Here is a 72,089-nt window from a genome sequence, read left to right on the forward strand (position 1 = left end):
CTAGATGTTTCCACATTGAAATCATCTATTTCTATAGATCTCCAAAAAGTCTTGGACAATCATTCCAAGGTATTTGATACTCCCAAGGTCTCCCACCTATTCATGATCATGATCATGCTATTCATCTGATTCCAGGAAGTGTTCCTCCAAACATCAGGTCATATAGATATCCCTATGCCCAAAAGAGTGAAATTGAATATATGGTGGTAGAAATGCTAGAGGCTGGTATAATTCAACCTAGTCAAAGTTCTTTCTCTGCTCCAATAGTATTGGTGCATAAGTAGGATGGATCATGGCGCATGTGTCCGTATTATAGGGAGCTCAACAAGCTCACTATTAAAGATAAGTTTCTCATTCCTATCATTGATGAATTACTGGATGAATTGCATGGATCAATTTACTTACGAAGTTGGATCTTCGTTTAGGATATCATCAAATCAGAATGAAGACTGAAGACATTCCGAAAACAACATTTAGAACTCATGAGGGTCATTATGAATTTTTGGTCATGCCTTTTGGCCTTACCAATGCACCTTCTACATTTCAAGGTTTGATGAATTCCATTTTCAAACCCTTAGAAAATTTGTGTTAGTATTTTTTGATGATATACTAATCTACAACAAGTCTTGGAAGGATCATGTTGAACATGTTGATAGGGTGCTACAACTATTGGAGGAGAAGCAATTATATGCAAAAAGATACAAATGTTTCTTTGGAGTACAAGAGGTGGAATATTTGGGTCATATCGTATCTCATGAAGGAGTTAAGGTAGACCCTAGAAAAATTAAAGCCATTAAGGAATGGGAAGTCCCCACATCAATAAAGCATCTGCGAGGACTTCTCAGGTTGACATGGTATTATCGCAAGTTTGTCAAGAATTATGGGAGAATAGCAGCACCTCTAACAACATTATTGAAGAAATATGCTTTCTCATGGACTCCAGAAGCAACAAAGGCCTTCGAACATCTTAAAGAGGCAATGTGCCAAGCACGGGTCTTAGCTACACTAAACTTTAAAAAAACCTTTATTGTGGAGTGGGATACTTCAGGAAATGGAATTGGTGCTGCTTTAATGAAAGATGAAAGTCCTATTGCTTTTGAAAGTCATCCAATCAAGGGAATGTTTTTACACAAAGCTATTTATGAGAAGGAAATGTTGGCAATACTACATGCACTTAAGAAATGGTGACCGTACCTAATGGGAAGACAATTCAAGGTAAAAATGGATCATGATAGCCTTAAATACTTTTTAGAACAAATATCATCCTCTGAAGAGCAACATAAGTGGGTCACAAAGATGTTGGGTCATGACATTGAAATCATCTACAGAAAAGGGAAGCAAAATGTGGTGGCAGATGCACTCTCAAGAAAGGATGAGGATGTGGAAGAATTTTTGTGCGCCATTTCTATTATCCAACCAGATTGGATAAACAAAGTAGGGGAGGAATGGAAGAATAATGAAGAAGTGTGGGCACTTATTCGAAAGTTACAACAAGATTCCAATACATCTGATACATTTAGCTGGCAAAATGATTCGTTATGGTACAAAAATCACTTATACCTCTGTAAGAATTCCCAAATCAAACAAAAGATTCTTATGGAATTGCACACTTCTCCCTTAGGAGGGCACTCAAGATTTTTAAAAACTTACCACAGGGTTAAGAAGGAATTTTTTTGGGATGGCCTTAAATCGGATATTCAAAAGTTTGTGGTAGAATTTTTGGTTTGCCAACAAAATAAAACTGAAACAATTAAGACCCCTGGTCTATTACAACCTTTATCCATTCGAAGCCAATGTTGGGAGGAGGTTTCAATGTATTTTATCACATGTTTACCCAAGTCTGAGGGAAAGAGTTTCATCATGGTGGTAGTTGATAGACTTACCAAGTATGCATATTTTTGTGCATTATCACATCCATTTAAAGCCAGCACAGTTTCTACTACATTTATGGAAACAATTGAAAAGCTACATGGAAATCCAAAGATTATTGTAAGTGACAGAGACCCCATTTTCACTGGAAATTTTTGGACAAAATTATTTTCTTGTCTCGGTACTCAGTTAGCTCATAGCTCATTTTATCATCCTCAATCTGATGGGCAAACTGAGATAGTAAACAAATGTTTGAAATGATATCTTTGTTGCTTTGTATCTAATAAATAAACACAATGGGTCAGATGGTTGCCTCTCGTTGAATGGTGGTACAACACTTCCTTCGATACAGCAACAAAAATGACCGCATTTATGACACTTTATGGATATCAGCCACCATCCATCACATCATATTTAAGGGGAAATTCTAAGGTTCAACCAGTGGAACATCACATCAAGGATCAACAACAAGTCCTCCAACTCTTAAAGGATAACCTCATGTTGGCGCAGAATAGAATGAAACAACAGGCGGATCAACATCACAGCGAAAGAAGTTTTGATGTAGGTGATTGGGTATTCCTATGACTAAGAAGTATAATAAATTATCGCCAAAGTATTATGTTTTGTACAAGGTGTTGCAAAAGATTGGTACTATGGCATACAAATTGGAGCTTCCTACGGCTTCTCGAGTGTACCCAGTTTTCCATGTTTCATGTTTAAAGAAGGTTATAGGTGACAAGCTCCCAGTTCAAACAATATTGCCAGAACTTGACGAGGAAGGAAAAATATATTGGAACTGGAAGTAGTCATAGAAACAAGAACTCGAAAGCTACGAAATCAATCAATTTCAAAGTATCTCATCAAGTGGAAGAACTTATCCACTGAAGATTCCACATGGGAGGATGAGAATTTTGTACATAAGCATCCAGAACTACTCAAGTGTTGAGGACAACACTTTTTTGGAGAGGGGCATGTTAGGTCCCTACAATACTAGTGATTACCCCATTACTATTGTATTTGTATGCCTTATTAATATTGTTGTGCCCCTATTGTCCCCATATTGTTATTACTGTGCCCCATATAATCCCTCTATTGTTATTGTTGTGCCTTTATATTATTATTGTTAGGTCAGTTGGGTTATATTGTGACTCCTTAGACTCCTATATATAGAAAGGAGGTTTTTTCATTTGAATCATGAAGGAATCATTCATTTTTGTAATGTAAAGAAGGTTGCCCCCTTGAAGAGGCTGAATTCTAAGGCGTTGATATATGTTTTCTATCTTTTTGTGAGATGGTTTCATAATAAGGGACCTCAAAGTGATCATTCCCACAGCCATATCTAAGACCTTTAACATGAAATTGTATGAAAGCACATCCTATATTACAAGCTTCAAATTACACTCATGAGGATGGTGGAACTGATATAGGGGACAAGGTAGAGCTTAAGGGACTTGGTTTGAATTACTCTTCTTCTAGTTGTGATGACATATTTGGCAGTTCTAGGAGACAAGACAAGCAAGAAGTCACAATGGAAAAACTTGCTTCTACTCTTGATGACAAGGGAATGGATGAAGGTTGCAAGTGCTTCTCCTCTCCTCTAGGATGCTAATTTATTTTGTTTCTTTATACATACACCATCTGGTTTGATAATGTAAATGTGTAATATCAAGAAAAATCTACATCAAATGGAGGTAACACTCAAGAGCATCCTTATTCTCTTGAAGAACGTGGCACTAAGAATGTCAAAGAAATTGAAAGAAACATCTCTTACCACATAAAGAAATTAAAATTTGAATATGGGTTAATAGATTTTGTGACTAATAAACACACTAGATCAGATTCTACCTACCACAACCTTGTTTTCGCCGTTTTTACTACAATTGTTATTGACATTGTGACATGGGTGTACCTGTGACCTCTAAGTCCTCTATGTTTACTGCTAGTGATATCAGTGTTTCCAGGGTTATGGTGTGGTATCATCCCTTGAGGAGAGATTCAAGGCAAGGAAGAACAAAACAGTTCTTTACAAAACTTAGGTTTTGAGATTCTCATTTTTGAGAAGTACCATGTTAGGACTTTCAAGATTTTATATTTTGATAATTTATGGTTTCCTTGGTACCATTGTAGTGTTTTCAATTCTTCGACATTTTTGAGTTGCTTGAGAGTTTTCATACTCAACTTAATGCTAGTTTATCTTATATTTACCACTTATTTGATAGTTTTATATTTGATTTATCTTTTGAAATGGGAAAAGAATATGGAAGATTACATTATTGGTCATCAATTAGCAAGGTGACTGGTAATTTTTACTCATAAAAAAAAATATCATAATAAGTGTAATGATTGTGTGGATCACTCTCTGAATTTTTTCACATTTATATTTTGGCATTCTTGAAGGAGAGGGTGATGAAATCTCTCCAGGTTTGGTCAAACTAGTTTCTCTTGTCATATTCTTATGTGAATGGACTAAGAGCTACCTTTATTTGGTCTGTAAATTCATTTGTCCCTCCTTTTCATTCAGTATGTGGAGATGCCCCACCATTGAAGGACCTTGATAGTTCTGAAGGTAATCTTATGGACATAACAAACATATCTAGCCCAAATCAAGATGGTTCTCTGGTGATTGGAGAGGGAGAAACAACTTGATAATTATTTAGTATTCCTCCTATGGAGATTGAAAGATGGTGTAGGCAATGGTTTATCTATTCGTGGTGGTAGGGAGGTAATGGATTCCCAATTGCTTAGCTTAGAAGAATAAGAGGAGCATAAGAACCAATATCAAGCGGAGGATGTCAGGTATGGCTATAACTTTACAATTGGATGGATGCATGTAATAGAAATTGATTCTCATTTAAAATTAGGAGGGGGGAGGTGGAGGACAGTTGAAGAAAGAAAATCCATACTTGATGATGATATGGACTATATCTCTGCATCTAGGCAAAATTTTTAGGGAGAATCATCATTATAGTCACGACATGAGGAATGTGAGTCAATATATTCCTATTGTTGTGGAACTTTACCAAAAAATGGTGGTGTGTCATGGTAGTGTCACGTGAGGTGCCCCAAAAATGTTATATTCTAGGCAATGTCAAGGAAAATTACTTTCTCTACTCCTTACCTCATATTTCACCCCATCAACATTTTGATAGACCAATTATCAGGATCATAGAATGATATTTTATTTAATGAGGGAGTCTGAGGGCTAATATTTTAAGGATTTGATTACCTTTCTTTTTAAATAGACAGTCTTTTCTGACTTGCAAGGAATTGGGTGTCAAACTCATTGTCTAGCCAATCTTATTCACATGTCAAAATTTCCAGTATGACTTGGGGCTGAGCTTGACTAAGAGGAGTTCGCTTAACATTGTTTAGTCAAGGAAAATAATCAAATTCAGAGTCTATTTGCATTATGATTCACGAAGCGTAGTAACAGAGTTGGTGATCTTAATATGGCTCATCCTTGTCGTGATTTGTTACACTCAAATGGCATGGATTTCAAAAGGCTAAGATATGATATAAATATTGGGAAATTTTCACCAAATAAATAACTCAAACGTAACACTTGAGATATGATATAAATATTGTGAAATTTTAACCAAATAAATAACCCAAACCCTAAACCTTGCAGTGCGAAATCAATTTTTTGAAGTCCGGCTATTGAAGACAAATTTATTAAATACTTTTAAAAATTAACATACAACTAATTTTAAAATGCAGGGCATTTCGTTGTCAATCAAATGTCAAACATGATAATAATTCGAACCATAACCCATAATGACAATCCAAATTCAACAAGGCGTACTGGACAAATGTTAAAAACTCACTTGAAACATCCTAATCCTACAGGCTACTCATATAAAGCAACTGAAAATGTTATCTGGCCTGGGAAATGTGGCATGTTAATAATATAAAGTTTCCAAAAGATAAATAATTAAATATGGGTATTAGAACCAGCAAAAACAATGAAATATAAACAAAATGAAAATGGAGAAAAATGTAGCTTACCCACTCCATGAAATTGTCATCTACTTCCATACTCGATGCTGCCCAAAACTAAGCAAGTCATTCAACTAGTGTCCACATCCTTGTATCCACAGTAGAATTCATCAGATACATTGTGAAAAAATAAAACACCAAAATAAGACAACGAAATCCTTGCATATAGATATGAACTAAGATTAGTTGTCCATATTTGCAGCTCCTAATGCAACTTGTACACATAGACGACCCATTCTTTTGGTAGAAATAAGCCCAATTTTCTTCCCTTGTCGTGCATCACAACGAATAGTAATAGCATGCCCAATATGTTGATGGTTACCACCACCATGAGGATGCTCAACAAGATTCATAGCCACACCATGAGCCTTGGGCCAACAATTTCTTTTGACCCTGTATTTGTGGTATGCATTTCCAACCTTGAGCATTGGTTTTTCTATTCTTCCACCTCAAGCAGCTTAACCAATCATAGCTCTACAACCACTTGGCACAATTTTCTTAGATAAAAATGGAAGCTTCACCCTGGAAAATGAGACAATTAGAGTTAGCCCTCTTGTCATATAACAAAATTGAAATTCAACATAGAACTGAGATTCAACATACAATCTGAAAATAAGGCTCCAAGTAACTTGTAAATTGTGATTAACATGTTTCTTATCAATTTTAAGAAGCATTAAAATAATTATTTTCTCTTTCTAATATTCCCATTCAGACAACATATATCTATGGATCCATGATAAAAGTTAAGCAGTCCCACTCCTCGTTCTCATGTTTCCACTACCAAATAATCTAGCTTCAAGTCATTTAAATAAATCTGTTGATGTTGACTATGTTTTCTTTGCTATGCATGGTGTTATAAGCTAGAAAAAGCACTGCATGAGATCATGTTCTCCTATTTTGAACTCTATTTTTCTTACATGCCACCTTGCATATTTGTTATCCATCCAGATTATGGGCATGGCACTTCCAATAAGGTTATGTAAGCTAATTCGTCTATTACTCGTGTAAATATGATTCTAACTCGTTAAATGTATATGTGTAAAGCTAATATAGGGATTTATTTGACCTTTCCCTATTTTTCATTTTTTCGTACAGTGTTTACTCCACGATCTATTAGAAAAACTAATATCTACTAGCATATATGTGCAGTCAATTCTTGGCGATGCGACTCACTGGTTGTCCATCAAAGTCACCCAAGGATTTTTCTTGGCCCCATCCACATGAAATGGTTCCTTGGAGAGTCAAATATTCCATAAGGAGCACATGTCAAAACACGATTCAAAACTAGGTGGAGAGGACAACTTCTCCTAAACATCCAAGCTAAAGCCTATTAACTTCTTTGAATCTTGTGATTATTCTTTCACATTAAAAAAATAAAAAATGCTTTCACACACAGAAAATATGTTATGCTATCCATAAAAAATTAGCAAAACTGAAGACAAACTGATACACAATGTGAAACTTAACTCCAAAATGGAACCAAAATTTTCTTTTGAAACCTAACATGTTTCATGTAAACTTGGTAAAATAAAATCAACAATCTGTTCAATTTTAACATCATGCTATAAACCCCCCCAAAAACTCTTACTAGTATATGTGCTTCTATTGTGGAACTCCATATAATTTATATCTATTTTATATTTGATATTTATTTTGCACTGTCACGCTAAACAAAACTCTGTGCTTATTGGGATCCAAACATCTCACGTTGTCTTTGTAGGCCTACACCATCGACTTATGGATATTAAATCACCACAATCTCTCTGCTTATGGTTTCACACTCAGTCGTAGTGATGAACCAAGACCCGCTCCCAATATCCCTCTCTATATATCATAAATGAAAAGGGAATATAGGCATTTAACTTTGCAATCAAAAGTGGCTTGGCTCCTCGAAAAGCTCCACTTGACAAAGAAACAACCCCTTTTTTTGATGGATCCACCTAATAGAGGGCATGACCCAAATTTTTTTCTCTTTAAATGATTTGCTTTTAACTTAAATAATCCCTCACGTTCATTCTTAGACACCTACAAGCCAACCTTCGTATTGGTTTTGATTCTCTAAGCCTCCTAGGTTAAGGTGGAGGAGTCTTACTACCATGACCATAGGTTGATTCTAGATTAAGTAGTGTATGTCCGATGTTGAAAGATATCAATGTGTATCCAAGTCCTAAGGATTCTTCTTGCAAAATACTATCGTGATACACCCCTGGGGCAAGAGTTTTTTCATCATTTCATTTATCTTTGTGCTTGACAAAGAAATCTTATGTACACTATGCCATGGTTTATGGAGGGTTGGATTTTTTTTCCAAGGCCTTAGCAGACATGTTTTAATATATTCATTGAATTCTTATCCTTAAGTATTATTTTGATGCAAATGTCCAGCGTGCCACTTGGATTTTTGAATGCCAACTCCCTCAAGGCAATTAGAAACATTTTCGTAGATTTGTTGCTGTGGCCATAGGGATAGTTGATCTGTCAAATTATACCTCTACCCAAATACTTTAACTTGATTTGAGAAAGGGTCATGCAAAAATTTCATGATATATTATAATCGTTGCAGTTGGACAGAAATGTTGGATTATGAACACATTTCTTTTTTACCATAACCTTGTCTAACAACTAAATCTAAAACTGTTTCTTAGGAAAGTACGCATAGAAATAGATGACCACTTGATGAGAGGACAATGTGGTCAATTTCCAGAGGGTAGAACAAATCTCACATAAATCTGATCTCAGGCCTTCCTAAATCTAAAATTCTCACCTTCCTCTAGTACTAGCACTAGTGTTGGGTTGTATGGGCCTGACCCGGGTTCAGAGATGATTTAGCAAAATGAATCCCAGTACCACTGACCCTTTCAGAAATAGTCTGCGTAATGCCGACTGAGGTCTCACTTGAAGTAGTATGGGAGGGTGCTAAAACTAGGTTTCTGTACCCTAGAGATGTCTGATGATTTTCAATGGTCCGTAGATTTTCCCTACACACATCGCTATGCGCACCTATTAGTACATCACAGCCTGCAATGCTACCTTCATGCAACCCTGATCGAGGCATGATCCACGTTATTATCCATGTTCCTTACTATTAACCTGATATTATCTAATTACTTAACCTATATGTATGAGCCCCCAATTATACTGCTTCTGTATACTTAACTTATATACCTAACTTATATGTATGAGCGTGCCTCGGTCTCCAGCCACTAAATGTTGGGGTCCTCTTGCAATGTAGTGAGGACCTCTAGTGCCTGCTCCAACATGGCGGTACAGTTACGGACTGCACCTCCAATCTCTTCCATCCCTGCTAGAATATCAGTAGTGCACTATTCTCTGACCTCTGGGGTAGTGGAAGGTTGCACCTTCAACTGCAACTCGGCAATCTAGAGATTCAAATCCAACTATACTTTTGTTATTTCTTCACACGCATCATGGAATCTACTTGCCAAATAGTCGATCTGCACTTCTTCTGGTAGGTTCGATGTAATAGACAACTCTGGGACGCATCGACAAGTGTCATCGACTATCTATACCAACTATTTGTTCTGCGAGACCAACTCGTTGCACTGCAAGATGAGCTATTCTATATTAATATTCTACTCGCTCAAAACCTAGATTGTGTGGCTCTCTTTGGCATAGAGTTCTACTGTTATCCCATCCTGCAGCTGATAAAGTGTGTTGCGGGGAAGGGAAATCAATTTAAGGCCAATTCCTTTCATTGTATTAAGCGTCGCCCCCTCCATTGTGTTTTTCAAGACTAGTGATCCATCTGTTAATGTTATCATATAGGCCATTTTCAAGTGTCACATCTATCCTGCTGCTGACGTGCCTGTTGGGACATGGGTAGAAAAAGTACCCTCCTATGAGGGTTGCACCTATAGTTCCTATAGTTGTGCCCTTAAGGCCCCCAACATAGTCCATTGCTACATCATAACTTCTTGGAGTGCTTCCTTGGTGACATCACGAACCATTTCGCTGATGTCGTAGAGGTCTCCTTCAGTTAATGTGAGCGGGTCGATGGATAGCTTTGAGGCCTTGACCTTTTACCGTGGACCTAATCTCTCTGTGACATGCGACTGTTTGAGTTGGGTCGAAGTGGTTCCTAGGTCCGTGCCATCTTCTGTAAGTTCTATGTCATCTTCCTCCTATCCTGCAAACACTTCCTGGCCCTCCTCTACCTGCGCTGTTGTGGCCTCTACTGTCTGCGCTACTGCTGCTGCTTCGACACCCTTCTTTTGCTTCGCAGCTGCCTGTGTCACGTCATGAACTGCCCTTACCTTAGTTGCTGCTTTTTCATTGTGCCTTTTCTCAGCTAGTTGTGTGACACACAGCTTGGCCTCATCATTCCTTTTTTGTGCAGCTACCTTTTCCAACTTTGCCAAACCTAGGGTGCGCCACTCGAGACGTCATGTCTCTAACAATGTAAAGGTCACATCGTCAATGGCTATGAATGGGAGCTTTGTCCACTGCTGCACTGGATCCTTTCACGCCCTGATATAAATATTGTGCATGTCCACCTTGAAGTCTACAAAACTCTACAAACTATTGTGCACTATGGGGGACATGCGTGGCCTCCTATTAATCCACATTTGGATGCTGGCCTACATGAGCACCCAGAAAATCTTATTATTGCGAATTCGTTTGACATCCTTGGTGGCCCAGAGTGAAGCATACTTCGTAGCCTCTAATAAGTCTCGGACGATGCTCCAGAACTGGTTATCCTTCGGCAGTTTGCCAGCAACTAGCAAGATGGATAAGAGAAACCATGCATAGTGGAAGGTCTTACCCTATTCCTAGGCCTCTTGGCAGTTGAGCAAAATTTCTTCACAGAGGAACTTGGCCCAATTGAACTAGACCCCTTCCACACATTGTTCAGCCAATGCAACTATTGGTGTTGGTTCTTCATCGCTACAACATTTTCTCATTACTTTACTGGCCTAGAGTTGGGTGGCTATGCACACCCCTTTATCCTTGATGTTGGTGATAGCCTAACCCCTCTTTTTCTTCTAGAGCTTATATTTTTTCTTCATGGCTTTTGCAAGAGCCAAATCGCCACCTTTTCCTACTATCATCGTGCGGTCCTTTCCCTTATAGGGAAGCCGAGAAATTCTGTGGATGAGATCCGTCGTGATGGGAATAAGCTCCTCCAGCCATAAGTACCCATCATGCACTAGACAAAGTAGCTGCCTTATGATGAAAATGGTTATGGGTACGTGGTGAAAGTGTGGTATCCATAGCAGATGAAGCAACCTGACCTTCTCCACATCGCGCAACCAATTTCGTGGTTCTAATGTGATCATTGGCCCCTCTGTATTTTGTTTCATCAAGCTCGCCATCTCTAAGTGCGGGAACTTCTCGCTGTCCATGAGGTCCCAATCTTCAAATTTCAGGGTAGGAACACATCTTAGGAGTTGACCCTCAAAAATAATTCCATCAGGGAGGAGCGGGGTATGGAGTGCACTCTTCGTTGCATCCAGATCCTTTGGTACCTTAGCTGTCCCTCTTCATGGAGGGGAATAATCAGGCAATTTTACTGCAAAGTGCATCGGTTGGATGTCTACCTCCACTTCTTCCTCTTCTCCTACCTCGGTAATCTGAGCCTGTAAGTCCTCCTCCTCTTCATCTGTCTCAATGGTGACAACCTTTCCCTTTTCCTCCATTGATAGCTTACCAAACCATGGATTCCTCTAGGACATGCAGCCTGGTCCCATTGCTTGCTTATATTTTTTTAGTCTCAGCATTCGAGGTGATTTTGGGATTTCTGGTGCAACCTCAGTACCTTCGGGAACATCGTGTACTGTATGGGTCGGTGTAGCCTCATTGGCGGTTCCTTCTTCAAAGCCAAAACTTCTCCTAGGAGCCGTCATCTTTTATATACTGTATGTAGTCTTTTGTGAACATAGCAGCTTGAATATCACTCAATGCTCAACACTCGGTGCTCTACTCAATCGCTCAGGTCTCAAGTGAACAAGTGTTGTCTCGTGGCTAGCCTCTATAGTTTTATACTGCTTGTTGAATTCAAATTCAACCGTTCCTCCCAATTCCGGGCCATCAGTGCTTTCTTGGCAGCAGATTTTCCAAAATCTTTCCCATAACTGTTGTCTTAAATGTCCTTCACCCGCTCCATTTGGCCTCAAACCAGACATCTCATCATGAAAAATGACACCAAAAGTCACTTCCCAACCTACCCATGCGGTAGCACACACTCCCTGTGTGGGCGCGAACAATGTGATCGACTGTTCCTGCACGTAGCTGCCAGGCAGAAGCATTTATAGTCCCACACTCTCTTCCAACTGCCTAGAGTGCTAAGACTGTGCTTTCTATGGCTAGTTAGGTGGTCACACTGCCTGTGTCAGGCTCCATCTAGACTTCTAATATAGTTTACGGAAATCCTCAATTTCCCTCACGACAGTCGGCACCGTGCACTCTACTATGTGTAGTGCATTCCTCTGGTTACTGCATTTGGTGATATGTGGTCCTAGCCATGGCAACGAACTAATCAATTCTTGTCGACAGTCTTCTAATTCATTGGTATGATCATTCACACCTTGCCTTGCCATCCTTGGTTTATCGATGAGACATGCTTTCTCAATCTCGTTTTCTAGCCTCTTGACCTTTGCATCCATCAAAATTATTTTCTTCCTTAGTAGTACCCGTCTTTTTCAAGTTCGCGAAGCCTAAGGTTCCCTTGTTGAATGGCTTCCTAAAGCTTTATGTGTTCTACCTCGTGTAGTTGTGTGATTTATTCATCCTTGGCTTCGCGTACTATTTTGCACTTGTAGGTGCTATTATGTGTGGATTCAATGTTGGACGCCCCTCAGAAATTATGGTCCCTAGCCTCTTCCTCAACCTTAGAATTGTTTTTGCAGTCAGGGTTTTGTACATGGTCCTATAGGCCCATCAAACTACTGCTACGCATAGATCCCAGTTAGTGTGTTTCACCTGGTGTACCCTGTTCAGCACTTCTCACTCCCTGTCGAATGCTTCTCCATGGATAGTCCTTGGGGTGCTTCGTCGTTCCTGCTGTTGTGTTTTGTTTCGATTCTCTATTTTGGGAGTGGTGTGTGCTTATGCAGGCTACATGTCATATGTCCGTACCCATCGGGAAAGGTCGATGCACAAGTTGTTCTGCCCCTGGTAACTGGGTCTCATCCTTACCTGGGGTTTTCCAAATCATAGGAACATCATCCTCTCACATCCGCGACAGTCATCAAAACTTCTCTGATGTGTATCCCACCATCTTGTGGGTGTCACGCATAGTGCCGATTTTAGAGCATTGAACCGCTACTGTTCTGGTACCGCCCTTTCAAATTTGTTTAGGAATTCATCCACCGCTGACAACCTGTCATAAATCGGAATATCCCTTGCCTCTGTTGTCATGCAACGCAGTGATCTAACCATCATGTTGCAATTAAGTGTTGTTATTTCATGCAGCTGATTCTGCCATCGCTCTATCTCTCCGTCTGAATCCGAAGTGCATGAGCTTTCACGCTCCCATGAAATCCTACCATCTACAATCGGGTTCACCTAATCTTGTTCCCACACGATTATCTTGTAGATGCAATCGAGATCGTCATCACTATCATCGTCGCGCACCAGTTCAACGTATTGCACTCCTTTGGCTAGATCTAGCAGTACTACTACGCGTAGTGACTTTTTCTCCAAAATCATTTTTTGCTTCTTCAGATTGATGACTCCATTCATATTGGTGGCCAAGTCTATTCATAGTAGTGTGGGATAGGGATTGATGTCATCAACAATCTCTATCACTTCAAAATCCTTCGTTGCGCTCACACCTTCAATATCCACCATTACCCCTTGCAATCTTCCCATAGGCAAGATCTTCTGTTGGTTCACCATTCATAGCTGAATAGGAGACCATTGTAGCATGGGTCTGCCCATGCATTCCCATGTTTGTTTCGCAGTACATTCACATCCGATCCGAGATCCAAGATTACTTGATCCATTTCCTACTCCCTGATTTGCACAGTCAACCTCATTTGCCTTCCTGTGCGCAATGCATGTTTTCCCAGCTTCTGAACCACATGCAGTTCTCCTGACCCCACGCACCTAGTGATAAGTGCCTATAGTCCTTTTACTACCTTTATGTCCCGTAGTAGTTTCATGCATATCTCTAGAAAGGTAGTGAGCATTGAAGGATCCATCCCTGGTTCTAGTTGATCATTACTACCTAAAGTGGAGGCCTCTGTGAAGCTCTTCTTAGCTTCCATGAATGTCTCCTTTGCGTGTTCTAAATCAAATTCAAGTTTCTTTTAGAGCCTTATGAACCCATGCACTTTCTTCTGACTGCTTACCTTTATAATCGCCAGTGGTCATACTACTCCTGAGCACTATATTTACATTTGGGCCTTCTTCGCGTGGCTCAGACCTCATCATCTACAAATTCTGAGTCGGTTGGAGTACCCATTTTTCACATAGCCTTGGTATCAATGTAGGGCAATCTTCAGCCTCATAGTCAAACTTAGTACATTACAAACATGATGTCCTTGTCAGATTTGTACAATCACGGGCATAGTGTCCTGGCCCTCCGCAATTGTAACAAATTAGTTGTCCATGACCCTTTGCTGGTCCCATTCCACCTCGACCTCGTCCACGCCTCTGGAATCCAGTGTGCGCCATTCCTATATTTAAGTCGAGGGCTCACGTTTCAGTCTGCACCCTGTAGGCAGGAGTTTGATCCATCATTAGTTCATAGATTTTGTAGGTGCGTTCATCATGGCCTACCGACCTACAGGAATTGTAAAACAATTATTGGGACATCTCTGTATACTTCTTCTTCCTCAAGTCTTAATGGCATCGGCCATTGTCCCGCCAAGTAATTCTTGAACACTGGATAATGGACCTTGTCATGCCCCTATCCTTTGCATTTTATGCATGATAACTCCTCATGCGCATCTAGTCAAGTTGTCTTGTCCTGTTTCAAACTTTGCATCTCCAACCATATTTTGCAGTTGCGTGTGGATTTGTTGGACTCCCAGATTAGGGTCTTGTATAGGGGTCTCATGCAATCTCATTGCCATCTCAAAAGCTTCGGCTTAGGTGGAAAGATTTTGTTGTGAAAACACCATCCTTAAATGCGGTGTTAGTGACACTAAAAACCATGCGCGATGTTGTCCATCCGTCAAATTCATGTTGGCCTCACAAATCATACTCTTCAGTCTTTGGTCCAGATCCCAAGGGGTCTCACTTGGGAGCATTGCAATCTCCTTAAACCTGATAATTGATTGTGTTTCCGACTATAGCCTTCTAAATTCCTTGTTCAACGCACTTTGGATTTTTGCAGTTCCTATGTTTGGATGGTCATTAGAATGCTTAATTTACGATGTTAATGCGCGATCCTACAACGCGCTTACCGGCATAGTATTTTTTATATTGTCATCCACGACTCCCTGTGCTTCCCATACCGCCCTTTCCATGAACCGGAATTGGTTCGTATCTTCATTACCTACTCCTCCGAATACTGGTAGTTTGATTGCATTCGCCATACTGAACTGTGGTGATGGCGGAGGTGGGGTGGGTGGAGATCGAAGTAAGGAGGGTGAGATGGGTGGTGGTATAGGTGGGGGTGGTAAGCGCGAAATTCGTTGCATTATCAGACTGACTGTGTTTCTCATAGAAACTTTCACGAGCTCTTCCTCACTTTCCCGTGAGGGTGAGATTAAGGGACTAGTTTCTAATTCTTCACTACCTCCACTTCTATATATCTTCCCACTTTGCGTAGTCCCAAACATTAATTTATTCACATAACCCGCTCTCTGCACAATAGCATCTTAATCCAAGTGTTCAAATATTTAATATACTTACCTCGCAGTCCTTTGAGGAAGCGTCATTCCACCTCACTATAGCTAACAGTCGTATCTACCGCGAAGTCAGTGATGAATCCTATTATAATTCGATCGAGCCATTGGTCCACATCTCGCGTGATCTTATCTCCCGACACTTCTAGTCTACACACTAATTCCAGAGTCCACACGATTGGTTTTTCAAGCCTACACCTTCCCTGAATATTTGCTAGCCTTGCAATCCACTCATACAACTCAGATGGAAAGGATGCAAAGAAAATTTTGTGGATTTCAGTATATAAGTAGCGCTCCAACCACTGTTCCTTAGATACTCATGGATTCCTATTTTCCTGCACCGCGAACTCGTGAATCTTCTTGTCCAACCACCCTTCAATTTCTTTATTTTTTGGATTCATTTGATATGACATCAGACATCCGTTATGCGGATCCTGGTCCCAACAACGGAACCATTTGTTGGCTTGTATGGGCTTGACCTACGTTCAGAGATGATTTAGCCAAACAAATCCCAATACTACTGGCCCTTTCGGAAAGAGTCCGCGGAGCATGGACTGAGGTCTCACCCAAAGTGGTATGGGAGGCTGCTAGAACCAGGTTTCCGCACCCTAGAGATGTCTGATGATTTTCAGTGGTCCGTAGATTTTCCCTGTGCACGTTCCTATGTGCACCTATCAGTACCTCGCAGCCTACAATGCTGCCTTCATGCAGCCCTACTTGAGGCGCGATCCGTGTTATTACCCTAGTTCTTTACTATTAACCCGATATTATCTGATTATTTGAATTATATGTATGAGCCCAATTATAGTTAAAAGTGTTCAGTATTCGTATAAGTGTGTGCGATAAACAAAACAATATAAATGCATAGAAAGTAATACAAAAGCATATACACAATATTTGGAATCAAACTTCTCTTTATTATTCTTCTTCCATGATTAGAGACTCAACTTTTCCCTATGCACTCAGCTTCATGGGTTTGCACACTCAGCTGCGGACTCTGCTAGGCCTCTGCACACTTAGCTACAGAACCTCTTCCTACTACTACGACCCAAGACACTTAGACCTTCTCTCTATGCTCCTATCTTCTATACTCCATTCCTTTTCTTCTATCTCCTGTTGTCTTTACAACATAGAGCATCATTCTATTTGTACAATCCCATGGTCCATGGACCATGGGTAGGCCAACATTACATTACAAAACTTAGGGCACACAACCCTATGACTCAACATACATTTCACACTCCGCACCCGCAATTTGTTGAGTCTTACAACATTACTTGACCAAAACCTTGGCTTTGAGCCCCTAAACATGTTGTGGGGGGATTCCATGCCCAACAACTAGTCCTGCCAAGGTTAGGGGAACTGTAGCAAATAATATTAAGGATAATACATCATCTTAGCTAGGGGAGATGTTGCAGCTGAAAGAAAAGAAAACCATATCTTTTTGATAAGATTGAGGGTCAATGCCAATCTTACATCCTCATCAGGCCAACTCTCATCCTAAGATGTTTAGTGAAATTGTAGAAAATATTGTGGCTAATGTGTGTTCTGAGCAAGGGAATATGTTGGAAATCAATCCTTTGAATAAGTGGACGGGTGAAAGGCAATCATGATCACTAAGGAACCCACAAACTTCAGAGAAGTCTTCTTTGAAATATGATGACAAGGGTTAAATTGAAATTGAATTTATGTTAAATAATAAATAAAAGGGGCAACCTTTCAAATTATATGACCCTTCAATCAAAGAGAAGTTGGATAAATTGGTGCTTTTTGGTCAACTTTCTGTTAGGGTTTTCAATTAGCTAGTATAATATGTAATGTTGTCAGTCTTAAAGTATAACATGTCTATCGATCATTTACTAAAAGACCAAGAAATCTATCACATAAGCTAAATACTTGACATAGAAATCTTTTACATTAATTTCTCTCTAATAATTTTTTATTTACTTCCAAACAAAATGAAATTGAGGGAAACCACAAATTGTTTATTCACTAGAGACTTGACTGGTTTTCAAATAGGGTGGTGATACCGCTCGCTAGAGTTAAACTCTCCAACACTCGAACATGTTTAGCTAAATTCATGAAGAGAGGATAGCATGGCTAGCACATGAATGTTAGTGGGGTAGTGAAGTCTATCCCATAGTACCATTGGCTTTTCACAGATCCAAGTATTGTTTTGGAAGCAATAAAGAGAAACACAAAGAATTTATGTTTTGAAAGAATATATTTAATATTTTTCTTTTTTAACAAAGATCCTAACATAAATTTTTCACTATTACCAGTAAATTTATAGGGGTAGGAATTATAAACAAACCCACTTATACAATTCAAACTAATGATATTGATCAATTAGATCTCCAAATCCAACTGTCACGAGGGCAAACATAGCGAAACCCTATGAATGTGTCTACTCAAAAACCATTATTCTAAAAATATAAAAACCAATCAAACTTGGTAGTGCTACGGTCAGGATTGTGGATGACACAAGTGGTTCCAGAAATAAACCCACCCTAAATAAAATTGAAAAGCAAACTTGGGAGTGCCCTTAACGATATTATTGCCGATGAAGATGGCATAGTCTCTAGAAGCCCTAGCAAAAGAACCCCAATCGCTGACAGTATGTTCCACGTTGCACACAATGTCTCCCTCCGAAATAGACCTCAAGGGAAACATGTTACTCACAGTCAAATTGGCCTTCTTTCTGCAATAAACGAACTGTCCCATGTACATGCCTTTGGCCGCTACCAAGATCTGTTTCTAATGCTTGTAAAGGAATGGGTGCCTGAAGGTCACCTTACAGAGGGCAACACCATGACCAAGGTTGTGTATGATGTTAGTGACGATTCCCCTGATGTAGCGATTGTGCTCGCCAAGGCTTCTGAAACGTGCATGTCCCTTCTTATGATGGGCATGGGATTTGAACACGGAGCTTGCTCCTTTTCTCTGTGAACAAATAACGCGATCCATGTCTGCAAACCAAACCAGATCATGTTTATATATGTTGTCAAAAAATACAAAAAATGGGCAATTTCGAATAGTTTGGCAAAAATTCAATTCGTTTTACAGAATTAGTTTATCGTCTACCTATAAGGAAATCGGGTTGAGATTCTATGCTATATCCACATGCGTATATGGGTGGCCGCTAAATCCAAAAGAAAAGGTGGTAGGATGGAAGAATTTGAGTTTTGAAGTCAAAGAATTTGATGTGTAATGCAAATTATTTGGGATTATATATCTATATCTATATCTATATATATATATATATATATATATATATATATATATATATATATATATATATATATATATATATATATATATATAGATATAGATATAGATATAGATATAGATATAGATATAGATATAGATATAGATATATATAATAATTATTTTTTAATTATATATTAATTATTAAATTTAATTAATTGAAATTTTTAATAGGTTTATATAAGAAGAAATTTGATATATTTTTAAATATTTTATATTTAGATTTTAGATTAAGGTTTTAAATCTTGAAAATAAAGTAAATTTTTTGAGGGAGGAGTGAAATGTGGTTTTTTTTTTGGTGAATGGTAATTTTAAAATTTTTTATATTTGTCAAAATTAATAAAATGATTTAAATTTCAAAATTAATTGAAAAAATGAGCAAAAGAAGTGGTTGTTATAGAAATAAAAAAAAATATTTGTTAGCCTTTAAGATGTATGTTGTCGAATTTTTTTCGAATTGAAAAATTCTTATTCGAATTTTTACTGTATGTTATCGAATTTGAATTTGAATCTAAATTTGAGCTTGGTAATTATGGTCTAAAGCAATGCGATTCAAGAGGTTTTTTATATATCCAGTGATTGTTTGACACAAATTTCGTGATTCCTCTACTCAGGACCCCAAATGCAGGGATTGCATAGAAGATGAACTATTACATGATTTAATAGCATGGACTACAGATTTTGTAAGGGTGGAAGAATAAATCATGCCATGGACACTACAATGTGAATTCAAACTGTGCAAACAATCCATTGGCAAAGGTTGGCTACACTAATACAGTGGTGAAATTCCACAATATAACAGATATGGAAGATATGGAATTGGTAGTTCAAGGCTTGTTGTCCATAGCTCAATTGCCATTTTAAGCACCAATAGAATCTGAAATCTCTCAGGTGGTTGAGATGCTGGGCTTTGAGGGCACCAAACACAAATACCTATTGAAAATCAAACCCCACCGCTGAGATCTAGATAGGCTAGGTGCTACTGTCGCAGAAACTGTGCCAAGTTGTAAAACAATGCCAACTATCAAGGAAGGATCTACGATTTATAACCCCTAGGGTTTACCACCAAAGAACACAAAACCTCAAATTTATGTCCACTACAGTTTAATCATTTTTTCCCTCTTAATCAATGAATTCTAGTCCACACATTTATGACATGATGACAAAACCTTCTCAATGAGAGATGAAATTACATTGAGAAAATAAAAGTAGAGGAAAAACTAAAAAAACAAAGCAATAAAAGTGAATTGTGAAAAACAGAAAAACAAGGAGAGTGAAAAACACCATAGAATCCCAACAATTTGAAGTGCAGAAACAAAGGATTCAGGTAGGTGTGGGAAGATGGTCAAAATATGGCTAGAATAATTATGTAAATGGGAGAGGATTATTGATCTCACATGCATGTGTTGCAATAAAGCCAATTTGAAGCCTTCATTTGTTTTATATGAGTCCCTTGTTCATTGCTTTCGTAATGATGACTTTTACCCATAACATCCAACCTAACAATTTAGTGAAATATTTATTTATACTCCTCTCACTTGCAAAAGAGTTTTATTTGTGCCCACTTCATCAAATTAGATATTAGGCTATATTTTTTAATATTTAAAGTTATTTTTAATTTGCCCCATGGTGTAGATCATGATAGAATGGGTTGTTAAGGAATTTCTTATGATGTTAGTGGTTTAAACTTTGATTAGCTCAGTGTGCCACCTGTGAGGGAATGTTTGTAGACTTCAAGGTGATTGCTGTAGTGGATAGAATCGATCTCCTATCACGTAAGTACAAGCTCGCTATAGTTGTAGATTCTTCCATATACAAAAAATAACAATAATCATATTAATCTTATTTTACAATTTTATTAAATTATTTATTTATAAAATTAGATGTTATTAAAAGCACATGATTTCATTTGAAGTAGTTTAGGTGATGGAAACAAGGGATAATAATTTTCTTGTGAGCATTTTCTAAACTGTGTCTCCACTCAAGCACTCTCATAGAAAAAAAAAGTCTTGACCCCACCCAGAATGCCTAAAAGGAAACTCTCAAGCAAGCCACCCAATGTCACCTTGGTAGCCTTCTCTCACTCTTTAGATTACAAGAATGATATCCTTTTCTGGGGGAATCCTTAAAGATCGAGCTAAGCTAGGTCATTGAGTGATAAGAATATTGCTTCATGGTCTTGTTGTAATTTCTCTTTATGCCATTTGGTTCCAAAATCCATTCCTAGCTCCTCATGATTAATAGACCCAATAAATACCATAAATAGGTCAATAATTTGGATGTCTGCCATGCTCTACGGCCCCTGGATCGAGTATAAATATATATAGACATGTGTCTAAGATGCACTCCCTAGTTTGTTAAGCTAGAAGTTGCATATCTCCTATTTCTATATTTTAGAACTTAGTGACTTGTGTGAATTTGATGGATTGTTAATCTTAGGAACCCCGAGGTCAATATCAAACCTGAATCTAGATGGGTGTGTACGAATGTCATGTTCATTTAGTCAATGCATTTTCTATATTTAATGCCCCGTCACTTGGACATACAAACACTACAATGTCCACCCATGTCCACGCTATTAGCATGGACCTCTTCTCTTTCTCTGTTCAACTAAGGTGGATGTGATCCAGTTTCCATATCTCCAAAAGTACATATAAGCATTACATCAAATAATATTTACCACTATCCCTAAAAGGAAAGACTACCAGTGACATTGTGGCATAAAAATATATATGTAAAAAGGTTGGAGCTTCAATAAAAAAGATCCAGCTCAATTTCACAACTTCAGCAAAAGAAGATGTAGCAAGCTTGATTTCACAACTTCTGGAGGTTGAAATGCATTATATGATTTATATAACTCACACGTTAGTCAAAGAGATATGAAACAAAATACTACACTACGTGACTTAATTCTACTTCATTCAACTGAATGTACAGGGTCCAGCTAACTTCCAACTTGAGAAAAGATTCAAAAATCCTACCATAGGTCACAACATGAGTATAAGTGCCTTGGAACTTTGATGTATGTGGTGCTAAGTCTCATGAGAAGGGTGGTGTTGGTATGCAAGGTTGGAATTTCAGTCTTAGGATATAAGGTGTTTCCAGAAGTCACAACAGCTTGGCTTCTAGAATATCCAATAAACCCATCTTAAGGTTGTGTGCTATTTTTAGTATTTCAGGTGCCCCCTATGCTAAGCACCCTGAAGTCCTTTGTGATGTTCCCTAAAATTTGTGGGGTGTCTCTACATGTCCCTTAGATGGATCCCTACATTCGTATACCCCCATGTCTTGGAACTTGGCAAAACATTGGATTAAGAATTCCTCCATCAAACAACCATAAGAGACCCCCATGATGCATGCCCCTTACTCGTAAAGTGGAAATTGTTTTAATTGAAGCCAATTCCTCGTTTTCTTAATTTCCTTGTTTTCTTGTTACCGTGAACTCTAGGCATGTCTAGTATATCCATTTCATAAGAATTTTTGCATTGATTTGTACTCCAATTAACCTGTTACATTATAGTCATCATTGTAAACAATCAAATTCTTCGAAAGCATGACACTTCAATTTGTAATACCAACTTTTTTTCATGTCTCTTACATTCACAAGGTAACACGAGGTAAACACGAGAATATGCACAAGAAAGAGAAAAGAGGTACCAAAATACACTTCAAAACATCACCGGAGGATTATACGAGATACCATCCAATAAAATATATATATATATTTTTAAACACTACAAATTCCTTGCTCATTTACCAAATGCACGCCTCAATTTTATACAAACAAATTAAATACATAATATAATTACATGTGGAACTTGAATGATCACAAAACTGAGTCAATTATAGTTTACACCTAGCAAGATTAGCATGCTATTGAGTTAAAGGTCCCCCTTTCTCTACACATTTGATTCTATATTTTGATGCCTTAAAGAAATCAAAAGAATATTGCATCACATTTTAGAGAAAACAAACTGTTTTGCATTTTTGAAATCAAGATCTCCATTGATAAAGTAGATCTAAAATGTATTGTATGTTTATACATTAAGCTACAAATAGATATATGAGACAAGCCAAATGAAAACTATAGAACTAAAGCAGTACTTGATCATAGAATGAGCTAGGTCGAATTAAAGAAAATGAGAAAAAGGAAACTCATTGGATTCCCAATTGCATACATGCTTTGGCCTACTAAAAGATCTACATAGATTCCAATTGGCATGGGTCTCAAGTTATCTTTTGGAGAATTCACCCATAGCACTGCTACATCTTTATATTTATCATATATATTATTTAAATGTCTCAACACATGTGTTATGTAACATAAAAATAGTGAAATGTTTTTCCTTAAATTTACCTTCTACTAGCAACATGTGCATAACGATTTCAATCCTTTTGGCATTCTTGGATTTATACAATAGAATCATATTTTGTTAGTTTTCGTCAGGGTTCTCATTTGGAACAACAATAGTACAAAATGGCTAATAAGTTACTTAAAAAGAAACTAAATTTTGCATAGAAAGGACCAATTCTCAGTTGGTGACCAGTTGTAGCGAATTTACAGTATCTCATAATGTGACCAATTTTTAGTCGTTTTTAGCTCAGTCATTAATTGGTTGTCTCAATTTTATCATCTAGTAATATATTTACACATTAATTTGGTTATTAATTTAGTCATTGATTTATTCATTAATTGCCACAATTAATGACCAAATATACAAAAAAATATATTACTATATGATCATCCAAGAAAACCAATTAATGACCAAAAAAATATGACCAAAATGTTGGTCGTGTTATAAAATATTGTAAATTAGCTACTAATAGTCATATATATGCAAATTTTAGTCATTGTTTGAAACCAAATAATGACCAAAGAAATATGCCTAAATTTTGGTCATGTTATAAGATATTGTAAATTAGCTACTAATAGTTGTATATATACAAAATTTAGTCGTCATTTGTAATCACAAATTTATCATTTTTAGTAGTCATTTATCCTTTTTTTGTTGCTTCATACTCATTATATAAATGAGTAATTTAGTAGTTTATATTCACTTTATTTACTTTCATTAATAATCATTTTAAATGACAAAATCATATGTTAATAACAATGCTGTTATAACAAAAAGCCACTAAAACTTCCTCTAATCTTGAAAATGGGGACGAAGTGTGCTCTGTAGCTTAGGGTTTCAGGTAAGATACATAGTGTCTGACCCTCTTTGAACATTGAAAAACCTACAGAACCTTAGCTACTCTGGCAACTGCACAACCCAGCATTCAGATCCATGGTTATGGATCCCCTTATGGGGGGGGCGTTCAGCCTCCCCCTAGCAGCAGTAGTAAAACACGGATTCACAATGAGAATGAAAGAGATTTTGATATGGTAGGGCCCATTAGCACTGTAAAGCAGACTGACCCAGCAGAGCAAGGAAAGAAAAAATCACCATAGGACACGAAGGCATGACCTCAAACCCAGCAGCAAGACAATCTGACACTAAACATTGAGATCCCCAAAGCCACATCGGCCACCTGCAAACCTATTGCAGAAGAGCGACCCAAGATAGAACTGCCTGGTCACTAGATCAATGAAATCCAACTTATGAAAGACCACACTATAATAGGGAAATTTATTGGCTTCTAGCCGACAAAGAAAGCCCTACAGGGATGCGTTGCGGCCAAATGGAAACCCAAAGGACATGTAACCCTGTAGCTCGGACCAAAGGCTTCTTCACGGCTATCTTCAACTGCATAGAAGACCATAATAGAATCCTAGATGGCGGTCCCTATTTCTTAAACTCCACAGGCTTGCATCTTAGAGACTAGACAGAAAGATTCAATCCAGATAAAGAGGATTTCAGTTGGGCCCCTGTTTGGATCCACTTGTACTCCCTTCCATTAGAATACCAGGATGAAGAATCTCTAAAAGACATTGGAAACAGTCTGGTTGACTTCATTAAGATAGCCAACGAAACGAAACTAAGAAGGTACACTTCCTATGCTCGCATCTGTGTTTACATGCATCTAGACAAGGCACTTCTAGACTCGGTAAGTCTATATCACGATGATTTTGAATGAATTCAGCCAGTAGACTATGAACATGTCCCTTTTAGATGTAGAAAATGCCATGCACATGGTCATCTCTTCCATGACTGCCCCCTAAACATAAACCCCAATACCAATACCACCTCCGAAAGAACTGATGAGGAAGGATTTACTAAAGTCAACTCCTGAAATAAGTACCACAAAAAATGTACTTCAGGATCCAAAAATCCCTCACCCAAGTCATCCCAACCCTCCACTAGCAACAACTTTGATATCTTAGCTCAACCAGCTTTAAATGACTCTGAACCCTCCACCCACATCGAAGATATACTCAAGCCATCTTTAGTTTTTCAGCCATTAGTCACTAGGAAAGACCCAAAGCCATCTCAGATCCTGACTAGCCCAACATCCAGGCCCACCAAGGAATCCGAAGTGAGGTGCAATGAAATGGAAATGGAAATCAATCACCAAGAACTGATTCATTCCAATGACTTAGTAGTAGGAAGAAGTGAGCCCAAACATATGGAGGAGGAGCTGAAAGTATTGACAATGGGGATCTGGATATATTCAGTCTTGAGCAAGCTTGCAGAAGGAAAGAGTTTGATAAAATCCCAAACAAATAAATAGAAAGTTTGGAGGTAATTATCTCTAGAGCACATCAACAACGAACTCTAGGGATTCAACCAGGCAGTCAATGGGATGGGAAAAACCTCCCCAAAGATACCAAGAAACGAGGAAGAAATACAGATCTGCAAAGAACCATCATCATCAGGGAAATGCTGGTGGAGTTAGGAAGATATTCCAAGTTAACAAAGTACTACAAGCCACTACCCAATCTTGAAACATGAAGCTCACATCTTGGAACTTAAGAGGGATAAACAGCCTTGTGAAATATAGAATGATCAAAAACATGATACAGCAGGAGAAACCTCACATTTTATTCATGGAAGAAATAAAATGTAACAATAATACCATCCGCACCATTCTCACAAAAGCTTGGCCAAGAAGCCAGTCAGTGGCAATCGATGCTTCAGGAGCTTCAGGGGGACTGGCAATAGCATGGGAGACACAAGCTATGTTGCTCACTAATTTTCATGCGAATCATAATCTCATTCAAGAAACTTTTCATATTATCAGGACCAATATTCATGGACATCTCACCAATGTCTACTTCCCTCAGGATGCTGCGAACAAACTGGCATTGTTGAGCACAATTGCAAGGATCAATTCCACCAGAGCCCATCCTCTCTGGATTGCAGGGGGTGACTTCAATATGATCACTAAGCTTGAAGAAAAGAATGGAGGTTAGGTCAGACTAGATATGGAAAGCAGCCACTTCAAGGACTTCATACAAAATAACTGGCTCATCGATCTGCCATTTAACAACAGAATTTACACCTGGAACAATAAAAGATTAGGCTTGCAGCAAATTGCCTTGAGGCTGGATCACTTCTTATTATCGTCTGACAATGCAATTCATGTAGGAGGAGATTTTACTGCCTTCATCTTGGCACTTTTAGGGTCAGATCACTGGCCCATATCTCTGCCATGGCAAAGACCTGGCAACTCCACAAGGAGACCCTTCCGCTTTGAAGAATTTTGGCTTACCCATCCAGATTTCGATAATATGGTCACCTTAGTTTGGAAAAGCTTCAAACCCCCAAAAGGATAAAAAATGTATCAATTTCAACAACGGCTTAAACATCTCAAAGCACATATCAAGCAATGGAATAAAACAAACTTTGGAAATATCTTTCAAGCCCAAAGAGCTTTAGCACAAGAAATGATGGAAATTCAGCAAACAATAATAACTGATGGAAGGATAGAAACTCTAAGAAAAAGAACAAAACCTACAGAAGCGACTGGATGAAAGAAGAAAGAAAGAAGAGATCCTATGGAGGCAGAAATCCAGAGTAAAATGGCTAAAAGAAGGAGAGAAGAAAACAAAATTCTTTCACTACACCACCATTCAAAGAGGAATTCACAAGAAGATATCACAAATTCAGAATCAGCAAGGAGAAAGGATGGAACAACATGAGGATAATGAAAGAGAAATACTACAACATTTCAAAAGTGTTCATTAGGAACCAAAAATCAACAGACAACTAGAAATAGAAAGGATTCTCCAGTATATCCCTAAAATTATCACAAAAGAACATAATCAATTACTCCTTAGACTAGTTACTCTATCAGAAGTTGAAACAACAATGAATCAACTCAAAGAGGGGAAAGCTCCTGGACCAGATGGATTACCTCCAACTTCTTTCACAAATTCTGGGATCTCATCAAAGTGGATGTTTGGCAAGTTGTGGAAGAACCTATAACTTTGCATTGGATGCTTCCTTTTCTAAAAGCCACCTTTACTGCACTGATACCCAAAGAAGAGCATTCTATGACTCCGGACAAATTTGGGCCAATAGCTCTTTGCAATGTCATCTACAAAGTCATATCCAAAGTCATAGCCTCTCGCCTGAAACCACTGCTTCCCCCCCTAATATTGCCAGAAGAATAGGGGTATGTAGAAGGATGAGAAATCATTGACGACATCATCCTCACTCATGAGATCATCCATTCTTTAAATTACAGCAAAATATCAAGTATGCTTCTCAAAGTTGATCTCTCAAAAGCTTTTGACAAATTAAGATGGATTTACATGCAAAGAATGCTTTCTGCCTTTAGTTTCTCTCCTACCTGGGTCAGATGGGTTATGAGTATGGTCTCCTCTACTTTTTTCTCCATTTTAGTAAATGGTATTCCCTCTAGTCCTTTCCACCCCTCAAGAGGCATTCTCCAAGGAGACCCTCTATCTCTCTTTCTTTTTGTGTTAATGGTTGAAGAGCTAGGACGTCTAATAAAGAATGCTCTTCTTACTCAGCAGCTCAGAGGAATCTCTATCCATGATTCCCCACTCATCACTCATCAATAGTTTGTAGATGACAACATGCTATTTGGCCACCCTTCAGTTCAAGAAGCTTTTAAATTCAAATCTCTATTTGATGAATACTTGGAAGCTTCTAGAGCCAGCATCAATACTACAAAATCCCAAATTTTCTTTTTTCACACCCCCCCATCCACTCAATCCTCTATATCTTGCATCCTTGGATTCTCTAAAGCCTCTCTTCCGTCAAATTATTTAGGTGCCCCTTTGACTGATTCAGCTATTAAACATGCTTCATGGCATTTGCTCCTCAAAAAGCTTGAAGCCCACCTTTCCTCTTGGACATATAGAGCCCTTAATATGGCCAGTCGTATGGTGTTGGTTAAGGTTGTTTTACAATCGATGCCTCTTTATCTTTTCTCTGTGTTAGCAGCACCAAAATGGGTGCTTAAAAAAATCAAAAACTTGCAACACAACTTTCTATGGCGATCCTTCGGCCAAAATAGAAAATGGGCATTGGTTAAATGGTCGATAGTTTTCCTGCCTAAAAAATATGGAGGGGCGGGTCTCCATGATCCTCAATATATCAATGCTATTATGGGAGCAAGGATATGGTGGAAATGGCTAATAATGCCACACACACCTTGGGAAACATTATGGACTGCCAAATATGCAAATAAAATTCGACCAGATGAATTAATCAGACTTCTTCCCACTGAAAAAGGATCTCTCATCTGGAATCCAACAAAACAACATAGCAACATGATACAGAAGCACAGTTTCTAGGAAATCAGAGATGGCAGTAATGCTAGGTTTTGGGTGGACTCCTGGCATCAAAGACCACGGCTCAGCAATTTATTTAAACCTCCACATACAGAGGATTGGGAAACGCAACAGGAGGAAACAGTCAATCAGCATTGGACTCTAGGCCTCAATCAGGGATATAGGCAATGGCTAAATGCGGCACAAATAATCCAACAAGGAATAGAGAAAATCCATAAAGAGCTTGACACAGAACTCATGAATAGGAAAATCCAGTTCTCAGACAAGAAGGATATCCTATGATGGGGATACACACCACGTGGGACTTTCACTACAAAGGAGGCATACAATCTCTTGATTGGTTATCAAGATGGAAAAGACCCAATGTGGGACAAAATCTAGTCTCCGGTTATTTGGCCCAAAATCTCAATGTTTCTCTGGTTGCTATGTCAAAAAAGGATTCTCACTTGGGACAATCTAAGGAAGAAAAGCTTCCATGGGCCCTTTCGATACCCCAATTGTAACCATCAGGAAGAGACAATCCAACATCTAATGGACACATGCCATCTTGCCAATAAAATATGGGAAAAAATTTAATTCAGATGTCAAAAAATGGGCAGAGTAATAGAGGATATCATAAACACCATTAGAAACTAGACTATAGATCCTTACAAGAGCAGGCTACTAAACTCTCTATGGAAAATTATTCCAAGCCTACTTGTTTGGACTTTATGGAAAGAAAGAAATAGGCACATTTTTAAGAACCACTGTACTCCTCTAGATATCATATGGCATAATTTTTGCAACAATCTATAGGAGACCTTGGCCCTTCAAAATTGGCATGAAGAGGACTTACCTACCCTTCCTCAGGAGAAGAACATATGGGAGAATTGGCTTCTTTGCATTTCTCAGACCCACGAGCACTCTAGCAACATCTCTCAAAATTCCAATGCTCTGAGACACTGGCAACTTCTGTCCCAAGGAATGATATAATTAAATTTTTATGGAGCCTCTAAAGGCAACCCAGGTAAGGTAGGCTATGGAGGAATCTTCAGGAATCATGAAGGCATACCTCTCCTGATTTTCTATGGATCAATAGGATGGGATACAAACAACTCAGCGGAATTAGATGGACTATGGAAGGGTATGTGCTTAGCTCAGATGCATTGCTTTTTTCCTATAATAATTGAAGGAGACTCACAAATCCTTATCACCATGGTTAATCACATCCAGCAAGGTACACATGCCTACAAGGTTGCCAGCAGTTGGAGATTAGCAGCTCGTTTAGAGCTCATTGAAAAATGGCTCTTAACCAATAAAGCAATCACTTTCCAACATATCAAAAGGGAAGACAATAAAGTGCCAGATCTCCTAGCAAATCTACGGGTGGATAGTGATTGAGTTCTAAACACTGGCTCGCTTGACATTTTAAATGACACCTCTCATTTATAGGATTTCATCAATCTGGTGCAGAGAGATGCAAAACTCCCGAATGCATGTGATATTTAGCACTGGTACAGTGTAGCACATCCGTGCTGGAAAGTGGCATGGCCACATGGCCACCCACGCTACAACCAAGATGCCCACTACCACAATTAATGGCGCTTTAATGCTTGCTGCAAGCGAAAAAAAATTATTGCAGGGTGAAGGCGGAGGAAAAAATTTATTACAAGGTGAAGGTCGAGGTTACTTAACTCTGAACCATAAGATGGAGAATTCAGATGACCTTCCCCCCATTCTGCCTCCTCTGGCCTATTACATCCCCACTCCCGCAAAGCCGAGCTTTAGAATGACTACGGGGAGAAGGTGTTAGATCCTCTATTGCATTGAAATGGTCGAAGGCGCCCATTTCTCGCACAACTGATTTTTCTATCTCAGAGCTACTGCTACGGCCCTGAATTCTACTTCTGGTAACCAAATTCCCCATTCTCGTACCTCCACGAACCATTCAATCCATCCTCTACCTCCATGAACCACACCATCCCTCCTCCTATTCCTACAAGCACCTATCGAATCAATACTCAACAGGCAAATATGCCTCGTTTGCGGCATAGAATGAGATGTAGAAGGGGTAGCAGCAAAGGTAGAGCCACTCGTCCTACCTCAATGATCTCATTCTCACTTTTGGATTGGAGGGTGATATAAAATGTTACATGTAGATATTTAAGATTGATAATGAAGAGTGATACAAATACTTACAAGATTGATAATGAAAGTGATGAGAGGAACTCATCTCTTTCTCAACTCAATGGCACCTACCTCAAACCCTTATAGGGTTCCACCCATAGATTGCACAAGGCCTTTCGATTACAAAGAAAAACAAGGAAGTCAATGATTTAAAGGAAGAAGTAGAGACACAACACCTCTAAATATCACAGATTCTTGTTAGGCATTTCTATAACCAAACTCAAAGGATTTCTCTCATGTTTTATGTGCTTTTCACAATAATTCAACCTCGTAGACCTATGTCAAAGGCACATTATCCTACATAACTTAACAACCTTTCAATGATGGCAATAAGCATGTGTATTTTGGTGATAGTGGTGTCCATGTGTTTTTTGTGTATCTTATTGAGGGTGACAGAAAGTGTCTTACATTTATGGGACCATGCATGTGTATTGCGTTGATGGTATATTGACCTTATGTATTTTATTGATATTGTGTTAATGTATATGTTGACGATGGTGAGCTCTTTGTATGGGCTTGGATATTTTTCTCATCGTGGTTCCTACTGGCTTTGCTTTCATTGAAATGTAGCTTATTGTACACAATTAAAATGACTAACATAAAACATTGATTCATATTATTGTAGTAATTTTTAGGTAGTCATCTTTTGTTCCTAGACTAAATTAGTCATTGACGTTAGTCATTTTGAGTTTTATTACTTGTCAGCTAGTTGTATATTTTATTCTTGGACTAAATTGGTCATTTATATTAGTCCTTTTTAGTTGGGTCACTTAATATTGCTCATTTTTTGTAGTATTTCACTTGGAAAAGTTTTGGTGACTAACGTTTTTAGTCACCTAATCACTAATTTTTCATTTTCTATGAGCGAAAGTTACCATTTATTGTTATTAGCAAGTTCCCTTTCTCCAACACAATTTTTACTCACGATCTCGAAAAAGAAACCTTTACACATAGCATTTATTATTCTTATTGGAACACACTAAACCACTCATCAGTTAATTCACTAGTAGATTGGAAGAAAAGAGTAAATATTCTTTGTTCTATGGCAGAGGAAAAAAAACAGGTGTGTGTTGAGGTACATTATCGAAGTATAACCTTTCAACCAATCTTTAATAGCCTTTGAATTCCCTATCACTTATAAGCTTAGATTGTTGAAGTGACACAATTAAAATTAAAAGCATAAATGATTGATTTGTATTATTGTAGTACTTGTTAGTTAGTTGTATTTTGTTCCCAAACTAAATTAGTCATTCATATTAGTAATTTTTAGTTGTATTACTTATTAGCTAGTTGCATATTTTAACTCGAGACTAAATATTATTTTACGCTAGTCATTTTTTGTTGGCTCACATAAGATTTCTCATTTTTGGTAGTATTTCACTTGGAAAAGCTACGGTGACTAACTTTCTTAGTCACCTAATCACTAATTTCTCACTTTCTACTAGTGAAATGACATAATTAGTTTATTAAACAAAAGTTGTTTCAAAAGGGTGATTGGGCCTTACTTTATGATTCTAGGTTCAAGTATTTTAAGGGAAAGATGTGCATCGGGTGGTTAGGTGCTTATGACGTAGAATCAGTCTTTGACAACAAGATTGTAAAATTGATAGCCATTGATAATTTTAAGGTATCATTTTTAGTTAATGGACATTGTCTTAGGTTATATCATAAAGCTAACTCTAAGGATTCATTTGTGACTTTTGTCAGAATTTCAAGTTTAGACCTTCAAATTGTTGGGGAAATGGAGGTTCCTCCTGTGCTGCCAATTACTTAGTTATTTTATATAAAATAATTTGGAAAAAAAATAAAAAAATGTTCAATGGTGAAAATCTCTTTGGGGCATTATTGGATGATTATCATGACTGAAGAAAGTTTGGTTCCTCTCCAACATCACTCTAATAATTATTTCTATTATTAATTTATTGTTCACGGTTTTTTTATTATAGACTCAGCTGGGGACTTCAGATTCAGATTCAATTTTTGATGTCACTATTGTTTATACAATTCCATCTGTTTGTATTCTCATAGTAACATTTCTACTAAAGTTGAATACCTTTTTTACAACTTCATGGTTAAAATTGTGGTCTCAAGTCTGATACATTGGATCTGTTGTCACACGAATGGATCTTCCATCTCATCATACCAATAGAATTTCACCTATGAACATATTCCACAAGGAGATTTTCACAACATCATTTTCCTTGTAAAACCCCATGTTGTGATAATGGTAAGCCAATGATACGTTTGTTTAAATGTCATTTACTTGAAAAATTTGGATTTAAAAGGTGAAATTATTACTTTATTGCACAAACATTGAGGACGATTGTTACAATAAGTAGCGGGGAGTGTATCATATTAAACAATACACTATGATTTCTAAATAATTAATTAATTAATTACTTGATACATGATTGGACCGTGTAACTGCCATTATTTTTACTATCATTTTTTATTAGACCCATATAGCTATCATTATACCTATCACCATTTTCAAAAATTAATGTGATTGTGCAAGGCCCTTTATAATAAGTACCACAAAGACATAATATGATAAAAAAATGGGGTAATTGTTATTAATTCCAAAATCATGACATTCTCTTCTTAGCAATTGTATGTGTGCACCAAAAGGAAACTCTGTAATAGGTCACAACCAACGCTAAGTAGTTATAATCTTGGGCAACCATGGGCGGAGTGCTAGTAAGGCATGAGTCGTACTCTATCATCATGCTATTACATCACACAAAACCTTTCGATTTTTTTTGAAATGCAAGGTGGTTGAGTTACTTTGACAAGTTGTAGGGTTTTAGTCAATTAGCTGCTTTGGAATTTGCATGGGCCCACATTAGAGATTTTTTAAGGTCTAAAATGGGCTTCAAAACAAAAATGTACAACCATTAATAAATCTATAAAAACTAATATCATTCAAGATGATGACGTCAACCATGGGGGATGAATCACCATGTTTGGAGTAAAAAAGTAAAATATCAAAAAATAAAAAATAAAAATAAAAATAAAATACGTTTTGAACTCGTATTTTAAACTTATCTTGAGACAGTTTTACTCAAATTTTGAGCGAGAGAACCCATTGGATGTGGAATTTAATTCATCATCCAGGGAGTTCTGATCTTGCATACTATCAATGGACCCCACTACACAAAAAATGAGAAATACATGGAAACGTTGATTGCAATCACGTTTTCTCATGTATTTCTCATTTTTCCTATAGTAGGGTCCATCAAAAGCATGTAACATTGGTACTCCTTGGACGAGAAATTAGATTTTGCATCCAAAACGTTCCCCCACTCGAAATTTGTGTACAACCATAGCGAGATAAGTTCTAAATAAAAGTTGAAAAAGTAGTTTTTTCTATTTTCCCTCTAAAATTTCATGATGTAATCTAATATTATTTTATTAATTCCACAATTATTTTATAATATTCCCTAGGAGACCCATTTTAGACCTCAAAATTTATCTAATGGACATAAAAAGGTTATGAAGTTAGAGGTCTTAGAATTTGTTGTTATAAAAGAGGATGTTGCAAGAGTAACAGGGTTGCCATAGATATGGGCTCAGTGGTTTTGAAGTTAGGTGGTGATTCCATCAGTGAAGGTGTTATCGATGCTACAACACCCTCGAAAAAATTCACTACATTCAAATTGGAGCCTCCCTTATTGTCACATCAATCGTCAGCTTGATCTTCAGGTGTCATTTAAAGTCATGTTTTAAGTGCTCTTGATCATTCTTAAGTGTTGTTGCATTGATTTTAACATCTGTAATACATTTAATGTTCATGACACCTTAGTTCATTGCAAAATGACAATTTTGGTCGTAGTCGCACACACTTTGATTGTTGTACTTGGGGAGTGTATGTGAAGTAGCGTTTTGATGTTTATTTATCATTGTTCAAGCATGTCTAAATTTTATTGATGAGTTAGTATGTGTCACACATGATTTCATGTCTAGACTAATTTTGTTCACCTCTTGTTCTACCCTCCATACTTGGACAAATTTTGGTTGTACAAGTGAACCAATTAAGGTGGGGAGTGAAAGCGTGCACCCTCATGCATTGATCAAGAATCCTTCATTGTTTGAAAGTGCACCCTTCACCCTCCAAGAGGGCATATCACACTCCTAAGCATCAATCCCCTTCCTTGTTCCAATTTGTGTTGTCAAAAATTAACTCTTATTTTGAGTGCACTCCTTCGACTCAAAGAATTGTGCCCTCTTTGAGTGCATGAGAACAATCTAAAACCCTGAAGCCTAACTGCTTCATCCTTCATCAGTGCACCTTGCGCCCTCCTTGTCCCTCTTGATTACACAACTGCATGACAAAGCCCTAAATCATCAAACTTTGTTATTTGACAATGCACCCTATGCACTCTTTATCTCCCTTAAGCACACAACACACTTGGGAAGGCCGAATTCCCTTCCTTCATCCTTTGTATTTATGCCCTACAGCCTATCTTGAGTTTCTATCTCTCCTCCTGAGTGCATGAGTGCATTCTGAAGCCTTGAAGATTCATCTCTTCAGCCCTTCATCCTTTGATAGTGCGACCTTGTGCCTAGAAGTTTTGCTTGTTTTTCTCAAGTGCACTGTTAAGTCACGAACAATTTTTTTCATGAAACATGTCAAAATAGGACATTTTTTAGGATGATGTTTTCTTGCCATGAATTACTGTATTCATAGGTATTTCAAGAACAAAATGGAAAATATGCATGAAGAATACCGGGAAAAGAGGGCAGTCAAAGGAAGCATTTGAGGACAAAGAACACAATGAAATATTGATTATCAAAGCATCCCTAAAGACTCCATAAGATTAAATACCCTTCAGAGGGTGAAGACATCAACAATAAGAAGTTCCATGCAAGAGAAAAGACACAAGTGGAAACCATATCACCCATTAAAGAAACTCCATGTAATCAGTCACTAAAACTCCAAGTAAAAAATGATAGTGACTTGTCACGCCCTCACCACATGATGATGTGGAAGTTATGATGTAATCATGTAATTATTGTAAATACAAATAAGTGGAATTCCAAGAGTCATATATGGACAAAAGAGTATATAAGTCCAAAATACATGCAATTCCAAGATTCATATGTAATTCCAAAAGTCATTTGGAAATCCAAGGGTTCTACAAGTCTAAATGTCATTAGAATTTGGAAAGTCAAGGATCATGAGGATATGAAAGGTCATGCCTAAGTAATAAAAGGATCCTCATTACTCAAGAAAAGGAATTTTAACCTTGGATTCTCCCATAGGCATTAGAGAGATAGAGATTACTTTTGGGGAGAAAGTAGTGGCTCTAATGCTCCACTATTGGAGCTAGTGGTGTTCATTGTACTTATGTATCTTGAAACTTTTTCTTAATACTTGAAGTCTTTCTTTCAACAAATTTTCATGCATGAATCGTAGATGTTTTGAGACTATTCTTCTAATATTTTTTATTTATTTTGGCTTTCATATGTACTGAAGTAGTTGAATTATTTCAGTGACTTTGGTGCTTAACTTGTTGGAAATGTGTTGTGATGATTTAATGATAATTGCATCCATGTGAACTACTTCACTTGATGTCTAATGATTCTTTCTCATTTATGTGTGTGTGTATAAATGATATTAGTACTATCACTTATATTTTATAGGCTCAGTTTATCTCCATTTTCAGTGAAAGAACATTGATACAGCTGCAATCAAACATTACACCAAGAGCACCCTCTTGCTCATTGAAAAGTACATGTGCAATTCTCTCTCATGCTAATTTCTTAAGAAAAGAAAAATATTTAAGTAAATGACAGTCGTGCCATGTTTCCATATGGGACTCCTATAGAAAACGGTGTGAGCTCTATTGGGACCTCATATCGAGGAGATCCCTTGTATGTTTGCGGTATCTAACACCTTGAACATTCTAGTGCTAGAAGGAGGGAAACTAGTTTTTTATGGCTGATAAATATACACATCCAAATCATTCATATTCTCAAAAAGGCAGTAATACTCCAATCACCATCTCAAATAGTTATTCTCAAAGTAGGAAGATCTTCTCAACCCAATTCGAAGATAGCCTACAATGTTACTTACTAGCAACTCTGGGAAATTCAGCCTATTACCCATCAATTTTCAAAATATATTGGTTTACTCCCTATTGTTCATAATCTTATTCATCATGCTAAGAAGAAATAAACAACTTTTACTAATGTGTTAGTTTCATCATTGGAATATTTGGTTTTGTCCAATCTTGAGGAACTACTAGAGTCTTAAAAAGACATGGATCAATAAGATTCACTTCCGCTCATTCACAAAAAGTATGATGAAGATATTATTCCTTTTGATGTAGAAAAGCTGATAGTTGAGTTATAATTTAATGACGGTTTAAATGGTTAAGGAGAGGGATCATCAGAATCGGAAAGGGAGGAGGAAAAAAGACATAAATACAATGTTGATCAAGACCTGTATTGGATGTGACAAGGGTCACTCACTCTTCCAGATAACCTTCATAGAATCTCTAGACATCCAGAGAAGCTGCTATCTAATTTTGAGGCAGATAGGAACACTAAGGCAGAAGATCATATTAACAATTTCTACTTGCATCTACAAATGTTAGAGGTATGGTATGATGATGTTTCTTGAAGGATTTTCCCTTTTACTTTAGAAGGTAGAGAAACAACATGGCACCATAGTCTACCTTTCAATTTAGTCCATGGTTGGAGGGAGTTTAAGAAATTATTCTTGGATAGTTTCCCATACCTAACAAGTGACTACTTCTAAGTCACTAATTACCTTGAGCAACTCTACCTTCAAATCGATGGATTTCTTTAGTCCAAGCACAAGTGCTTCATATTCGGTAGTATTATTTATACACTCAAACTCCTAATAGAAACATAGGATGTGCTTCATATTTATCATGGGTCTATGATTATGGAATCAACTTAAGAGCCATCCTCCATTCTTATATCATCAAAGTACAAAGTAAAAAAATTATTAGCTACTAAACTAGTTCCTATACTATTATTAGTATTATGCACATCCATATTATAGGATTCATTAACACTAGTTGGAATGCAAGGAAAAATCTCCAACTGTGTATTAGGTGGGATGGGTGATGGTTGTGATTGATAACACACGCGATCGGTCTCCGAGTTTTTTGTTCCAAAGATTAAATCAACAAAGGACAGAGGCTCATTATGACCCTCAAGTGGTGTTACAATATATTTCATGTATGGCTCATTATCGATTTAAATATGGTTGTTCCTGCCCTTATATGGTATCCATAAGCGTGAAAAATCTGTAGCATAATACCATTCTAATTTATTAGACCAGTCTCGAATTACGAGTACACCATAGGCTTCAAGGATGTCTACAATTATGATGATCATACATTGGTGTACCCAGTGAACAGATGATAATCAGATAATAACATTCTCGAGTTCACCAATACCCTGGACAAGTGACCTATCCAGTTGAATTATTTGTGCATCAGTTTTGTCCCATTTAACATTAATTTTCTTAGCAATAGATAATGGAACTACATTCACATATGCACCCAAATCAACTAACCAATTATGGACATTATAATTAAAATTTTTGAAAGTTAGCACAAATTGGGGGGAAATATTATTAGCATCTAAAGTTGAGCATTAAATATCGATTTGAGGGATCCATAAGACTTACCAGCCACCTTTTGAGATTTATAATGTTTTTCACCTAATGAATGTTGTTAAAAGGCTTGGACAAGCAGTTCACACTGCCTTGCTATCTTCTTCAGCTCAAAAATGGAAATGTTGGTGCGAGGTCTCTTCAAATATTCAACAATATTATAGTCAATTATTTCACTTTTAGTAGGAAGCACTTAAGTTTTTGGAGGAGTGGATTTATTTGACACTTCTAGGGTTATAGACTTGCTTTTGCTTCTGGTAGAAGTGTTCTTAGAAGTAGTAGCATTTCTAGACTTACTTTGTACATTTTGAGAAGGATTAGCCAGTCATGAGATCCTTCTTAAAATTTTCTCCTTCAGTTTTGTCTCATCACCTCCTATTTGGAAATGGGCCCTTCACTCCTAAAACTATATTGACCATTTTTTTTTAGGAGGGGCTTCACTTTGAGGTGGTGCTTCGTTACACTTCATGTTAGCATTGAGAATAAAATCAAAATAATTAACTGCATGTCTAATACTTGTACTTTTCTTAGCTAATGTAGGTTCATTCATTTCTTTTGTCTACTCATCTACTAGTAAAGTATCAACAATATGTGCGGCCATAACATTCATGGTGTGGTTCCACTATGGGCATGTTTTCTCTGAATTCCATTCATGATTGAAGGAGAAATAGTCATCCATGCCTATACTTTCAATAGTCAACACAAAATTCAAACTGTAGGTGGATTTAGTTGGTTGGTTGTTTATTTTTTTATTTCTTATGAATGGGAAATACTTTTGGGGATTTCTACTAGTAGAACCCTCCCTTGAAATTCTCTTTAATTTTAAAACTTCGTTAGTGAGTGCCTTTAAATATTTCGTCAAGCTTCCAATATCAACGAAATTCTTTTCTTTAGCCTTACTTGAAGAATGCTGAGACTTCTTGTTAGTATACTTAGAGTCTTTAAATTCTTCATCATCGGTAATAGTTCCAGTGGAATGCAAGTATTCCTCCATGGTGATCGCTTCTCCAAAGTTTATAGACAATGTCTCCTTTGTAGATCATTTAAAAGACACATAAATGTTTATAGGAAAGGGAACTATATAATAATCAATAGTAATTGAATTGTGAGGCTGAATCTGGGGGAAACTTGTTCAATATGTATTTGAACCTCTGATTGAAATCATTAACTTGCTCCTTTAACCCCATCTTAATGTTTTCAAGCTCTTTTAATAACATGGCAGGGTTTTTATCATCAACGAATTTCTCAGTTTGTTTCACTAATTCTTAACAACTACCAGTAGGAGGTATGGAGATTCATCAATTATTTTAAATATTTTAATATCATTTATGTTCCTAGACTTAGAAATGTTGCAACAGATTCATTATCTACTACAGCTGCTAGAATGTCACCTTTGAAAAATGGTTTTTCTATAGAGATTATATATAAAACATATGTGCTTGATAACATCACTAATTTTCGTTATTTCAATGGAAACCAAAAGGTACTACATTTTATGGCTATTTCTGACATATTTAAATATGTTTTCATTGAAGAGGATGAAAATGACAAGGATTTGAAAGATGCATATAATGTAATGAAACATAACACTATGCATAAAGGTGTAGTGTCCCTAGAAAAATTATATGACCTACAAAACTGATTTAGAGGACTAATCAATACTAAGACTTAGAGCTCAACATTGTCATCTGAACAAGTCAACTTGGGAACTCAAGAATATCTAAAATATGTAAACCTCAGTACATTTTCTTCTCCATAGGAAAAAATTCATTTATATACTTGTTCAAACAATACTATGATGTGTTTGCATGGACCTACAATGATTTGAAGGAATATGATACTCATATCATCAAGCATGTCATTCCCATTAAAAAGGGGTGAAAGCCTTTTAGAAAAAGCTAAGGAAAGTTCATCCAAAGATGTAACCCCTGATTCAAAAGGAATTGAGAAAACTATGGGATGCTCAGATAATTTTTAAGGTTAAACATTCTACTTGGGCTTCAAATTTGTTCCTAGTCAGAAAGAAGTCTGGTGAGATAACGTTATGTGTATAATTTTGCAACCTCAACCAGGAATCAAATAAGGATAACTACCTGATGCTATCCATGGAACAAATCCTCGAAACAGTATCTGGTTCTGAGATGTTCTCATTGCTAGATGGATTTTCTGGTTACAATTATCAGTCGAGATCAAAGGTCAGTTACCCCAGTAATACCAGTAGTAGTTAATGAGCCATTCCAATAGTGGGAACTAGATGTTATTGGAGAAATCTTTCTACATTTGCCAAAGCAACACCAATACATTCTAACAATGAAAAATTATTTTACATGGTGGACAAAAGTAATTCATTTAAGAGAAATTAATGACTACAAGGTCATCGACTTCTTGAAGAACATTATAACCATGTTTCACGTTTCAACGTCTCTTGTCTTTGATAATGTGACTTACTTTTCTTCATTGAAACTTTATGAATTCACATTCAAAGATCATATTTTATTAAAAAATACATCTAACTATTACCCATAGGCAAATGGTTTAATTAAATCAATAAAAAACATATTACCCACATAATCAAGAAAGCCATTTTCTCTGAGCAAAGGAACTAGCACAATGCTTTGATAAATTCATTAAAGGTTGATTGTGTAGATCCTAATCCTTCCATCAAAACTTCATCGTACTTCCTGGTTTATGGTAAATAAGTTATCTTTCCTCTGAACATGTACCTCCCAGCCTTGCAAGTCTCCCAAGAGTCCTAAGGTAGACCTTTCCTTCTGGTTCAAAAAAGGATAGATACATTACTGAAACTTGAGGAAGAAAGGCTCAAATCTAAAGAAATGTTTCTCATCCATCAAAATTGTATTAAGGGTTGATTCAATAAGAAATATTCAAAGACAAATGTTTTGATGTGGGTGACTTAGTATCCATGAAGAGAAATGGAAAAATATGAAGTTCTGACCTCTAGGAATTGGCCCTTTCACCATCGAAGAAACAATCGGTCATAATACCTTCAACTAAAATTCTTAGATGGGGGAATTGGCCCTCTTCTTATGAATGGATGATATTTGAAGCAATATTTCTAATAGAAACTCTAAGTTGTGTTTCCTGTATAGCTTTTCCTTTTTCTTATTTTCTTTTTCATCTATGTTAGTCATATGTATAAAATGTCAAGTTGGGTCCTGTCTTGTTTCCTGTCTTGGACATTATACATAAATAATACCTTTTGTGAAAAGTTAATAGCTGAGAAGGACTTTTTGGCAGAATAAAATATAAAATGTGGCAGCCACAATGCTTGGCTATCTGTTTGTTCCTCTTATTTGTTTGGGAAGAACCCATAGGTTGAGCTAAGTCTGGATGGAAAATATGATACATCCAAAAGAAAAACATTCAGAGAACATATTAGATCTACACCTATTATAATATCCAAACTCCTCAACTTGTATATCTAATTGGTTTGTTGCATTACTATCTAATACAGTAGAGAAATGATAAGGGGAAAATCTAAAGTGAGCAAATAAATATCATAGGTTATATAAATATTTGTCTTAAGAGGCAACCTCCTCTACGCTTAATAAGTTGGGATCTCTCTTTTGCCCGTTGAAAATAATAAGTGTCAAAACACAATCATATTTAATAAATAAAGGGTAAAAGAAGAGAAAGGCTTCCTATGTAGGGAGGTGAAGCAAGTGACTTCAGCAGGGTACTTTCCAGGCCTACTAGCAATGAAGAAATGTTTTTGCTCCTGTAGTGACTCCACTGAGATACTGTCGAGGCTTGCTAGTTGTAGAGAATAACCAAAGAATGTAAACGATACTCTTAGTATCTTAAACGCATTATGAATATTACCATTTTCTAGACTGAAATGATTGTGATGTGGCATATCTCTTATGTGTATGAAGAAAGTGAAATGAAGTGAGGTACTATGTATATAACTGGGTCCAGAACAGAAATCAAGGTGACCTTCTTTGTGAATAAATACTTCCTAAAGGGTTGAACCTTAAACTGAAAATTTATTCATAAGCATAGAAGCTGAAGCCCACCCAATGTGTCCCCAAATGTTTCTGCTTCTACAACACCCTCCAAAAAATTCACTACATTCATTTTGGAGCCTACCTCACTATCACATCAAGTGTCACCTTGGTCATTAAGTATCATTTCAAGTCACTTTATATGTTTCAAGTGTCCTTGGTCATTATTAAGTGTCGTGGAATTGATTTTAACATATATAATACATTTCATGGTCCTGACACCTTTGCTTGTTGAAAAATGACACTTTTTGTCATAGTCGCACACACTTTGATTGATGTACTTGGGGAGTGTATGTAGATTGGCATTTTGATGTTTGTTTATCATTATTCAACTTTTTCTATGTTTTTTTGATGAGTTAGTATGTGTCTCACATGATTTCATGTCTAAAATCATTACGTCCACCTCTTTTTCTATCCTTCAAACATAGAGAAATGTGGGTTACACAAGTGAAATCATTTAGGCAGGGAGCACAAAAGTGCACTCTCAATGTGAAAAATGCATCAAGTAATTCTAAATTTGATTTTTCCTTGATTAAATTGAGAAAATTGAGAAAATTGAGAAAATTTGTGTGACATGGCATGTGTCACCTAGTTTACTCAGTAAATTCGATTTAGAAGAGTTAGAGTTCAGTTCTACATGTGTGATTGTTAATTTTTAGCAATCAAGGTTAGTTATCTTAGGTTGTTCTCACTTAAACAAGTTCCAATGTCTGGAGGAACTAGTGGAAGGTCAATTAAGAAATGGGATTTTAATCAAACTTAGTGATCATCCAGTTAACTGATCAATCAACCAAAAATATCTAGCACATGCAGAGAATTCAAGTTACCCAGTTGAGATGGAGATTCCAAGGTAGTGTAACATCAGTTGTAGACTAGCCTTGAGTGTATAGGTCTTACATGGAGTTAGATGATCATCCAAAGTAATTCTAAAATTCAATTAGATGAATTTCCTAAATAATACATGCTAATACCTGAAGGAAAAATGCAAGAAAATAGGAGTTGAAGAAGAGGCATAAATTGACTAAGTTTGGGTCAAAGGCCCTCAGTGAGCAGAGAGATAGGTTATGCAGTTGCAGGGTGAGCTCAATTGATAAAAACAATTGCAATACATTTCTATTCATTTGATTAGTGCAGCAATACACTATTTTTTTTGCATATTGCTTTTCCCATATAAAAATACTTGTTGCATGTGTTTTATTTCTTCTTGCATGTCTGAGATGTTTTTTCTAAATTTTCAATTAATGTCCATAGAGTAGTAGAGTAGGTTTGAGTCTTGTGATTTTGACTAAAAAATCATGAAAAACTACAAATATACAACCTAATTTATACATGGTATCAGAGTTGGATTCACATTAGATTAAAAAATTCAAAGTTATTTCTCAAAGGTTGGAATTTGAAGATGAGTGTAGCAGGATTTCTTCAGAGTTGAGAAGATGGCTTTCAATGGACTAAGGCTAGAGTATGCCTTGGAAGTAACCTATAATTTGTTTCATGGAAGGATTGCATGGATGTGGTATTGGATTCAAATGGATTGCTAGAATACATTAATACAAATATTGCAAAACATCAAGCATCAGATGCCCAAAACCTTTCTTAGTGGAAGAAAGATGTCACCGATGGGAGGAGAATAACATTGGAGGGTGTATGAGATTATAATATCTTGAATATCCATAGAAAAGAAACTTTGTTCGTGATGTGTAAAGCACAAACAAAATTTTTTGAGAATAGTACTGGCCACAAGGAGCTAACGCTTAAGGATAAACTTTGAAGTATTAAGATGCATAAGAATGACACAATTTCGCAGTATCTGAGCATGTTACATAGTTTTGTGATGAAATTGGTGCGGTTAGTGTTAATGTCTATGAAGAATACTTGGTAATCTAAGCCATTCTAGGCCTTCCCAAAAGTTGGCATGGATATCAATATTTAGTGAATGGGAGCGAGAAACTAGTAAATTTGGAGCGCTTATGGTCTAATTTGGTACAGGAGGAAATAAGGAAGAATACTAGAGATGGGATGTTGTCCAAGGGAAAGGATGAAGAAAATTTTTCATTGGATGGAAAGGAAAAGAAGGGAAAAGGGAAGAAATCAAAATCCAAATAAAAATATAGTCAAGGGGGAAAGAAGAAATACTTTTCAAAAATTACTGCTTCCATTTTAATCAATTTGGGCAATATGCCATGAAGTGTCCACAAAATAAGGGAAGCACGAAGATGTCATGAGGAGCATTAGGTGAAGCTTTGTCTTTGAAATTTAGGTTTGACTTTACCCTTATTGCATGCATGGTCATCATAGTGATGGGGAGCATGTGTTATTTGGACTCAGGTGCATCATTCCACATCACGAGGAATAAATACCTTTTCAGTAATCTCCAAGAAAAATATTTTTGTATTCACAATGAGATGGGGAACAACAAAAGGTAAAGTCCAATAGGGATTGGTACAATCACGTTTTAAAGGGAATCGAGCTCCCCCCTCAAACTCAAGGATGTCATTAAACAAAAATATCATCTTTGTTGAGATTTTTAAATACTGTGGTTCCTTACACACATATCCATAGGATAGGTGAAGCAGATCAGGGTTGGTTTGAAGAAATTGTAAAATCTAGATGTGGAGGATTGTGATTCGTTGAGCACAAAGGAGGAGAAGGTTCAGAGTCGCAATGTTGGTGAACTTTCGCATAAAAGACTTCCTCATTTTCATCATGGAATTTTGAATATCACGCATCAGATAGCCACATGCCAACTCAATGTAGCACTTGAACAGTAGGATGTATGCAAAGGATTTACCTTGCGGAAGTACACAAAATACACATTCCATGCTTGGGATAGTAAAGAACATGCAATCCTTGAAAGGATCCAATTTCATGTCTCTAGACCATTCTTGAAAGCCTTGATTGCCAGGCACAAATATTTTTTCATTTTTATTGAAGACTTCTCACAAAAGTGTTGGAACTTCTTCATGTAGAAGAAGGATGAGAGATTCTCCAAGTTCATAGAATGCAAGGCCCTGGTTAAGAAATAAAAGGGAAAGTTGTTAAAGGCTCTTAGGAGTGATCATTGACGTGCGTACGTGTCAAATTAATTTTAAAATTTCTATGTAAAAGAAGGAATTCGAGTGGAGATGACAACACCCCACAACCCACAACAGAATGGGATGTATAAGAGAAATAATCATAGCATTGTGGGAGAAATGAGATAAATGTTCCATGATCAAGGCCTACCTCTGCATTTGTGGCCTGAGTCTTTCCACACAATAGTCCATTTACAAAACCGGAGTCCTCGATAGATTCTGGGAATGATTACACCAAAGGAGGATTTCTCAAGGAGAACATCGGATGTGTCGTACTTTAGGATTTTTGGTGCCTCTAGTTCCTACTATGTCTGCAAAAAATCAAGGAAGAAGCTAAGCTGACAACAGAATTGGGGGTATTTGTGGGTTACACAAAAACTCCCCACAACTACCATGTGTGCTTACCATCCCACAAAATGAGATTTGTGCAAAGGGAAATGAAAATTTTAGGGGCTAACATTCGCAAGTGGGCTAATCTTCTATGCTTTTTACAAAAGAAATAATCACCAATTTCGATTTTTCTTTTTAAATTATTTGCCCAAATTTTATGGTATAAAAATATTTTACCTTAAGAATAGTCAAAATTTTATATAAAGACCATATAAAATTATTAGAATTTTTAATATTTTAACAAAAGTATTGCCAAAATTTTTATAGATTTCATATTAAAGGCTAATGAGATTCACTAAAGTTTCTAAACTTTCAGATAATTTGCCCAAGACCAACACATAAATTGGTTATAGGTTCGAGATGGATCTTCAAGGTAAAGCATGCAACCGAAAGAAGCATAAAAAAGTACAAGGGTAGATTTTCAACCAAGGGGTACTCTTAAGTTTAGGGGATTGACTATGAGGAGACCTTTTCTCCTATAGCAAGGTGCTCATCAATTATATTAATTCTTGATTTGGCTGCATAGATGGGTTGGAAAATCCATCATATGAATGTAAGAACAAATCTCCTCAATGGACTTATTGAAGAGGAGGTGTGTTTCAAGCAACTAGAATTCTTTGACACTTTTGATCGGGAGTCTCATGTGTGCATACTCAAGTGAGTGTTATACGTTCTTATGCAAGAACCCCGTGATTGGTATACCAAGATTGATAACTATCCCACCAGTTTGGGCTTCACCAAAATTAAAGTGGATGCAAACCTGTATCATATTTTGTTAAAAGGTAAATTGTTTATTATTGTCTTATATGTTAATGACCTGATTTTAATTGGTGATGAGCAGAGGATTAGATCTTGCAAGGAGGAGTCACCTTGAAAGAATGTTTAAAATGAAGGACATGGGTCTCATGCAATACTTCCTCATATTAGAAGTATGGAAAGGTGATGGGGAATTATTTGCCTCTGAGAGAAAGAATGCCAATGAGATACTTCAAAAGTTCGTCATGGAGAATTGCAAACTCATGGAGACACTGCTAGTGACCAATTCGAGGAAATAGGATGCTACTTCAGGTGTGGAAGTGGATGTTACTATTTACCAGTAATTGGTGGGTTCACTAATCTATCTTGTGAACACACAACCACATATGTGCTATGCAGTCAACCAACTAAGCCAAGCTATGCTTAGGAAAACCAAATTATTTTGGAGGGTAGCTAAGCATTTTCTATAATACCTCAGAGGCACTACCTAGTTTGGACTATAGTACAATCTGAGAAATGGAGTGAAGGTATGTGGCTTCACAGATGCAGATTAGGAAGAAATTCTATCAAACTAAAAGCATACATCAGCTGGAATTTTTAGTGTTGGGTCCACAACGGTTTCTTGGTAAAATAGGAAGCAAAGATATGTGGCCCCCAACTCAGTAGAAGAAGAATACATGGCTTCTATTTAAGCATCACTTGAGCCAATCTAGATGAGAAAGATACTTGTTGTATTGTTTAATCAGGAGTTGGATCTAGCTATGAGCTACTATGATAATCATAGTTGCATCAAGTTATCTGAAAATCATGTTTTTCAAGATCGATCCAAGCATATAGTTAGTCAGTATCACAATTTATCGTTTTGAGTGAAGAGGCGGATAATGTTGTTGCAATACATTCCAACAGAGGAAAATGATGTTGAAATTTTGAAACAAACCTTTTGAAGAGGGAAGTTTGAGTTCCATAGGTGTAGGATAGGAGTGGTTGATAATCCTTTTCTTACTGAGATGGAGAGTTGAAAAATGCAGCAATAACTTATCGATTTGATTTTTCCTTGATTAAATTGATAAAATTTGAATTTCCACATCATCATAAAACTTGGATGATGTTAACTTGTGTGAAATGGCTTTTGTTACCTATTTTACTCAGTAAAATCGAGTTGGAGGAGTTAGAGTTCAGTTCTCCATGTGTGATTTCTTCTTTGCAGAAATCAAGGTTAGTTATCTTAGGTTTTTTTCAGTTAAACTAGTTCCATCTTTTTGAGGAACTAGTGGAAGGTTAGTTAAGAAATGAGACTTCAGTAAAACTTAGTGGTCATCTAGTTAACCAATCAATTAGCCCAAAACATCTAGTGAATGAAGAGAATTCGAGTTACCCAATTGAGGTGGAGATTCCAAGGCAATGTAACATCAGTTATAGACTAGTCTTGAGTGTATAGGTGTTGCAAGAAGTTACATGATGATACTCAGTAATTTGACAATTCAATCGGAGGAATTTCCTAAATAATAGGGGCTAATTACTCAAGGAAAATCACAAGGAAATAGGAGCTCAAACAGAGGAAAAAATGACTAAGTCAGGGTTAGAGGCCTTTAATGAGTATAGAGATAGGTTGTGCACTTGCAGGGTGAGCTCAAATGAGCAAAGAAATTTTAATACATCTCTGTTCATTTTATTAACACAAGAAGGCATTGGGGTTATTATTAGATTTATTTCCCGAAACAAAAATACTTATCGTATGTTGGGTCCCCATAATACTAGTGATTACCCCATTACTATTGTAGCTGTACCCCTTATTAATATTGTTGTGCCCCTATTGTCCCCATATTGTTATTACTGTGCCCCATAGAATCCCTCTATTGTTATTTTTGTGGCTTTATATTATTATTGTTAGGTCGGCTAGGTTATATTGTGACTCCTTAGACTCCTATATATAGAAAGGAGGTTTTGTCATTTGAATCATCCAAGAATTTTTCATTTATGTAATGTAAAGGAGGTTGCCCCCTGGAAGAGGCTAAATTCTAAGGCATTGATCTAGCTTTTCTATCTTTTCTTGAGCTAGTTTCATAAAATTTGGTATCAGAGCTTTGGATTCTAGGGTTTCGCTACTCCAAACAGGTCATTGTGGCATTTTCGTTATAAATTTTTTCTATGATGTTTCAAAAGCGAAAAAAAACCCGTTTGAGAAGAAATCGCACTGAACCTTGCGTGGAAAATTCAGATCTTATAGCACTATATTTGTGGAGATATGATCTGAGGAAGTTGGTCTTTTTGCAAACTCTTGAAGTACATTCCAAACAGGTGACTTGGGGAAAATCATCATAACTTTCTCTCTGAGCATCAGATTGAAATTTTGTAAGAAGGTATAGAAAGAGGATGGACTATAGTTTCTTGTATATATTTTTCAGAGCCAAAGGTCGAAATAGGGACACGTGGCACGTTGTACAAGTTCACTCTACTAAATTATTCTATAATCAGGTCACTGTGGGAGATTTGGCATAGCTCTTCATTGGAGAATCCAATTGGGGTCAGACTGGTGGCAATAGAAAGAGGACACAGAGGGCTATCACAGTCATAATTTCAGAATTGGATGATCCGAAATTACAAAGATACATTAGACGCAATATCGAGCTCCTATAAAGTGAAAAAAGGTGTGTAGATTTTTTAAGTTTTTTCTTAAGCTTGGTTTGAAAAATTATTTTGAAGGAATTCAAAGGGCACAGTAGAGCATTAGTATCGGTAACTGATGCTCCGAGGAAAGAAAATGCAAACACCTAGTAAGCAATCTAAAAACTCTAGCATGACTCATGAAGAAGAGGAAGAAATGCTACATGATATATCAAAATTACAAGACCAAGTGCAACAAATTTCACTCTCACAAAAGCTAACAGAGGCTAAGATAAATGGTGTGGAATCTAGGATAAAGGGTGTGGAAGCCAAGATTGACGATTTGAAGATAGATTTGAAGGGAGATTTGACAAATTTTCTTCAAGAAATACTTACTAATGGTGAAAGGGGAGTAAAGGAAACTCATGATGCGAACAAAGGAAATGTTAATCATGAATCCATAGACTCTAATGTTGGATCGAAGATGCACCATATTCCAAAAATCGATATGAGGAAGTTTGATGGCAAGGATCTCGCGACATGGATATTACAGATGGAGCAATTTTTCAATCTCAAGAATGTGCAAAACACACAAAATGTATGTATTGCAACTTTATATTTGGAACCAAATCAATTTGTATGGTATCTACGGCTTTGCTCTCGCAAACAATTTATCACTTGGGAAATTTTTACGGATGAATTGATAGAACATTATGAGGATACAAAAAGCAACACTTTTTCTAGCCAATTGATAAGTCTCAAACAAAAGGGTTCAATAATGGAGCACATTGAGGAGTTCCAAAAATTGAACATAAGTGTAAAAAATATTCCAGAGGAGCATAGGATTGATGTGTTCATAGGGTCTTTAAAGGATAATATCCAACATGATGTTCGCCTTTGGGAACTTGATTCATTAGAGAAGGCATTCAGGTTAGCATGAAAAATGGAAAGAAAAATTATGGCAACCAGGAAGCATACCATTCACAACTATAAAGATGGAAGTGTTGTTGTCGCTAGTCTTCTACAACCTATAAGGTTGACACCACAACAATTGGAAGAAAGAAGAGAAAAAGGGCTTTGTTACAGTTTTGATAGCAAATACACTAAAGGTCATAAGTGTGCTGAGAAGAAATTATTATACATAGATTGTGAAGAGGAAGAAGAAAAGGAGCAAGAAAGGTCAAAAGAAGAGGATATACTCCAAGAACAAAGCCTAGATGAAGAACAAATGAATTTGACCATATCTTGTAATGCATTGGTGGGAATTACCACTCCTCAAACCATCAAGATAGATGGAAAAATCAAGAAGAAAAAGGTAATAGTGTTGATTGATTTAGGAAGTACCCACAACTTTATTCATTGTAAGGTAGCAAAAGAATTGAATTGCTTCTTATATCCAGCACCAGAGTGTCAAGTGATGGTTGCAAATGGAGGAACAATAAATTGCTCCGGAAAGTACCATAATATCAAGCTATACATGGGAGAATATGTATTGACTATCCCAATGCTTTCCATTCCAATGGGAAGTGCTGATGTTGTATTAGGAGTCCAATGGCTACAATCCTTGGGTACAATAGCTTTTAATTTTCAAAAACTTTTCATGAAATTTTTTGTGGAAGGGAAGGAAGTTGAATTAAGGGGTATTGAAGGGAAATTGGGAAAGATAATTAGCTCTAACAGTATGACAAAGCTTCTAAAAAAGGAAAAAAAAGGTGTAATTGCACAATTATGTTCGCTAGATGTTTCCACATTGGAATCGCCTATTTCTCTAGATCTCCAAAAAGTCTTGGACAATCATCCCAAGGTATTTGAGACTCCCAAAGGTCTCCCACCTATTTGTGATCATGATCATGCTATTCATCTGATTCCAGGAAGTTTTCCTCCAAACATCAAGGTGTACAGATATCCCTATGCCCAAAAGAGTGAAATTGAACGTATGGTTGCAGAAATGGTAGAGGCTGGTATAATTCAACCAAGTCAAAGTTCTTTCTCTGCTCCAGTAGTATTGGTGCACAGGAAGGATGGATCATGGTGCATGTGTCCATATTATAGGAGCTCAACAAGCTCACTATTAAAGATAAGTTTCCCATTCCTGTCATTGATGAATTACTGGATGAATTGCATGGATTAATTTACTTCACCAAGTTGGATCTTCGTTCAGGATATCATCAAATCATAATGAAGACTGAAGACATTCCAAAAACAGCGTTTAGAACTCATGAGGGTCATTATGAATTTTTGGTCATGCCTTTTGGCCTTACCAATGCACCTTCAACATTTCAAGGTTTGATGAATTCAATTTTCAAACCATTCCTTAGAAAATTTGTGTCGGTATTTTTTGATGATATACTAATTTACAACAAGTCTTGGAAGGATCATGTTGAACATGTTGACAGGGTGCTACAACTATTGGAGGAGAAACAATTATATGCAAAAATATCCAAATGTCTCTTTGAAGTACAAGAGGTGGAATATCTGGGTCATATTGTATCTCATGAAGGAGTTAAGGTATACCCTAGAAAAATTAAAGCCATTAAGGAATGGAAAATCCCCACATCCATAAAGCATCTGCGAGGATTTCTCATGTTGACAGGGTATTATCACAAGTTTCTTAAGAATTATGGGAGAATAGCAGCACCTCTAACAACACTATTGAAGAAAGATGCATTTTCATGGACTCCAGAAGCAACAAAGGCATTCGAACATCTTAAAGAGGCAATGTGCCAAGCACCTGTCTTAGCTACACCGAACTTCACAAAAACCTTTATTGTGGAATGTGATGCTTCAGGAAATGGAATTGGTGCTGTTTTAATGCAAGATGAAAGATCCATTACTTTTGAAAGTCATCCAATCAAGGGAAAGTTTTTACACAAAGCTATTTATGAGAAGGAAATGTTGGCAATACTCCATGCACTTAAGAAATGGCGACCCTACCTAATGGGAAGACACTTCAAGGTGAAGACGAATCATGATAGACTTAAATACTTCTTAGAAAAAAGATTATCCTATGAAGAGCAAAAAAATTGTGTCACAAAGATGTTGGGTTATGACTTTGAAATCATCTACATAAAAGGGAAGAAAAATGTGGTGGCAGATGCACTCTCAAGAAAGGATGAGGATGTGGAAGCATTTTTGTGCACCATTTCTATTATCCAACCAGATTGGATAAATGAAGCAAGGGAGGAATGGAGGAATGATGAAGAAGTGTCGGCACTTATTCGAAAGTTACAACAAGATTCTAGTACGTCAGATACATTTAGTTGGAAAAATGATTCGTTATGGTACAAAGATCACTTATACCTCTGTAAGAATTCCCAGCTAAAACAAAAGATTCTTATGGAATTGCACACTTCTCCCTTAGGAGGGCACTCAGGATTTTTAAAAAATTACCACAGGGTTAAGAAGGAATTTTTTTTGGATGGCGTTAAATCAGATATTCAAAAGTTTGTGGCAGAATGTTTGGTTTGCCATCGAAATAAAGTCGAAACAATTAGGACATCGGGTTTATTACAAACTTTATCCTTTCCAAGCCAATGTTGGGAGGAGGTATCAATAGATTTTATAATAGGTTTACCCAAGTCTGAGGGAAAGAGCGTCATCATGGTGGTAGTTGATAGACTTACCAAGTATGCACACTTTTGTGCATTATCACATCCATTTAAAGCCAGTACAGTTTCTACTGCATTTATGGAAATAATGCAAAAGCTACATGGAAACCCAAAGATTATTATAAGTGACGGAGATCCCATTTTCACTAGAAATTTTTGGACAGAATTATTTTCTTGTCTTGGTCCTCAGTTAGCTCATAGTTCATCTTATCATCCTCAATCTGATGGGCCAACTGAGATAGTAAACAAATGTTTGGAATGATATCTTCGTTGCTTTGTATCTGATAAACAGACATAATGGGTCAAATGGTTGCCTCTGGCTGAATGGTGGTATAACACTTCCTTCCATACAGCAAAAAAAATGACCCCATTTATGGCACTTTATGGGTATCAGCCACCATCCATCACATCATATTTAAGAGAAAATTCTAAGGTTCAAGCAGTGGAACATCACATTGAACATCAACAACAAGTCCTCCAACTCTTAAAGGATAACCTCGTGTTGGCACAGAATAGAATGAAACAACAGGCTTACCAGCATCGTAGCGAAAGAAGTTTTGATGTAGGTGATTGGGTATTCCTACGGCTACAACGATATAAGAAAATGTCCCTCAAGCAAGCCAGGAAGGATAATAAATTATCACCAAAGTATTATGTTTTGTACAAGGTGTTGCAAAATATTGGTACTATGGCATACAAATTGAGCTTCCTGCAGCTTCTCGATTGCACCCAGTTTTACATGTTTCATGTTTGAAGAAGGTTATAAGCAATCAGCTCCCAGTTGAAACAATATTGCCAGAACTTGACGAGGAAGGAAAAATTATATTGGAACCAGAAGAAGTCACAGAAAAAAGAATTCCACAACTATGAAATCGATCAATTTTAGAGTATCTTATCAAGTGGAAGAACTTATCTACTGAAGATTCCACATGGGAGGATGAGAATTTTATACAGAAGCATCCAGAACTACTCAAGCATTGAGGACAACACTTTTTTGAAGGAGAGGGGCATGTTGGGTCCCTACAATATTAGTGATTACCCCATTACTATTGTAGTTGTACCCCTTATTAATATTGTTGTGCCCCTATTGTCCCCATATTGTTATTACTATGCCCCATAGAATCCCTCTATTGTTATTTTTGTGGCTTTATATTATTATTGTTAGGTCGGCTGGGTTATATTGTTACTCCTTAGACTCCTATATATAGAAAGGAGGTTTTTTCATTTGAATCATCCAAGAATTGTTCATTTATGTAATGTAAATGAGGTTGCCCCCTAGAAGAGGCTAAATTCAAAGGCATTGATCTATCTTTTCTATCTTTTCTTGAGCTGGTTTCATAACATCGCATGTGTGTTATTTCTTCTTGCCTATCTAAGATTTTTGTTCTAAATTCCATATTAATGTCTGCAGAGCAATAGAGTAGGTTTGATTCTTGTGATTTTGATGAAAATTTGATGAGAAGCTATAAATGTAAAGCTTAGTTTCTACATGGTATCAGAGCTAGATTCACATTAGAGTCGGAAATTTGAAGTTGTTTCTCAAAGGTTTGAATTTAAAGATCAGTGTAGCATGATTTCTTCAAAGTTGATAAGATGGCCTTCAATGGACTAAGGCTAGAGTATTCCTTTGAAGGCACATCTAACTTTTTTGCATGGAAGGATCACATGGAGGCATTCTTGGATGATAGTGGATTTCTAGAACACATCAAGACATATATTGCAAAACGTCAAACATATTATGCTTAGAATCATTCTTAGTGGAATAAGCATGTAGCCAAGGCCAGGAGAATAATCTTGGAGGAAGTAAGAGATCATATTTTCTCGAATCTCCATGGAAAAGAAAATTCATCCATGATGTGGAAATCACTGATAGAATTGTTCGATAATACTAGTGACCACAGGAAGTTGGCGCTCAAGGATAAACTTTGAAGTATACAAATGCAGAATAATAACACAATTTCGCAATATCTTAGCAATTTTAAATTGTGTTGTGATGAAATTGGTGGGGTCAGTGTTAATGTCCTTGAATAAGACTTGGTAAGACTATCCCTTATGGGCCTTCCCAAGAGATGGCATAGCTATCAAGATTCAGTGACCGAGAGGGAGAAACTACTGAATTAGGATCACTTATGGTCTGATTTGGTACAAGAGGAAACAAGGAAGAATACTAGATATGGGACTTCATCCAAGGGTGAGGATGAAGAAATATTTTCATTGAATAGAAAGGAAAAGAAGGGAAAAGGGACGAAATCCCAATCCAAACTAAGGGGCAAGAAGAAATATTTTTGAAAAATTGAATGCTTCCTTTGTCATGAATTCAGGCATTATGCCACCAAGTTCCAGACAAGAAGGCAAGCAAGAAGACCTGAGGAGGAGTAGTAGGTGAATCTATGGATTCATAATTCAAGTTTTACTTTACCCTCATTGCATGCATGGCCAACATAGTGATGGGGAGCATGTGGTACTTGGACTCAGGTGCATTGTTCCACATCATGTGGAATAGAAACTTTTTTAGTGACCTGGAAGAAAAATATTTGCAGATGGAAAAAATGATGGGGGACAACATAACGTATAGTGTGAACAGGTTTGGTACAACCACCTTTTAGAGGGATTCAGGCTACCCCCTTAGACTCAAGGATATCATGTTGATTCTGGGCCTAAAGAAAAATGTTGTCTCTATTATAGTTTTGGAAGACCGTGGTTATGATGTGATGTTCAGCAAAGGAAAGGAATTCCTAAGACACATAGCCACAGGATAAGTGAAGCGGAATGGGGTTCATGTTAAGAGCCTATACAAGTTAGATGTGGAGGATTATGCTGCATTTAGCACAAAGGCATAGAAGGTGCAGAGCCACAATGTTGGTGAAATTTGGCATAAATTACTTCGGCATTTGAATAATGGTTCTTTGAAGATCATGTAGTAGATAACCATAGGCCTCCCCAAAGAAGAACTTGAGGAGCATGATGTACCTTAGGGAAGTACACAAAATTCAAATTCCATGATAGGGACAACAAAGAACATGCAGTCCTTGAAAGGATCCACTTTGATGTCTCTCGACCTTTCTTGACAAACTCTATTATCACAAATAAATATTTTGTCATTTTTATTGTTGACATCTCATGGAAGTGTTGGATCTTCTTCATGCAGAATAAGGATGAGACATTCTCCATGTTCGTAGAATTCAAGCCACTAGTTGTGAACGAAATGGGTAAGAAGGTGAAGACTCCGAGGAGCGATAATGGAGGTGACTACTTGTCGAATGAATTTAAATATTTTTGTGCAAAAGGAGGAATTCGAGAGGAGTTGACAACACCCCACAACCCACAACAGAAGGTGTGGCTGAGAGAAATAATTGTAGTATGCTGGGAGAAGCGAGAGTGATGTTGCATGATCAAGGCCTACTTATGCATTTTTGGGCCAAGGCATGCAACACAATAGTCTATTTGTAGAACTATATTCCTCATCGAATTTGGGAATTATTACACTGGAGGAGGCTTTGTCAGGAGAAAGTAATATTTGTCGCACTTTGGGATTTTTGGAGCCTCTATTTACTTCCATGTCTCCCAAGAATCAAGGAATAAGTTAGATTCGACAATAGAATTAGGGCTATTTGTGGGTTACACATAAATGTCCCATAACTATTGTGTGTACCTTCCATCCCTTAGAAAGATAGTTGTGTGAAGGGATGTAAAATTTGATGAAGATAAAGCCGTGTGGTGCTCTCTTGAGAGGGAGATTTAGATCCCACTTGAAGTGGATATTTTAGCTCCAAAGGAGGAGCCTCCAAAAGTTGTGTATCAACCACAAATTGTGGATAAGAGACTGGAGATAGCCACTCAAGTAGAGCCATCCAAGAAACAAAGGGAAAGGACCAGGCAAGTTGAGAGACTTGTGAAGAATTTGAGGGAGAATGTGGTTGCTCCTTCAAATTAGTACAAGCAGAGAAGGGAACTAGATTGGCGCACTGGCTACATGGCTTTAATGACTGAGATTGTAGAGATGAAGCCATCCTATTTCAATGAAGTAGTAGAGTGAAATCAATGGGTTGAAGCAATGGTGTAGGGATACAAATCCATTGTAAAGAGCAGTGTTTGGGAAGTGGTCCCAAAAGCAATAGACAAATAGAGCAGACGTAAGCTTACAAAAGTAAAAGGGAAGATTTGTGTCCACGGGGTACTCTCAGTTTGAGGGGATTTACTATGAGGAGACCTTTGTTCAAGTAGCAAGTTACTCATCCATTAGATTAGTTCTTGCTTTGGCTACATAGATGGGCTAGAATATCCACCATATGGATGTAAAAACACATTTCCTCAAGGGACTTATGGAGGAGGAGGTGTATTTTGAGAAAGTATAATTCTTCGAGACTTTTTATTGAGAGTATCATGTGTGCATACTCAAGTGAGTGTTGCATGTTCACAAGCAACCACCCCATGCATCATACACCAAGATTGATAATTATCTCACTGATTTGGGCTTCACCAAAAGTGAAGCGGATCCAAACCTCTATCATATTTTGGTTGTAGGTAAATTCTTTATTATTGTCTTATATGTTGATGACTTGACTTTAATTATTGATGAGAAAAGGATTAGATCTTGTTAAGGAGGACCTTGCAGGAAAGTTTGAAATGAAGTACATGGGTCTCATGCACTACATCGTCGGATTGGAAGTATGGCAAGGCAATGGGGAACTATTTTTCTCTTAGGGAATGTATGCCAATGAGATACTTCAAAGGTTTGGTATGGACAATTTCAAACCCATGGAGACACCTCTAGTGACCAACTAGAGGAAAGAGGATGCTAGTTTAGGTAAGGAAGTGGATGCTACCATTTACAGATATTTGGTGGGTTCACTAATGTATCTTGTGAACACATGAACATAAATGTGCTATGCAATCAACCAAGCAAACCAAGCTATCATTAGGCAAACCAAATTTTTTTAGAGGGAATATAAGAATTTTCTATGGTACCTCAAAGGCACTACCCAGTTTGTACTGTAATATAGACAAACAAAGGGAATGAAGCTATGTGGCTTCACAGATGTAGATTGGGTGAGGAGTCCATCAGAACAAAAAGTACATTAGGTGGAATTTTTAGTGTTGGGTCTGTAGCAGTTTCTTAGTACAACAGATGTTATCACCTGGATTAAACCTCAGGTTGAAGGAAGGCAATGCCAGCGTAATTACAAACCATGCTTAGCCAACTAGCTAGCCCTACTAGGCTAGGAGAGGGCTCTCTATGTAAGGATCTCAGCCGAGATGGCTGGATCAAGAAATGATATTAGGCTAGGTATAGTAGCACAAGGTTTGATTTTGATTTTGAAAGGTTTAGCTGGATCAGCAGGAGCCAAACAGTTACGGCAAGGAAATTAGGTCAAAATTGTACGGTGTTCGATGGGGCAAGGTAGGCACAAGGTTTAAAACTCTAGGGTTTTGATGGGTGAGGTGATTCAAGATATGTGAGAAGCTAGAAAGAGCATGTGAGAAACATGGATCCTTCCTAAACTGAAGGAAACATAAACTGTGAATATTTTCCCAAAACAGAGCATAAATACTATGGATTCTTCATATCAACTTGAAAACATCCACTTAAAAGAAATGAAATGATTGATGAAGTACAATTTTTTTTTTAACATATGATCTAAATAGAGAAAACTGAACTGAACATCATAGCACATGGATCCCAAAGAAATAGTTGCAATCTTTCATTAATCTCCTGCTAAAACTGATACAAAATTATGTTTACTCAAAGCATAAGCATCCCACTAAGTCCAACCTATAAAACAGCTGAGAAAATACATAATATAGGGTAACAACCAACTCATCCTAGGCATCACGGGTTGAGTCCATGAGTGGAGGAGTAGTTGCAAGAAAGACTGAACTGATAGCTGGAGTGTAGGGTGGTCCAAGTGACTCATCCCTTACTCTATCAAAATGATTCATTACATACCACATAGGCCATCTAACTGATGCATCTACCCTAAGTAAAAGTAAAAACATGATATTTAGATCATCTAGATCAATTACATAGGTAAAATTGGAATTTCCCATAGATAAAAGTCAACCTGGAATGAAATAGTGAAAATTATGGAAAACTGTCAAACACGAAGGGACTTTGGTAAATGTAGAGTGACCCTGGTCAAATGCGCAGCGTCCTCTTCAAGATGACCTTTTACCACCTTCCATATGTTCACATCTAGCCTAGGATAGCTCATTGGAAATCTTATCCTATCTAGTTTCCAGAATTTCCCTTGGTTTTCAAAATGGGCTTCATTTACCCCTCCAAAATTGCAATCTCCCAAGACTTCTCAAACACACAGTGACTAGGATAAAAAAGAGGCAGAAAGGTGATTTTTTGGTAGTTATTGATCCTTCTGCCTGACCAATTTTGCTCCAACTTCTTAGAAAAACTATAGGGTGCATGTCCTCATCATTCTGAATCCAAAAACTCTAACCATTTTCTCATTGGATGCCCCAAACAAAAGCACAACGTTCTAGGTGTTGTGCATTTGACCATGCTGACTGTCCCAAAATTTCTTCAAAAAGCACAACAAACAAATCTTGCTAAAATTGTTCAGAAATGGCCAAAATTGGTGGGCTGACAGATGGCTATATGTCCGAGGCATGGAGTGATGCCTCGATAAGGATATCCAACCTCTTTTTCTCCTCTTGCTTGGTTAAAGCCTCAATTTTTGCAAGAGCTCTTTTGAGTTTGGCTCTTGCAATTTTGTCTCTCATAGCATAGTGCTTCGCCATCCTTCTTTGAATATCATTGTCCTTCTTTTCCTTGCCTAGGAGGTTCTTCAGATTATCATATACCTTCTCAAGAAAATATTCTTGGTTTTCATTTACCATCTTGGCAAATTGCTCATTCAAGGTGAGCTAATTGGCCATTTCTTCCTCCCTTTTCCTTTCTTGCTCCAAGGCTCTTTCTAGGCCTCTAGCCCTTGCGATTCTTCTTGGCACCTATTCATCAAGTGGCTCACCACACTGCCCATATGCCTCATCAAGTAAGGCCTTTGCCTATTCAGCCTCTCTCTTTGTCTTTCTGAGCTGAATCTCCATGAGCTCATTTTTGACCCCAAACTGCCTATTTTCCTGCTCATAGTAGGAAATGATCCATTTGTCCCTTTGCAAGTTGACCTTCAGCTCTCCTATGAGTGAATTCTTCTCCTTGATGACAACAGTTGTTCTTTTAATATCATCATGTTAATCTGATTCAACTAACTGAAAATCATGCTCTATCTCATGGACGTCTTCCTCCTGCTGCTGAACCTTTGCCTCCATAAATTTTTCCTTACCCTTCTGTACCTACTTTTTCGATGAATAAGGTAAGGCCTCTCCCACAATCAGTGGGGAAAACACTTTCCTATGCCCTCTCTAATAGGTATGTGCCAAGGTACCTACACCAGCCCTTTTGGGCTTGCTGCTCTCACCATGCTCAATATGCTCCTGCTTAGTTCCTTTATCTCTTCCAAGTGAATGAATAAGCTAATGAAATGGTGATGATGGAGGTGATGGTGTGGCTGACTCATGAGATGAAGATGAATGATGTATAAGATGAGGTGGAGGAATGGAGGTGGGTGGGTTAGAGGATGAATGGGCCTCTTGGCCATGCTGAATAGGTGGGACTATGAAAACCTCATTGGATATGAAAGTGTCCCATGTAATGTTAAGCTGATCAAGGCGGTGTAAGAATATCATATTGATGAGAGAATGGTGAAATATGCTATGCATTTGTTGATCATGATCTTTACTTCGGGCAATGTATGACATATTGTCAGTATCCCAGTAAATATAGTAGGGCAGATTGAGCATTCTGACTCTATGTAAAATGCATGAGTAGCCGAATATGATAGGGATAGAGGCTAGAAAACATTCCCTCACATGTGAAGTACTTCATGATGATCTTAATCATAGGAACATATCTTTCTAGGCGGTAAGAGAAAGGAAAAATCTAATTTCTTTCATTCTTATGGTTGGGTTTAAGATACGGCTCATAGTAATAATCCAAATCTACATGTTTAAACCACTTTTCCCCAACATCTGGGATCCCAGTAGTAGCTGATATGATAGAAAACGATATGGTAAAGGTGACACCGACAAAGGTTGCCTGATTGTCATGGAGGTTGATAATGAATTGTCTAGTCAATTCAGAATGATGTTGTGTCCTTTCCACCTACTCATAAAACTCAAAACAACCCATATGTTTAAATCTTGTGAAAGTGATGGGAGATGCCATGACCTCTCTAGTATTGGTTGGTTCATATCTAATGATTTTCCCTGCTTTTTAATATTTCATCCTTTTTTGTTTTCCTCCGTCACTCTGACTTGTGTGTTGTTCTTCTACCATGATTTGTTGCTTGTATAAAACTAGGGAAATGGTAGAATGGACTGTGGGTATGGGAAATGTGGAATGATGTCAGGAGAGATGATGAGGAGGAGATGGGGATGTGTGGAATGAGGGAGGTGATAGAGGATAGTTTTTAAGTGAGGGGAAATGGCAATGAAAGCCAGGAAATGTGATTTGAGATGGTGGGAATGTATTACTAGGGTTTGAGCTTAGGAATAACAACAAACAACTTAAACCCTATGTAGGTGAAGGAGTGAGTAAATTTTTCATCAACCTGATTTGTTGAAGTATATGATGACCAGCTTGGAAACTTGGTGGCAATGGAGGGTTTCTAGCACATTTTGGCTCCTTCTAGGCGAACACGTAGCGACCCAGGAAAAGTCGCAGTGACCTGGTCAAATGCATATTGACCTCTACAAGAGCACAACGCCATTATAAATTACATTGTAAACTTTGGAAAACGTGAAGTGACCTCTATAGGAGTGTAGTGACAAGGCTAAATGTGCAGCGACCCTACTAACCGCGTCCTCTTGCTCTGTTTTGCCCAATTTCACCTTAAATTCACCAATTTTCTTTTGCTAAAGAGTTGTGAGAGTGCTAGAGTGAAAATGAGGCTTTCATGAGTGTCTTGAGAGGCTTTATACTTGAATTTAATTGAATTTATGAGCTTGCATACCCACTTTCTAAAGTTCTTTGTCATTTTCAAATTCTCACTTTAACGCCTTTTTGACCTTCTGACCCTTTTTGCTCTTGACAGGTGGATGATGCTTTGATTGCATTGATTTCTTCAATGGTTTAATTTTCTTGTAGCAAGGAGAAATGCTTGGGGTAGTTGGGAACACTTATTACATGAAATGACTTGAATTACATCAAAAAAATATAAATAAACTAAAATACTTTGTTTTCATCTCAAAAACATGTTTTTGAGATGAAAACTACATTAGTTAAATAAGATATTTGTACAATAACCATGACTTATTAGCAATCAATCTTTGCTTATTGGTCATCCTCATACCTTTGTTTCCCTTTATTTACACTTCAAACTATCCTTTTGACCTAGGAAATGAACCCCACGACCTAATGGAAGGACCTTGGAAATGAACCCTAAGACCTAATGAAAAGACAACTGCCTTGACTCCAAAACAAAACATAACTGAACCCATAATTGAATAAAACATGGTAATGGGTCAACAAATGTACCCCATGAGGGAAAATTTGATTATCTGAGAAGAAGACAACCATCAGTGGACCATTTTGACATGACCTAGTGGAATGATCCAAAACATTTAGTATGAGACACCTAAAATGAAAATGCAAAGAGCAGATTTGATCCTTGATGGAAGTATGCAGATACTGACATTAACAACAGGAAGAAAATATATGTGGCACTTAGCTCGGTATAAGTAGAATACATGGCTGCTAGTCAAGCAACACGTGAGTCGATCTGGATGAGAAAGATACTTGTTGGATTTTTTGGTTGGATGATGGATCCAATTGTGATATACTGTGATAATCATAGTTGTAGATGGTCTCTGAAAATTATGTTTTTCATGATTGATCCAAGAATATAGATATATGGTATCACCATTTACGAGACTATGTGGAGAGGCAGATAATGCTATTGCAGTACATTCTGACAAAGGAGGCGTGCCGAAATTTTTACAAAAGCCTTGTCAGGAGGAAAGTTTGAGTTCCATGGGTGCACGATAGGGGTGATTGATAATCCCTTTCTTACTATGAGGCAATGTTGATAAATGAAGCAACAAATTCACAATTTTATTTTGCCTTGATTAAATTGATAAAAATCGAATTTTCACATTAGTAGACACTTTGGATGATGTTACCTTGTGTGACATGGCTTGTGTCACCCAATTTACTCAGTAAATTAGAGTTGGCAGAATTAGAATTCAATTATGCATGTGTAATTGCTAATTTGTAGTCATTAAGGAGAATTATCTCAGATTTTTTTCCTGTTAAAGTAGTTCCAACTTTTGGAGGAACTAGTGGAAGGTTAGTTAAGTAGTGGGACTTCAGTCAAACTTAGTGATCATCTAGTTAACAGATCAATCAACCCAAAGTATCTAGTGCATTGAGAGAAGCTGAGTTACCCAGTTGAGGTGGAGATTCTAAGGCAGTTTAACATTAGTTGTAGATTAGTATTGAGTGTGCAGGTGTTGCATGTAGTCAGATGATTAGCCTAAGCAATTTCAAAATTTAATTAGAGAGAATTCGTAAATTACAGGGGATAATTCTTCAAGGAACAACACAAGGAAATAAGATCTCAAGCGGAGGTGGAAATTGACTAAGTTTAGTTTAGATTCCTTCAATTATCAAAGATATAGGTTGTGAACTTGCAGGGTTAGATCAGTTGAGAAAAGTAAATGTAATACATATAGATTCATTTGATTAATGCAAGCAGACATCAGGGTTTTTACCATATTTCATTCCCCAGATAAAAATACTTGTTGCATGTGTGTTATTTCTTCTTGCATGTTTGATATTTTTTTTCTAAATTCTGAATTAATGTATGCAGTGTAGTAGAGTAGGTTTGTGTATTGTGATTTTTATTAGAACTTCATGAGGATCTAAAAATATAAAACTTAATTTCTACACTCTAGCCTTGATCGGGAATCCTTCATTGTTCAAAAGTGCACCTTGCACCCTCAAAGATCATATAATGCACTCCTAAGCAATGTTCCTCTTACTTGTTCTCAATTTTCCCCTAAAGAATCATGTCTTCCTTTGAGCGCATTCCTTTGACTTGAAGAACTATGCCCTCTTTGAGTGCATGAGCACATATTTGTGGCTTGTGCCCTCCTTTTCCCTCTTCAGTGCATGAGCACACATTGAAGCCCTAAAGCCTCATCCTTCATTCTTCGATAGTGTGTCCTACGCCCTCCTTGTCTGGAAACCTCAATGCCCTTCCTTATCCTTTGGACCTACACCATGCACCCACCCTTCAGTTTCTTTGTCTCCTATTGAGTTCATGATCACATCACGAAGCCCTGAAGCTTCATCCCTTTAGCCTTTCATAGGGCACCCTTAAACCTAGAAGTTATGCTTGCTTTCACCAAGCACATTGTTAAGTCATGAACAAAAATATTCATGTAACATGTTAGGATAGGAGACATTTTAGGATGATGTTTGCTTGCCATGAGTGATTGCAGTCATAGGTATTTGAAGGATGCATGAGGAATATTGGTAAAATAGGGTAGTAGAAGGAAGTAATTGAGGACAAAGAACACATTGAAATATTGATGATCAAAGTATCCCTAAAGACTCCATAATATTGAAGACCCTTTGGAGGGTGAAGGAATCAATGATCAAAAGCTTAATGCAACAGAAAAGACACAAGTAGTGAAAACTATGTCACACATTGAAGAAATTCCTTATCACCATTCACTACAAGTCCAAGACATCAATGATAGTGACTTGTCATGTCCTTGTCACATGATGATGTTGAAGTTATGATGTAATCATGTAATTATTGTAAACACAAATAAGTGGAAGTCCAAGAGTCAGGTATGGATAAAATATCCATGTATAGAAGTCCAAAATACATGTAATTCCAAGATTCATATGTAATTCCAAAAGTCATTTGGAAATCCAAGGGTTCTAGAAGTCCAAAGGTCATTAGAAGTCAGAAACTAAAGAGTCATGAGGATATCAAAGGTCATTCTCAAGTTATAAAAGGATCCTCATTACTCAAGCAAACGAATTTTTACCTTCGATTCTACCATGGACATTAGAGATATAGAGATGGTACTTTTGGGGTGCAAGTAGTTCCTATAATGCTCCATTATTGGGGCTAGTGGCATTCATTGTACTTATGTATCTTGGAAATTTTGTTTAATACTTGAAGTCTTTTGGCCAACACAATTTCATGCATGAATTATAGATGTTTTGAGACTATTATTCTAATGTGTATGGTTTATGTTGGATCTCATAAGTACTTAAGTAATTGAGATATTTAAGTTACTTTGGTTCTTAACTTGTTGGAAATATGTTGTGATGATTTAATGATCATTGAAACTATGTGCACTACCTCACTTGATGTCTAATGATTATTTCTCATTTATGTTCATGTGTCTCCATTATATTAGTACTATTACTTATCTTTTAGAGGCTTACATTATCTCCCTTTGTAGTGAAAGAACCTTGATACATATAAAATCGAAAATTTCATAAGGCACACTCTCTTACTCATTAAAAGAACATGTGCACTTCTCTCTCATGCTAACTGCTTAAGACAAGAAAAATATTTAAGTAAATGACAGTCTGGCCATATTTCCAAATGGGACTCTTACACCAAATGGTGTGAGGTCTAATTGGGATCTCATATCAGGGATATCCCCTATATGTTGGTGGTATCCAACATCATAAAAATAATTATATGCTTCTGCATGAAGGAGAGGAATTGGTGACTAAGGGTAGGGGCTTTGAAAAAACATCTCTTCCCCCCCTTTGGGATGATGTGGCTTTTTTCATTTATCACCTGTGAAGGGCGTTTTGGGATTCTATTCAACTTCCATTTTCAATTTCTAGCACAATTTAGGATGGGGCAGCTGATAAATTTTCCTTATTACTTGTTGAAATATCTAGAACACATGGAAGAGGCAGTGTGACGTGAAAAACATCTGAAAACCTACTTGACCTATCATGCATTGATAAAATTTGTCATAATTCACTCATTATAGTAGGAGGGGAGGTCATGGGATGAACTATTAGCAAGACCACATGTGGTTGCAAGGGATGACAAAAGTGAGAAGCACAAGGAGAGTGTTCAAACAATACCTAAAAGTAAAGAAGACACACTCCTTAGAATTAGGGTTGTCACACCCTCCAGGAGAAGATCAACCGTAACCCCTAGGCAAAGTAGGGTGAATGCATGGTTTAGACTTGGTCATCGAAACTGTGAGAGATTGAGCTCTATAAAAACTTCTACTGATACATCCTGAAAAGGAAAATGGGCATGAATAGAGGATCATGTGGAGGTTTCTAGTGGATCATTGGAGAATAAGTACCATGGGTGTCCTATTGAAGAAGAAAAACTAAAAGAATAAATTGTTGAAACAATAGTACAAAAGCCATCAACTGAAAAAACAAATATTTCTAAGGAAACCAAGGATTCCTTAGGATAGGTGAAGCTATAAAAATAGAATATTGAAGAAGTTGATTGGTGGAAGTAATACTAAAGGAATGGTGAGAGTGGTTGTTGCACAAAAGACTACTCCAACACATGAAGAATGCACTGTTACAACTGAACTAGGGGAGACTGTGGGAGACTGAGGAACAAAAGAATAAGAGAAAATAGGAAGATCTTGTAGAGGAAGGCACCTCCATGTCTGAAGCCCCTATTTTTGCACTAGAATTAGAGCATGGGGCAGAAGAATTGGTAACAAAAGAATCCATAAAAGAAAAAGACGATGCCCTGAAAATTTGAAAAAGGAAAATGAAGATTTAAAGAAACAAATTTCCTTGTTTGAGAAATAACTTCAATTTAGGAAAGCTAGTGGATTAGATATGTTAGAAGAAGTGGAAAAAATGATATCACCCATTGAAACAACCTCAAATTTGTGTGTAGAATGTAAACAAGTTCTTAAGGAAGTTGGGATTGAAGAATTAATTAATGTCTCAATATGAGTTCAAATAGGAGAACAAGATGAAGAATTTCGACCTAATGCTCCACAAGAACCTACTAATGGCATTTCTATGACACAAGAATCAATAGACAAAGTAGAGGAGGAGGATGAAAAATAGTCTACTACTCCACAAGAACTTGTTTATGATGTTGTTACACAAGAACCATCAATTCAAACGTAGGAGGCCGAAATTAATTTGATTGTTTCTCAACAAAAACCTATCGACGACAATGTTGTTACACAAGAATTAGCAGTGAAGATGGTGCAATAGGATTAGAAAGAGGAAAAGTAAGATATTGTTGAGTCTAAGGTGTAACAACATCATAAACATCCAAACTTAAGCCTCAAGAACTATTGAGAACAACATATTTTCTTAATGAAGTAGAAAAATGGAGAAAAGTAGTGGTCATCCCCAAAGATAAAGTGATTTTACTTAAACAACATGAAAATATGGTTAGTGGTATTAAGAATGAGTGGGATAAAAAGTTGAGAATTCAATATTTTGTAAGAGTTCAAAGAGAGAGGAAGAAGACAATGGTGCAAGTAAAAGAATTGCAAGAGGAGGTGCAACTACTACAAGAAAAGAAGGAATTCACGTATGAGCTACTTGATGATTTACTAAGTTACAAAATCACTTCCCCATCTTATCCTTTATACTTGCAAGAGAAAGAATTTCTCTTTAAATTTATAACCCTTAAGAAAAAGTGGCCATATAATACAAGGAAAATTCAAGATTTCCTAGAAACTTTTTAGAACACTAATTTCTTAGAGCAGCATTTGTTGTGTGAACTGTATTTGCATGGCCTTGCCTATTTTGGAGATAAATCTTTTAGTTTGACACCTTATGTGGGGGGTGTTCAGTTGAGAGATTTTATGTCTTTTTCTCAGAACTAGGTAAGATGGAAAGTTGCATATGACATTTTAACATCATATGCGAAAGGAGTAAAGTTGTGCATCAGAAATGAGCCTGGCTCTACTAATGTTGTTGTTGGGGTATACAATTGGATATGGTGTTTTCAAGCCACCAAAGCATTGGTAATGGAGCATCAGGGGTTAGTTTTGCAGAGATTCATTATGAATATCCAGTGGATAAAACTGATTTCATTATAAGGGAGTGAGCTAAGATGGAATGTTTGTCAATAGTAGCTGAGGGAAGAGGAACCCTATTGTTATGCAAATTTTATGCAAGCTCTCTTTAGGGTTCCTAAATACGTGTAATGCATTACGAGAAGTGGAACAAGTTGGATTAGAATCATATTTAAATTTCCTTTTTTATGGATTCTAACCTATCATTATTAGCACACATATCATTTTACTAACAAACTTTGGGAAATTGAGTTGATCCTTTCCTGAGGTGACAGGGTCACGGAAGAGTTATACTATAGAATCCTATGATCTTTCAAAACTACACTCGCAACATCTTAGGAACTAGTCATAAGGGTCTCCATGTGGACATGTAGATGCTTAGGCTCAGGGGAGATGTTGGACCATGGAATTTTTACCTTTTGTATTCACTTTCCTACTCATTTTTCTCCCTTTTTGACCAGCAAGACCACATTTTGTCACCATAATAGTCATTATTCACCTAACTATGTTTTTTTCTTTATGCCACCTTTTTAGTCTAACTATGTTTGTAATTTGGCAAAAGAACTACCATTTTAGGCTATCTTTATTATAAAAATAATGATTGGGTTGTTTTAGGTTTAAGTGGTCTGTTGAGGTTCTTCTATAGGATTAAACTTCCACTTTCTTCTTCAAAATTAGGACAACGGTCCGAGAAATATTGTTGATACATGAACAATTTTCCTTGGGGAAGTTGTCCTTCATTAATTAGTAACATGGGCTAAATAAGGGAGTGCATTAGCCAAATCCAATTGAATCACTGGGAGATATTCCTGGAGCATATAAATCAGTTAGATAAGATTTTATACAAAGTTATTATAAATGAAGGAAATTGTTACAAATTTACCCGTATCATGGAAATTGTTGTATAAATTATCAAAATCTATTCTTATTTTAAGATCACTTGACAATTGAAATATCCTCATGATAATATTCATGTTGTATTAAAAAAATATAAAGAAGAGAGCTTTCTACCCGCAGGGGGAGTGAAGAGAGAGGATTAGAAATATAGGATTGGAAGAAAGGGGAAAGCACCGAACATTGTAATCTTGATGTTTTGTTGATTCAAATATCAACCTTGTGGTGTCATTTATTTTTTTGAGTAGTCTATGAGCCATTTAGTGCACTAGTCCCTACTAAGGAGGAGGGGCCCTTCTGATTAGCAGGGATCAATGATTAAGTAGGATACTATAATTATTTTTATTAATTCTTCTAAGTTATGTGACTATTGTTACTGTCAATTTTATTTATGATTTACTGGTTTCTGAGAGAATTTTTAATGGTGTGACAACATAAGTCCTAGATCGGTCCCTCTTATTAGTGTAGAAATGAGATATTTACATTTTTATTACAGATTGGATTTCACTTTCTTTGAACGTGTGTTCATAATTTGATTGAGTGATTAATGGTTTGCATGAGTGGTGTTTATGAATGAGAGTAGTTGTGTAACATAGTGATTTATTATTCAATTTTGTGACTCTTTTGCAAGAGTGTAATAACTTGAATGTTTGTTTCCAGTGAATTTGCAATGACCTTAGTTTGAGATTCATTATGCTAGTTATCATTTTCCCTTGAAAAGACTTTGCATGATAGTGTTGTTGGGAAAAGTATCCAATTCGGAATACCCCTATCCCACTCTAAGGTGTGATAGTGCCTTAGCAACAAACAAGGAAAACTATCTTCGTATTCTTCTTTATGAAATGTAAATGGAGAAGAAGGATGTAACTAACCGGTGTCTTCCGCTAGTTTGTCGATCCAATCGCTCTCTCCTTTGTTCGCTTCCCGCTGCTTGCTCCTTCACTGGTCCAGCTTACACCAAGTTCTTGCAAGATCACAAGAGAGGAAAACTACACAAAAGACATATATTTACATTCATAACTAGTTTAGGATCAGATATAAACTAAATGTGCAAATATAACAAAGCATCATTGATATACAAGCACATAGGAGAAACTCAAATAGTTTTATTGATATGATAAGAAAGTCCAAGAGGAGATACAACCAAGTGAGTCCCGATCCAGCATCTACCTCCCAGCAAAGGAATCCCTTCCTCTCCTCCAACAAAGCATAAATCACCCAATGTACTAATCTCAATCTCAAACCAACATCAATTCTCTGCAAAGTACAAAATTCCAGCCTCTTGGACCTCTGGGTGAGAGATCCATATATGGATGTAAGCAGAGAGGATGAGTCAGCTTATGTTTTGACTTGTGGCTTCTCTCTGTCAGTTCTTGCTTCCACTTGGAGGTTGAGAGCCTCTTACTCATCACTAGTCGAATTCATTGAGGCAAGTGTCATTGAGGAAGATTCTGGAAGCTTCCAGTGTCTGTACACCTTGCGGAATGACATTGCCATTTGGCATTTCTCGCTCAGCGCACCCTGGTAGTGCTTTTAGGTGCGTTGCAACGCACCTAGCTAGTGTACTGGGGTGCATTGCAACACAGGCAGCTAGAAGAGCTTCTGAATTGATCCTGAATCGACTGTTTCTGAGTGGTTTTCGGTGGAGAACTTCTGGGAGAAGCTGTCATTGGTTGACCTTGTTCCTTTAGGGGCAGGAACAACTCTTTTAGGGACTTTGGATCCCTTGGATTATGGACATTTCATGCTCAATGCTGTAAGGCACAAAAATGTCTATAACAATTGCCCCCTAAAGTATGAGGCCGTTTATCGGGTGAAATGCTTTATTAGGAGGATCCGAAGTTCTTCCAATGTTGGGAGGAGACCTGTAATAAGATACAATACAATACATTATTTTTCATACTATTTTCATGATCTAGCTGAGGCGGGCATTCCCATGCTCAGCTTTATAAATTCATTTTTCTGTACATAGAACAGACAATCGTCTGATGGTAGACTGATGATTTTGAAGAAATCATCATCCTTATGGTAGGATGATTATCTATGTTGCAATGATGTACATGTCAATGTCTTTACTTTTCCTGAATATATATCGCAGCCCAGATGAATGAAACTAGATCCGGGGTCTTCAACCTCGTCCGATCTTCACTCTAAGTACAAGTCGATCCATGTGAGAAATGTTCTGAAGTCGAACATGGAAAGACATCCCTTGATTACCAGTCAATGATGTAAACTGTTAACAAGCGCGAGAGGAATCACCGATAACGATAATGACCCTCAAGGTACTGTAGTACAATTAACGTGGCGTGAATAAAGGACTTGGCGTCGAACACCACGCAAAATCTTTCGGTCGAAGGTCATTGATGTATACCTATCGCCGGAAGTGAGAAACTTTCCATTGAGGCATGCAAGCTTCAAAGTACTGAAGGGGGTGTTCCTAGATCAACTTCTTGGATAATGAGCTGATGTCGACAAGAAGCGATCCGTCAAAGGAGGGCCTTAATGTATCCCACATCAGTGACACAGAATGGAGCAAATGATTTTTATGGAGGTGAAAATGATCTGATGATATATGGTTCAGGGTGGCGGTCATGAAAGAATGAAGGATAATGTATGGTAGTGGATGGGACACGGTTGACTTCTCTAGATGACTTCTCTTGAACATATCGGCGACACTTATGTGATGGATTGGTAGCATTTACCCCAAAGATGGATGGTATGGCGAGACCATGGTGATGTGACCGGTGAATGAAACAACCCAACCCAACTCAGGCACGGAGTTGAAGTGTCATGTTCAAGAGCGACTTGCTACCAATAAAAGTTCTTTGAGTTTCTTCCCAATTTTTCCCCAGTCATTTCTGACCAGTACCTCTTTATTTTTGTCAAGCTTGAGGAGGATAACATATGCTTGTTCTATAATTTGCCCTTCGGGCAAACCCATCGCTATGTTTTAATGAGCCTAGCGATAGTGAAACTCGTTCTCGTCTAAAGACAAGTTTGTCGCTATTGATCTTTTTTAACGAGTCTAGCGACAAAGATAACTCAGTCCTTTCCATTTTTAGAGAGTCTGAAAAGGTACGTAAAGATAACTCCAAAGTTCCTTTTTCGTCATCTAATCCCTTAAGTCCGAAAAATTATAAAACAATACAGAAGGGATGAATTTTCGATAGTTTTAACGAGCCGAACAAAAAAAGCG

The 72,089-nt window shown here is 37.1% G+C and overlaps 1 pseudogene; it reads right to left on the reverse strand.

Annotated features, from left to right (window-relative positions):
- Window positions 1-6,047: 6,047 nt before the first annotated feature.
- On the reverse strand, window positions 6,048-18,644 carry LOC149168907 (large ribosomal subunit protein uL2-like; annotated as a pseudogene).
- Window positions 18,645-72,089: the final 53,445 nt, after the last annotated feature.

Source organism: Pinus tabuliformis, chromosome 4_2 (assembly GCF_031772625.1).
Source record: "Pinus tabuliformis cultivar Carrire ecotype Pingquan chromosome 4_2, CPIR1, whole genome shotgun sequence".
NCBI lineage: Eukaryota > Viridiplantae > Streptophyta > Pinopsida > Pinales > Pinaceae > Pinus > Pinus tabuliformis.